The sequence below is a fragment of the Felis catus genome, chromosome F2, assembly GCF_018350175.1.
Source record: "Felis catus isolate Fca126 chromosome F2, F.catus_Fca126_mat1.0, whole genome shotgun sequence".
NCBI lineage: Eukaryota > Metazoa > Chordata > Mammalia > Carnivora > Felidae > Felis > Felis catus.
The window spans coordinates 70,864,002-70,936,090 of NC_058385.1; the positions used below are offsets into that span (position 1 = coordinate 70,864,002).

General features: G+C 40.4%; 1 long non-coding RNA gene across 1 annotated transcript; it reads left to right on the forward strand.

The window, feature by feature from the left end:
- The first annotated feature begins 16,475 nt into the window (after nucleotides 1–16,475).
- On the forward strand, nucleotides 16,476–40,127 carry LOC109495930. The gene is made up of 3 exons (XR_002151653.3): nucleotides 16,476–16,634; nucleotides 19,575–19,710; nucleotides 39,287–40,127. It is a non-coding gene; the product is annotated as an uncharacterized LOC109495930 (long non-coding RNA).
- Nucleotides 40,128–72,089: the final 31,962 nt, after the last annotated feature.

Below are 72,089 nucleotides of genomic sequence, written 5' to 3' on the forward strand. Positions count from 1 at the left end.
ATACAGTTTTTGTGGAAAACAACACCATCCGTACATATAAAGCTCTTGGAACAGCACCCAACAAAACTTGAGGCTCGCGTGTGCTTGCCAAATAATTGGTAGAAACAATGTAAATAAAGCCCTCAGTCCAGTTTCTGCCACACTGTCAAAGCTTCTCTAGGTGTTAGCCTTGATGGTAATTCATCTCTCAGGATGGGGTTCTGCGTGATATTAATGAAGAGAGACCCACCCTATTTTATTAGAACAGCCAAGCCCTAACCAAGGCCATGATTCTTTAATCTTGAGGTGACTTCATAGCTCTCTCCTGACCTCACGCCCTCGGGAAAGGCATGTAACTGTAACATCCCAGTATGGTGAGATTCTAAAAATCACCATATTGTTCTAATGTTATAATAATTCCTATCACCCAAGGATCAAGATTCCAGTTATTCTTCCACTCTATGTCTTATATTTTAGCTTTATAAAATGAAAAGAATACCTACCCCCCTTACATGTTTAGTAAGGCTAGAAAAATTGATCATCTAAATTGAAAGTTGAAGATAAGACGAATACTTATTGAGGGCTATGTTGTTTTCAGTTAATCCATAAGGACAGTTAAGAGTGTTGGGTGAATTTTGCAATAAAAGTGCTTGGGCTAACATCCTTATTCTATTAGTTCCTACATGTGTGGTGGTGGGAAATGTACTTTATCTTCCTGGTACCCAGTTTCCTCATCTGTAAAATGGAAAAAAATAACAGTACTTAGCTCCAAGAATGTGTGAAATTAAATGAGATAATACAAGGAAAGGCTTAGAACAGGGCCTTACATACAAGAAACACTCAAGAAATGTTAACTGTAATTCTTAGTCTAGCCTTGTATATTAAAATTAATATTGTTTGATGTGTTAGAAGATGTGGGCTCAAATGGGGGCATGGCCACTAGGCAAAGACATCTACATATTTTCATCTACAAAATGAAAAAGAAAATATAAAAATCCCTTTGAGCTCTAAGCACTTATAATTTTTGCTTTTATTGTACTTAGGTACCTCCAACCCTTTCCAGAAATAGGTATTGCAAAACTGAAAAAAAAAAAGTAAAAATACTAATCTAGTAGCTGAAAAGATAATTAGTAGAGACAGGGTCACTGTATTGTAAGATGTTTTTTATCTGTATAAACTCATTAATGTTTTTTTCAGGATTAAAAAAATAAAAACTTGAAATCAGCCCAGGCTTTGCATTTCTCATTATGAGAAAAAAATTTCCTGCAGTTGAACTATATGACATTTAATGACACATGGTGAAAATTTTAGGGTAGGCCCATACTCCTCTGAGTGACTCATAATGTGTTTTCTAGAAGAAAAAAACTGTCCTGTAAACCAAGATAGGCCTTCTGAGAAAATGAGAGAACTGAGATCTCACACTGTTTCTGGAGATTTGGAAAGCCTGTTCAAGAGGACTCCTTTTTAAGTTGTGGCTGTCCCCTTGAGCCTCTGAACATTTAGTCTTGTGTTTTCATTGGGAAATAATAGACTCACACTATATAAAGAGAAATACAGGGAGTTATATGGTAACCACCCAAGCATATATATGTACCAGCCAAACTATTTAGCATGTTATATTTTGCTTCTCATCTTTTTTTTAAAGTCTATTTGTTTATTTTGAGAGAGAGTCAGAGACAGAGCACATGAGCTGGGGAGGGGCAGAAAGAGGAGGAAAGAAAAAGAATCCCAAGCAGGCTCCACACTGTCAGCATAGAGCCCCACACGGGGCTCGAACTCACGAACCATGAGATCATGTCCTGAGCCAAAATCAAGAGTCGGGCGCTCAACCAGCCACCCAGGTGTCCCTGCTTCTCTCCTTATTGGTTTTAGAACCAGAATTCTGTAGATACAGTTGAACTCTCCCTGCTAGTCACCCTATTTTCCTCATTGTTCAGCCAAGTCGGGCGAAATCAGGGTCTCTCCTCGCACAGTTCGGTAGAAAATTTTTACTCCATCAGCGAGAATAGAAGGAGCGTGGTTCCATTTTAAACTTTGCATACACTGTTTTTAGGGGACAAATCGAAGTTCAAAATTAAATTTTATGTTTTTGAGATCTATTTATATGGATCCAAATATGAAGTCGAACTGCATAAGATTGCCAACAACTTTGACCTATAAAAATAACAATCTTATGTGAGGAGGCATCATCCATCACGTTCACTGGGTAATTCACTGTTTCACAACTTTAAAACACATCTCCCCATTGTGACACACTCAACTTGATTCCAACCTTTTTATGACTAGAAACTGCTATGAGGTCTGTTAAAAGTCTGGAATTTTACCCTATTTGTAAGCCAACAGTTTGGTCTGTCACGGTTTCGTGAATTCTGGTAAAAAAACGCGAGGTGCTTGTAGCAGAGGCAAAGGGCTTTGTTGCTCATGGCACGGTGAGCAGTGTAAGAATTAGCATATTTGCACCAATTTCCCTTGTCTCTCACTTCTGCTGTCTCTCGGCCACTGCGGGGGCTCAGGTGCAGACTATGCACACATTGGATTTGCATCATAGCTGAGGAACCCTGAGCTTAGGGAACCTGAAGTTTCTAGAACGCACTGTGAGCAAACGTGCCTGATCTTTGCTCCAGGGAGACATTACTTCTGTTGTGCTGGACAGTAAGCAAGCCTGCCCTCTGCAGACACGATCTCTTTCTTCCAAGCCTGTTCACCTTACAAACATCCTCGAAAAGTTCATTTGAAATGGAAGGACACTTAGTGCCTTTGCTTGCAAGATGTGCAGAAACCCAGGAAACCCACGAATAATTGTCTCCTGAGAATCTTCTGATACAGAGGGAAGAATTTCATTGGGACAGATATCTAAACATAAGATGATTAGCCAGGTCAGATTTGTGCATCAACACTGGTTTTCAAATATTGATTACTCTCCAAGGTAGTTAACCCCAATTTTCACTGCCATCATCAGTATAAGATCTTTGCCTCTGTTTTTCTCAGTAATTTTCAGTAATTTATTCTTTCCTGATTGATGGCCAGTATCTCATTTTTTTAATAATGTTCATTTATCCACTTGCTAGTGACAGTTTGTATATTTTCGTCTTTAATTGGGCATGTGGGTTTCCTCATCTGTGAATTTCCTTTTTTTTTTTTTTTAATTTTTTTTTTTAACGTTTATTTATTTTTGAGACAGAGAGACAGAGCATGAACGGGGGAGGGGCAGAGAGAGAGGGAGACACAGAACCGGAAGCAGGCTCCAGGCCCCGAGCCATCAGCCCAGAGCCCGACGCGGGGCTCAAACTCACGGACCGCGAGATCGTGACCTGAGCTGAAGTCGGACGCTTAACGGACTGAGCCACCCAGGCGCCCCTCCTCATCTGTGAATTTCCTTTTTAAATGCTTTACTGTTTTTTTTTTTTTCTTGTCTGTTTGTAGTTTATTGAGATATTATTGACCTGGAGATGTTTTACACATTCTATATACCGATCCCTTTTCCTGGTTTTTATAAATATCTTTTCTCTGTTAATCACTTGATTTTAGTGATTAGTGACAAATATATTCGTCATGTATTTTGTGGCTTATTTTTATTTTTACGTAAACGAACCTATTGGTCTGTTGTTTACTTACGGTTTGTGATTTTTCCTAACATAATCTAACAGTCTTGCCCAATGTAATAAATATATTCTTTATATTTTCGTCTACAGGTTTAAAATACACACCCATAGATCTTTCATAAGCGGGAAATTTGTTTGGAGGTAATATGTAAGAAAGATATCTAATTTCACTGCTTAAAATATAGATAGGAGCATGCCTCAAACCATCTGTTGACAATTCCATTTTTTTCCACTGAGGTTTAAGGAAGTATAGCCTTCTCATATGGTGACTGTTGGTATCAGCAAGCTAATCCAACCCAATCTTTTCAACCTTATTTTTCTTCAAAACTGTTTGGGTGACTTTTAAACCTTTATAATTTCCCATGCATTTAAGGTTAAGCATTCTGGATACTAGATGATATGGTTTAATTAGGCTAATTTTTCTATACTTCTTATCAAATTTTGGACTGCCTTAGATATTCAATTCTGAGATAAGTGAGTCAAAAATCGACTATGATCAATTATTGGCTGTATTAGTCAGTTGCTACTTGCCTTCTGAAAACTTTCGCCACGTGTGTCTTGAGACTGTGTTGCCACATGTGAATTCATGGTTATTATACCTTCTTGGTGGTTTATTTCCTTTTATCACTAAGCCATATCCCTCCTTATCCCTGTTATTAGGGCGCCTGGGTAGCTCAGAAGGTTGAGCGTCCAACTCTTGATTTCAGCTCAGGTCATGATCTTACTGTTCGTGAGATCAAGCCCATGTTGGGTTCTGTCTTAACAGCACAGAGCCTGCCTGGGATTCTCTCTCTCTCTTTCTCTCTGCCCCTCCCTGCCTCTTTCTCTCTCTCTCTCTCTGTCTCTCTCAAAATAAACTTTAAAAAAATAAAATAAAAATAAATTAATACCTAATTTGTTTTATTCTGTTACTATATTCAGTCACTATCTATTACATATTACTAGGAAGTTAATCTTTTTCATTGCTGGTTGAGTTAAATTTTTCTATGCTTTTTAGTTTTCAAATTCTCTCTTAATGTTTAAGTGTATCTTCTGTCAATAACTCTGCACTAATTTTCTATTAAAAATCTATTTAAAAAATAAAAATCAAAATCTATTTTTACTCTTTTTTTAAAGTTCATTTATTTATTTTGAGAGAGAGCTCGTGCTCTCAGCACCCATGCGAGTGGGTGAAGGGCAGAGAGGGAGAGAGAGAATCCCAAGCAGACATCAGGGAGCCTGATGTGGGGCTCGGTCTTACAAACAGTTAGATCATGACCTGAACTGAGGTCAAAAGTCAGACGCTTGGGCCACTCAGGTGCCCCTAACTCTGCTTTTTAATAGGTGTTTGTTATAGACCGAACTATGTTTCCTTCAAATTCGTATGTTGAAGTCCTAGCCTCCAAAATGCTACATTTGGAGACAAAACCTTTAAAGAAATAATTAGGGTTAAATTCGGTCATGAGGCCGGGGCCCTAATCCAATATAACTAGTATCCTAATAAGAAGAGGAAGAGTCACAAAGAAAAAGCCACATGAGGTCAGAGAGAGAAGACAGCTAATTCTTTGTCACGCCAAAAAGAGACGGCCCAGGAGAAGTGAAGGCTGCCAACATCTTCGTCTTAGAATTCCAGCCTCCAGAACTCTAAGAAATTAATTTCTGTTGCTTGTGTGACCCAATCAGGAGTATTTTGTTATAGCATCTCTGGAAAACTGATACAGCATCTTAAGCTTATTTTACATATTGGGAGCCTAAATAACCCCAAACAAACAGCACCTCTCTTAATTATCTGTGTTCTGAAAAATTGAGAAATATATTGAATGGCAGATGGGTTTTTGAAACCTCTGTCACTCACCAAAGCCAATATGAAGAATCTTGCTTTGAGACAACAGGCAAGTGGGCTTACAGCATACCTACTTATAGTATAACATGGAATGCTATAAGTAGGCAAGCTCACTTACCACATCCTACCAGTAGATACGGGAACAATCTTCCCTGAATGCCGACTGCTGGGGAATGGGAGGCACTGGAATGTGCTTTCTGTGGACGGCAAAAATAAGTGCTCTCATTCCAATGCCCTGAACGTCTGGTTAGTCTTTCTAAATTTTCCAACCAGGTAAGTTACCCCATATCAGGAGAGAAGTAAAGAGACAGATAGAAATGTCAGAGTGTGGTAAAGAAATCACTCCTCATGAAATTATTTTGGCTACAGTTGATATAAACAATTGGGTATAGGTTGTTCAGGAAACAGAAATATTCATTTCTCTGGAGCAAATGCCCAGGAATACAACTTCTGGGGCATACAGGATTTGAATGTTTAGTGTCCTTAAGAAAGCGCCAAACTGGCTTCTAGTTGGCTGTACCATTTTGTGTTCCCACTAGTAATGTGTGAATACCCCAGTTTCTCTGCATCTTTCCCAGCATTTGTTGTTGTTGCTAATCCTTTTTTTCTGCCATTTTAATCAGTGTATAAAGATATCTCATAGTGACTTTTTTTTTTTATTTTAGAGAGAAAGAGAGCGTGGGTAGAGGAGAGGGGCAGAGGAAGAGAGAAGGAGAGAGAGGCAATATTAAGCAGGCTCCATGTTCAGCACAGAGGCTGACACGGGGCTCGATCCCATGACCCTGGGATCATGACCTGAGCCAAAATCAAGGCTGGACACTCAATACTGGGTTGAGTATATACTGGGACACTCAATACTGGGACACTCAATACAAGGTGCCTGCCCCCATCTCATAGTGATTTTAATCTACATTTTTCCAATGGCAAATTATATTGAACACCTTTTCATATGCTTATTTGCCATCCGTATATCCACGTCAGTGAAATGTCCTCTCAAGTATTTTGTTCATTTTCTAATTGCATTGTTTGGAGTTTTATTGTTGGATATATATATATATATATATATATATATATATAGTTGGGTATATATATATATATATATATATAGTTGGGTATATATATATATATATATATATATATATCTTCTAGACAAGTATATGTAAAATATATATCTATATCTATATATCTATATATATGTGTGTGTATATATATATATATACACTTGAGATTATATGTATTTAAAATATACATGTAATATTATATATAGTCTAAATACTAGCCGTATAATATATGGTTTGAAAACAATTTACCCCACTCTGTAGCTTTTCTTTCCATACTCTTAACACTGTCCTTTGGCAAAAGAGAAGTCTTAAATATTGGTGAAGTCCAACTTATCCATTTTAAAATAAACATTGCTTTGGGTTTCAAATCTAAGAACTCTTTGCCTAGCACTATATCCTGATGACTCTATTCTATTTTCTTCTAGAAGTATTAGAGTCAAATGCTTTATATTTAAGTTGGTGATCCATTTTGAGTTAAACGTCCACAAGATGTAAGACTTAGGTAGAGGTTTATGTTTTGCCTGTGAATGGCCAGTGGCCCATGCACAGTTTGTTGAGATGCCTATATTTTCCTTGGCATTTTTTGTCAAAATTCTGTTGGCCATATTTGTCTTGGTATTTTTCTTTATTTTTTATTTTTTGAGAGAGAGAGAACATGCATGAGCAGGAAAGGGGTTGAGGGAGAGGGAGAGAGAAGAGAGAGAGAAAAGAGAGAGAGAGAGGGAATCTTAAGCAAGCTCCACACAGGGCTCGATTTCATGAACCTTGAGATCATGACTGAGCTGAAACCAAGACTTGGATGCTTAACCACTGAGCCACCTACATACCCCCATGTTGGTCACTTTCTGAGTTTTCCATTCTTTTCCATTGGGCTGTCTTTTAGCCAGAAACATACATTCTTGATTATTGCAGCTATATAAGAAATCTTAAGATCAGGTTTATCTCTTCTACTTTATGCTTCTTCAAGATTGTTTTAACTATTTTGGTTCCTTTGCCTTTGCCTATAAATTGTAGGGCAATCTTTTCTATATGTATAAAAAAAAGTCTTACTGGGATTTTGGTAGGAATTACGTGAAATGTGCATACCAACTTGGGAGGATTGGCATCTTTTCTATGTTGGGTCTCAGATCTTCTGGTACTACTCTGGCAGGGGAAGAGGTGCTGCTCCTTCATTACTCCAGGTGGAAGCAGAAGTCCAGGTTCTCCACTTGGCATCTGTTGACCCCCAAAGGGAGGTTTCTTGTTGCTGCTGGACCATGGTGGGAAACTTGGCACCTAGGGGGTCTCCAGTGACACGGTGGTGGGGATGACCTCATTACTATTCTGTGATAGTAGAAGTCCTGACTTCATTAGGTATCCTCCAACCACCCCAGTGAGGAAGGGAATGGTACCTTATTGTGTCAAGGTAGAAGTGTAGGTGACTAGGGCCTTGTTATTGGCCAACATGGAAGAGAGCTCCTCACTTGGCCTCTGACACTACATCAGCAGGAGTGTTGGAGCATTTTGTTACAGCCTCATGAGGGTGGAAATCTAGGCTCACCACTCAAATTTGCTAGCTTGAGCGTGGGGGGAAATATTTTATGTTTTGCCTGGATGGAGTGGAGTGGCCATCGTCTAAAAGCGTTCTGTCTTGTTAAGCTGACCATTTCTTCATCCTTTAACTAGACAGAGCAGCCTTCTATTGGGGCTGATTTTTCATCTGTACCCATTGATGTTTCTAATTTGCTGGGTTATCTGGCCCCAAGGCTGGGATATGTGATTGAAAACAAACAAATCCCAAGGCACTTACTGCCTTTTCATTCCGGGACCCTGTGTTCCTAGCTGGTTTGCCTTTTTCTCTCCCACATTCAGAGTCTATGTTTATTTTATACACACTGTTCAGGGTTTAACCACACTTATCAGAAATGATAGGAAAAGCATATCTATTCCATCTTCCAGGAAATGAAAGTCCCCTCCTTGATTTTCAAAGAGCCTAAAGAGTTAAAAGCATACACAAGATTATCACCCAGAAAAATATTGTGCAGCCCTTCGTGTCAGTACATACAGATGTTCCCTGGCCCACACACAGAAAATTTGGAAAACAAGCTAATCTCTAGCCCCCTAAAGCAATTATCACTGGCAAAACTATGTTCCCGGAACATACTATTTACCATCGCCAAAAAACATAGCAGAGGCTCAATGATATGTGAATGAAAGAGAAAACCTTGGTAGGGTCCCCATCAGAATGCTAGTCGGTTGACGCCAGGTTGCTGGAATTTATGACTTGTAAATTTAAACTCAGTTGAGAGAAATCTTTTACCTACAGTTTGGCACTCTGCATCCGCCTATTTCAGAAGGAAATCCACCTGTACATACATCATGTCTTTCTGGAGGATACTCTGGTTTCCCTCCTGGGTTCCTTCTGTAGTGCCGCGTACCCATGTCTTCAGCTGTCCTTTGGCTAAAACTATTTCTTGGCAACAGAGTTTTCTTCACTCAAGGCCATGCCCCCCAGGGATTCCCTGGCCTGGACAATGACTGACTCCTGTGGGCATACAAAGTTCCAGTCTCCTGCTGCAGTTGAGGGCTCTGTGCAGTTTGACATGAACATGCAACCACATCCTGGGTCAATTTCTTTCTCTGGTCAATTCTGCCTTGCACAGGTCCCCATCAATGTATGTGTGGACAAACTTTCTCCATGCAGTGTCTGTATTAAACTATTTTGGGGGGATGGGGGAAAGCAGTTTAGACACTCTTAATTTCCATTTCTCCCTTGAGCCTTGCATTTCTCTCGTTGTTGCTCTGAATTGAGTGCAAAGCAGTGTCCACATACGTTTGTGAGCAGAGAATTTTGTTCTTGCGCCTTAGTAACTCTTGCACAACTATTCAGTGCGGAATTATCTTGGCTTAAGATACCGTCTCCAGGAGTTTTCTCTCTCATACGTTCTGTTTTTTTTTTTTTTTTTTAAATTGTAATCTGGCTCAGCCAAGCTGGAATATACCTCACTCATTTTATCCAACAAACATGTTTCAAGCAGCCACTGGGTACAGACACCAGGAACAACCCCTGCGACCTACCACATAGGGTGTTTGGGGAATTAAATGTGTCAGCCCAAGCAATATGTCCGGTACAGTGTCTGATTGACCAAGCAATTTTTCAAGGAATGTAAAGCCATTGACTGTGCTTTTTCTGCATCTTGTCTGTGACTACGGGAAAAACAAACAAACCTTGTCATTATCTGGTGACTGTGACTCTTGGTTACCTTTGGCAAAGGAAGGCTAGGAAGTGGCTGCTAAAGGAAGCACCCTCGATGGCTTGTCCTCTGGGTCAGACTGTCCTGATCATCTTTTCCTGCCCAGGCTGTCCATCGCCACAAATGAACAGTTCTATTGTGAAGAGACCGGAGTGACCATTCTCTGTGATTTCTCTGGAATACCGTTTGTAAATGCTTCTTCTGAAGGAAATGAGAAAATGCTGTTGTGACATAGTCATCAAATGACTGGGCGCTGCAGTTCGTGTTGGATGTCCTGGTTTCTGGTCTCTTTTTAGCTGTCCCAAGCTGCCCCAGAACCTCAGAACTAACTGAGGAACTTAGGCATGAACTCAGCCCTTCACTCCAGGACTTGCCTGTGGAAGACCTTTCCACCAGAGTAGACATTCAACCAAACTTCTCGAGTTCCTGCTCTGTGCCAGGCAACCCACTGGTCCCTGGAAATGGACAGTCACTAAGGGCTGGCCCTAACAGGATATGTCGCAGTGCATACTCTGGTTGGGCACATGTATAAATACGCAGTGACAGCGCAGTGTGCAAGGTGTGTAAAAGCAAGAGCCCAAGGGATTACGGCACCATTGAGTAACCAGAAGAAGCAGATGAGTCTCAACACTCTGGCCTGGAAGGGACCACAAAAAGCCATTTGATATCAAGGTAAGCTTGCTCTTTCTAGGTGAATCTCAAAGGGATAATGGGACACCGATTTAGTGGAATGGACACAAGTTTTGATTTACACACACTTGAACCTCAATCCCAAATCTACTTTTTAGCTGTTGGTTTGCAACATTGGGAGCTCCTTAAATGAAACTGGAACTGCCCCCATACAGAAGGAAAGGAGAGACTGATGCGAGAGGCCCAACACTCCACGCAGGTGGGTGGCAGGTTTAATAAGCAAGAGGACTTACAAACGAGCTTGACTTGGCCACAAGTCAAGTAGCTCCCTGTGTCCACCCACCAGATTGTTAAAAGTTCAACGGCATTCAGATGGTCTCAATAACATCTTACTCTCTCAAGGCCGTGTCCTTGAAACAGCTCTTAGTGTGGAAACGGTGGACAAATGCACATTCCAGGGTCAGGGGAATAGATGAGGAGCCTCTGACTGCCCTGGGACCACTTCCTCTTGATGATCTCTAATATTAGGTGTGTAAATTTTATTATTACCTTTTTCTCTTTTTTCCTTGTCTGTACCATGAGCATGATATTGCCCATTAGAGTTGTCTTTTGTTACAATTAAATGTGTAATATATGTTGGGGATAATTAAGTATGCAGTAAATGATAATAGTTACCAATATCCCAGCATGGTATAGTCTCCGGGAAGAGTTGTTTTTTACATGGATGCAAGTCAGAATCTCAGACTTTCCAATCAGCAGCATTTGACATATGAGAATTATATAACTTCTATGTGGCTGAATTTTTCCATCTGAAAGTGGAGATAGTATATTTTAAAGCATCTGAAATGTAAGATCTGTTTGACAAATATCACTTTCCTCCTGTGAATCTTTCATGAAATTATTTATTCTGATAAATTTTGAAACTATGTGTCTTTAACCCATGTTAAGTCCTCTACTTTTATGTCCCTTGGGGGTCTCTCTCTTGCTTCCATCTGAGTAGAGAAAGTCAGAGAATCACATTTTATCCCAGTGGGACTATTGTCTAGAGGTCTATAACCCTTGTTCAGGGAATCCACAATGAGCAAACCAATAATAGTGTTAGTGGAGGGGACTACATGTTTTGCTTTGGAGTCCACTCTTCCTCTGTTCTGTCTCATGAATATATCCATGAACTTGCAGAGGGCTCACATATTCTTTTCTAAAGAACTTAGTTGCTTTAAAGCTGTAGATTATATGCATGATTCTGTGTGTGTGTGTGTGTGTGTGTGTATGTGTGTGTGTTATGCATGTGTGAGGATCTTGCATGTGATGATGGTGATTAGGAGAAATAAGGGACAGAACATAGTTCCCCTGGTCTAATCTTGATTTTGTTTCAGCATAGTATGTGGGCTTCTGTTGATCCCAAGATGGCCCCTACAATGTATGAGCTGCCCAAGGAGAAACTCTCCCTTTCTCTAACCTGCCATCTCCTACACCTCTTACTGCGTTTTGCACTTAATTCCTCTCCCCACCTAATGGGATATCAAGACCCTTCACCTCCAAATTCTTTAAAGATCAATATAAATGCCACCTTTATCTTAATCCCTTAATACTTCAGTTTTGAAGATGAATATTCAGTCTCTAATCTGAATTATGATTATATACTTACTTCGTTTACTCTACTAGATTGCAAGTTTTTGAAGATAGGAACCTTGCCTGATTCAGTTCTTTATTGATCTCACAGCTCAAAAAATACTCAATTAAAATATAAATTAAAATTCATTGAGTAAAGCAATGTTTCTGGGAAAGCGAGAAAAAGAAACAGTTACCTTTCGATAAAATGAGAAATAGGGCTAAAAATAAATCTCACGATCAACTCTGATCAAAAAATGGTACCAACCTGTAGGGTAACTGTTGGTTTATAATATCTCCACCTATCACTGGAGTGGGAGTTTATGTTCTTGGGACGAGGTGGTGCTGGAGGGGAAATGGTGTCGCCTGTCCTTCATCCCCAAGGACTATATATGGAAGGTTGTCAGTCACTATGTGTTTAAGGAGTGAATGAATGTCAGAGTGTTGTTCCTCTCAGCCAAGAACCAGCTAGAGAAGAGAGTAGGAATGCTCTCAATCCCAGGTAAACAGCAGCATCCTATCTCCCAAGGTTTTACTGAGACATGAGCTGCTTCGCTCTAGTCCAGAGGCGGTGAACTTTGGTCTCCTTCCCATATCCTTAATCTTCTTTTGCTCAAAAGCAGTAAGGCCCAGACAGCTAGGCAGAATTAAGATTCCAGTCTTAGTCTTCAAGACTAAAATCTGATTAAGTCAGGGATGCCTGGGTGGGTTAGTGGTTAAGTGTCTGACTCTTGATTTTGGCTCAGGTCATGATCTTGGGGTTTGTGAGGTCAAGCCCCACGTCGGGCTCCATGCTGACAGCACAGATTCTGCTTGGAATTCTCTCTCTATCCCTCTCTCTCTGCCCCTCCCCCACTCGCACAAGCACACATTCTCTCTCTTTTGAAATAAATCAATAAACATTAAAAAAAAACTGATTAAGTCAGTGTGATATCATAAAAAGCTTTTGGGGATTAAAATATCTAACCCCAACTCTGTTTCGGACTTGCTGAGTGACCCTGAACAAGTCATTTTCCTTCCCTGATTCTCTGCGTCTTGTTTGTAAAATAAAGTTTTTTGGCAGAGATATTAAGTTTCTTTCTGGACAGTAAAATAAGACAGTTTGCAAGGTAATTAGAGAATAATTAAGCTCTCTGGAATAAAATTACCAATAGAAAAAAATGATAATTCTTGGAAACAATTACCTTCAGTGAAGCAGTGTGTTCGGCACAACCCTCACGAGTTCAGGAAAATGGCTTTTACATTTAGATACACTCTGACACTAATTTACGACACTATAGAAAAATAGCATCTGTTGAAGTTTGGGGGAAACTCAAAATTGGTACTTGTTTTCAATGGCAGGAAAATATGATCGTGGTAATTATGGCATAATTATGCTGCCCTAAATCTAATTTTAGCATCTGCGTATAAGAAAGAATGGAAAACCGATATAAAGGAAGAGGAAAACACACCAACTTTCCTAAGGACAGTAGAGCCATAAGAAGTAACAGGATTGGTTTATAAAAACACAAATCATTATCCACAAACCTGATTGTAACCACACACACCCCCAAAATTTTCTTTTGTGAGAAATATCCAATTTTCAGACCAAAAAAAAAAATGATGATGAATAATTCTTTAAAAATTCAATTGGAGAGGCCCACTGCTGTTGGTTAGAGCCAAGTTGGACCCAGGAGACATTTTTCTCCATACTTTTACTGAGTGTGGTCCTGAGCTGAAGTCAAAAGTCAGACGCTCAATCAACTGAGTCACCCTGCTGTCCCAAGAGTAATTTCCTGATGCTCAGAATTGATTGACACGTGAGCCAAAGGAGGAAGTTTTGGGGAAGGAAAAGAAATAGCCAACAGAACATGGACCTCAACCCTTAATCCTCTGTTTCTTTTTTAGGTCACTTATTCTTGGGCCATATTCTTGGGTTCTCCTTATTATCTGCAAATTGGAATAATGATACTTATTCATTCATAAGGTTATTATAAGGAATGATGATAATGTGTGTAAAGCACCCATCAGTGTTAGGCAAGTACTAGATGTTCATTAATGAAATATTTGGTCTCTTCCCAATTAAGAGGGTTTTTCACAGTATAGTCTTCTAAACAGCTGCCTGCATCAGAATCACTTGGTCTGCATCTTAAAAGTGGGGCTGGCTTTTAAAATAGGAGAGCACCTTACCTGGTTTCTCTTGGAACTCTGGACTTTCACAGGTAGATGCCTTCTAGATGACCTTTTTCTTATATTTTCCAGGATTAAAATCAATGTACTTATCACCAGTATTGGAATGTTTCTATCAATTTCCAGTCATCCTTTTGATGACATTCAGTATTCATACAAATGTGGATGATCAGAGACACTGATAACCCACTCCCCCCCATAGCTGGCCTGGGAAGACATTTTCATACTTACTCATTACCCAGAGTAAAGGGCTCAGACGAGTTTTGAGAATTCAGAGTTCTTCAGGCAAAAATGATAAAACTAAGTTTAAAGGTCAAATGAAGAGACTGCGGAGAATTGTTAATTTTTTTCTACTCTATTGCCAGCCCGGTGGCCTCAGTGTTTGGGATCCTTCATATCTTTATTATAAATGATTGCACATTCTTGTGATGAGAAAACATTTTTTTTAAACAAAACCGATAAAAACCTATACATGATTTCAAATACTCATAGGGGCATACATAAAAGCAATTGCATTGATGAAAATTAGTTCATGAAAAAAATCCAAGCTCTTAACAATTGTAATTTAGGGTTTTTTTGGTTTTTTGTTTTTTGTTTTTTTATTTTTATTTTTTGTCTTGAGCAAGTGATTCCAGTTTGAACAAAAAAAATGTTTTTAAAAACGTCTTTCTTCTTTTCTTCTCCTCCACCCACCCAATAGGTTGGCTTTGTGGGTTTTCCTTCCTTTCACTCATCATGAGATGACCCTGTTCAACAGAGCCAGAGATGTAAAACAGGGTGTAGTTTTAAATCTTACAAATTTTTTCCACATCTGCTTCAGGCTGTTTTCCCCGCTTCAGGCTGATGTCTTTACCCTCAAGCATAAGTGATTGTAACATCAAAAATTATGAGGAGAGGGTTAAGAAATGATGTTATTTCGGGGCAAAAGTGATTCTTGATTTTTAGGAAGATTTTAATGTACGCAAGTTTCCCAAAAGGGCCAGGAAGTGTCATGAGGTTTCAACCCTCCTGAAATTGGATGATCTTCTTTTCTTTGTCAAGTAACATTCTCAACCTCAGTGGTAAAAATTCACTTCCGGAAATGCTGTCTGATTTGGATACAGATGCCAGGAGTCTGAAAGAGGGTAACTGGCTGTGGGGTCCATCCACAACAGACCTAATTAAAGAAGGGATTGGATTCCCTCCTTTCTTCTGCTCTGAAGGTCATTTGCTGGCTCCCACTCACTGAAAATTTGGCTTTTCTCTCAGTGCCAAAGTATTTAAAGGTTCCTTTTAAAGGAAAAAGATTTTTCCCAGTCCTAAACAAGGCCGCTGGCCTTTACTTGGGTTCCATTCAAGCCAAATTTACATTTTACTGTCAGAAACTACACACAAGGCAGAACTACAAAATTGAGTCTTGTTAACCCATCTTCTGCCTTGAGTTGCTTATGTACGATGAGATTCCGAAGCCCTGAATCATTTATGTTCTTTATTTGCTTCTAGTCTGTCTTGTCTTAGTCATTTTTCATGCTTTTATTTCATTGTCCCTTCATTCAGCAAAAATTCACTGGCCCACCTTGCAAGACATAGTGTTTGGGCTACTGATAGTCACGGTAGTGAGGCGATGGTAATTTGGTGACAATGATGGTGGTGTCAATGACGAATATTTGGATAGCACTTCAGTTGATTGTGTCCCATTTATGGCATCATTTTATCCTCACCGTGGCCTGTGCTTTTGGTTGTTCACGCTCATCGTCTCCACTTCACGGATAAGAAAAATTTTCCAAGTCACGCAAGAATTGAGTGGAGCGAAGATTTCAACTCACATCTCTTACTCCAATTACTATGTTATTTCACTACATGAAAAGGGTCATTTTAGTGAAAAAGCACTCGTTCCTGTCCTCAAGAAGGTTATAGCCAAAAAAGATAGCAAAACCTGCACAGGAATAATTGTGACTCTTAGAGAAAAGACAGTGATGGAAATCAGATATATCTTAAATGTCAACAAACATTCGTTATATTCTGTTATGCTTCTATGTTATTCTTAATGTTTACTTTTTCATCTCACAAAGATAACCGTTGTCTGTATTTCAGGAAATATTTTAGTCTTACTCCACAATTTTCATGTTTTCTCTCCTCCTCACATTTTAATTCATGACTAAAGCCACTGTGCTGTGTGAATCCATTTCTCGCCTCAATATGCCAGCTGTCAACATCTTCCTTTGGTATAGCAGTTGTACTCTATACTATGCCGTTCAGTCCCTATGTCATATCGTCCCGTGTGTTAGTTATCACAGTGCAATGGGCTGGAAATAATAACAGCATATTACTTTCAGACGATAGATTGTGTTTACATACATTACATCACAAAAGCTTTGAGTGAGCCCAATGGAGTAGCACTGGTGACCCATGCCATATAGGTGAAGAGATGAGGTTCTGTAAATTTAGATGATTTCCCAAGATTATGAAATGAGTAACAACTTACTGATAAAGCTGTGAAGAGTAAATAAGTTGAATATATGTAAAACTCTAGAGTGTAGGAAATATGGTAAGTACTCATTAAATGTTGGGTATACAAGTAGAAATTCAGAAGCTTGAACTCAGATTTTCTGAAAGTTCTATTTTGCTGATAGCACTACTATGTATAAGTTCCAAGCTTCCTGCAAACTCAATGTTCACCTTCAATTTCATTTTTGAAACAATCGTATTATCTTTATGCAATGTAAACAGATTTTTATCTCAGAATACAAATATATAGATAAATTATGCCACTCTCATGACCCATATACATGGCAGGAAACATTCCAGGCAGTCAACTACTGGGTTCTTTCTTCTAGCACCATATGTAGCCAAGGAACAGTCCTCTACACATAGTAGACTGAGAACACACTACAATACTACTGTTACCATCTTGTGAGTCAAAATGTACTTCTACCTAAGCTCTATGATTTCAATTGTTTAATGGTTTCAGTACACCTAGGTGACTCTAACAATGTCTTCAATCACAAAAGTGTCTGATTTAAAGATATAAAGTATCTTAGGACAAACCTGTATCTTTCATTTCTTTGTACCTCTGTTATAGTCTAAATGTTTGTGTGTCCCCCAAGTTCACATGTTCCTAACTCCCAATGCAATGCTGTTAGGAGGTGGCCCTGTGGGAATTGGTCAGGTCATGTGGGTGGAGCCTTCATGAATGGGTCTAGTGTCCTCATAAAGGAGATCCCAGGGAGCTACCTAGTCTCTTCTGTCAAGTGAGGACACAATGAAGAGTCTATGACCTAGAAGAGGGCCCTCACTGGACCATAATGGCACCCTGATATGGAAATTCCAGTCTCTAGAACTGTGGGAAAGAAATTTCTGTGTTTATTCTCTACCTAATCTGTGGTATTTTGTTATTAGCAGTCTGAAAGGACTAAGACAAACTCCAAAGTGGCTATGTTACTACCAGGTATATAATAGCTATGCAAAGCACTCTTGATGAATAATGAAAGAAAAACAGACAAAAATAACGATCTACAAATATTTATTGAATGTCAGTATATGGCAAGCACTGGCTAGATTTTAGAAATATAAGAAGACTCACACAGAGCTTCCCTGGAAGCAAACATTAACTAAATAAAACTATACAGAATATGTCCCCAAATCACAATGGGATTAAGGTAGAAATTATTAACAAGAAGATAAGTATAAAATGCCCAGGGGATTCTCAGAAGTTGGTAATTACCACAGTATGAATTTTGAATATCTCAGAATCTCAAAATAAAAGAGAGGGAACAACGAGATAATAAAACCAAAACCCATGGGTAATATTTCTAACAAAACCAGATGAAAAAATATTCTTATGAACTTCAAAATACCAGCAAGTGAGGAAAAACTATATAGCCTAAAGACCTGCATGGTATTGGCATTTGCCTAGAAGCGGCAAAGGGAAATAAAGGCATGTCTGACCTCATAGAGAACAGGAGAAGGTAAGCACCCGTAGGCATCCACTGGGAAGCAGCATCTAAGACTTAGGGTGATCTCTCCCATTCAGGTAGTAGGTGAGTGCAAATTTCTGTTTAAGGGGCTGTATCATTCTAGGTCTTATAAACTCTCAAAACTCACTAGCCAGGACTCTTTTCCAGGACAGGACTCCACACTGAAAAGAAACTTCTAGTGGGTGAACCAAGATGGAACTGGAGAAGAATCGGAGAAAGGAGAAAAGGTCCAATAAAAGCAGGGCAGGGCAGAAGAGCCATGAAATCTGGGAAGACAAGCTGCCATATTTAACACTACCTGAAAATGTCAAAGAGGGGGTGAAGTTGAACATGCTACCCTGAACTACCTTCTAAAAGTTCATGAAAGTTAATTCTGTATAAAACTGAGCAACAGTAAAGTATTGAGGGCATATCCAATTCCAAACTATCATGAGACAAAAGTGGAAGAACAATCACAAAATCCCTATAGACAGTAAAATTAGACCAGAAAATTCCATCTTCAAAACAGATAAAAACTGTAGGTTTCTATTTCAAAACTAGCTAAAAGACCAGAAGAAAATTATATGAGACATAAAAAGAACAACATCAATCAAATTTAGAAAAAGCCAGATATGGGGTAAAAAATCTCAGGAAAACACTGAATATTTTAAAATATTAATATCAGCGGTGTAAGAAGGTACACAAAAACGAATAAACAAAATAGACAATAAACACATCCAAGTGCTTTGTTATGACTTTCTATTCCACCATCTCTTGGTACCAACATAAAATGATGAATTGGCCCTGTACAGGAAGGTAAAGAACAGACCAGGCCCATGTGTTCATTTTTTACAGAAGACTCATAACACGGCGGAAAGCAAATTTTTTAGAAGCCATATGGACACCACTTTTACAGATGGTTGTCCAACACTTGCACACTATTGCTTGTTTTAGGGCAGAGCAAAACGAATGAAATTTTAAGCAATATCAACAATTTGCCTCCCTGTAAATTCTTGCGTAGTTGCTCTGAGGGCTACAACAGTAGGACGAGTGATTGGGAACTTAGATTGTGAGACCCAGACCAAGTGTGATTCTTAGGAGCTGAGTGAATATAGGCATATGGCTGGCTCTTGGTAATTTCATACACTATGAGGGAATATCATCCTTGGCCTCACGGCATCGTTCTAAAGATGAAAGGAGGCAGTCGTCAAATATTTAACAAAGCACGTGGCCTCTGCTAAGTGGTCAATAAATATTAACTATGATTATTATTACCTTCCGATACGTAGAGAGCTCTCAACCTGGTACCAGGCAAGTAGAGCAATTTGCTGTGTTCAGAGCGTTGTGTTAGAGGAACACAGAGCGATGGTTACTATAATGAGTGTATAAATACATTTTTTATTATTAGGTTTCTGTAGTTTTGTCAAGGATCCTACTTAAAAGTGTGGAGACTTTGGTTTGGTGTAGATTTGCTTCTATCCTGAGCATCTTTTCTCCCCATCTTGGCCTTGTGCTTTCTTTCTATAAAATAGGTATAGCGATAGTTACTTCGCTGGGATGCTGTGCGACCTTACCTCTGAGAACTGCATCAACAAGGAATGGAAAACATGGTGAGAGGAAGCTTTAAGAGAGAAAGGAAGCCTGAATATGAAAGACAAGAGTTCTACGGTACAGGCTAGCTTTTGAATTCTGTTGGCATAGAACCTTAGGCTTGAAAAGGAAAATTGGAAAACTGAATTTTGAATATGTTCTTTATAAAAGCACAAATATGTTGTGTTTTTATATATATAAATTATGTATATATATAATATATAGTCATACTTATAGTATATACCTTAATATATAAACTATACTATATAAATATACAATATACAATATATATTATTACATATAAATATATTTACATATAAAATAAAATTACATATCACATATAAAATATAAGTATACAATCTCTATAAATATTATACATAACTTTGCCACTCTTGCTACTAGATTCTCAAGTCTTGGGATGCAGGGCTATTTTGTTACCTTTGTATTCTTTGGGCCGCTCAGTAAACGTGTACTGACGAATAAACGAAGGAATATATAGAAGCTGGAATTACACACTTATGTTGCCATTGCATTCCTCGAAGAATGTGAGAATTGGAGTTCATGACAGTGCTCGCGCCCTGGAGTAGGATTTATTCGCTGCTTAACCAACTTTACAGAAGCAATTAACCTACCTGCTTCTCCATTTTCTCCTCTCTAAAATTGGGTTATTACTAAAAATTCTTCTTAACATAGTTTGGGCTTCAACTAGAATGCGTTAAATATTAGAAATCTGAAGCGTTATGCAAATGTGAGGCATCATTATCATAATTATTGTAACAATGTTGTTTTTATTCTTCATTGCTACATCTCGTGTCCTCTATTGCTCTGCAGACATCTCTTTTCTCATCTTCCCCAGGGTGCTGGGATACCAGGATGCCTCTTTAGAAAAGGACATGTCTGTTCTAACGAAACAGAACTTTCTATCTTGGCATTTTCACAAAGGCGACACATGCACGGCCACTTAATGACTTCATCAGCAGCTTTCGCACTTGGGGGAGAGTTTGCTATGTGCCACCTAATATCCTTTTGTTCCTTATTAAGGCACCTTCCAAATTTTAGCTGGGCACATGTCTACTCAGAATCAAGACTGCCTTTTTTTATCCTCTTTGCAGCTACCTATGATTTCATGCCTACACTTCGGTGCCTTTTCCGTAGATGGAAATGAGTATATAACTTTCAGGCAATGTCCTTAAAGGGATATCATCTTTCTCCTTCCTGCTGCCTGGAATGCAAACATAATGCTTCTGCTTGGGCAGCCGTCTTGAGCCACGAGGTGGAGACCATGTGTTGAAGATGTTGAAGCTACAAAACAGACAGATCCTGGGTCCCTGACACTGAAGAGCCCCATACCAACCTGACCTTCTGTAAGCCTAGCAAAGAAAGTAAACAGCGCAGGTATCCTGTCTAGGCACTATTCCCACTCCTTACCTGCTCCCCATCATGAACGTTTTTGCTATAATCTGGAACCTCGTCCTTATCTACTACTCGTACCAGAAATCTGCTCGAAGCCTGTTCTGGGTTTGATACCTTGGAGCCTAGGTCACTTCTGCAGTGAGCCTTATAAACAAATTCCAAAAGTAGCCTTTTTAGTTAGAGAACACAAAAACTCTTGCACAGCTCCCTCAGCTGTAGAATGTTGCCTCCTTAAAATCACTTGTCCGGTGATCTGTGCTGTGGTGAGGGGGAATGGCCCCAGGGGAAAAGCTAAAGATGGAAGGAATCTTTTGGATTCCAGGGAGCGGTCAAGCCAGCTGACCTGAGAGTCCTTCATGGCAACCAGGGAGCCCTGGAGCAAACCCTTGTAGGAACAGGAGATACCAGCACTGGTCCAGGCAGCGTGGTTCACTCTACTTGGTCCCACAAAGTAGGAAGGAGTCTGTGGGCCATGGGAGCAGAAGTCCAACTTGAGAGAATGCTGGAAGGGGAGCATCCCAAGTTGCTTCCCTCTTCTGGCTGCCAATACAAGACCCTCAGAATGACTGCTCAGTAAAGATTGCTTGCTTTTAGAGGAAAAAAATTGGTCTTAGTTCCTGTTCTGCTGCTAATTGGGCAAGCCATTTGACATTTCTGGGTCTCAGTCCTCTAATCCTTAACATTTACTTCCAGGGTAGTATTGGTATGAAATTAGATATTGCATTAATTTTTTTTACAAACTTTAAAATCCTATATAAATTTACATGTTTTATTTTCAAAAGAAAATTGTCTCCACACTATTGCCTTTAAAATATGCAAAGGTATTAAGAATTTGCGTCTATAAAGCAGTATTCATTTCCTCACTGTGTAATAGTTATGATTCATCGTCAAGGGACAAGAAACATACTAATTTAAGTTAAAGAGACTATGTATTAAAAAAATACAGAGGGATTGTGGAATTCAATCTCAGAGATGCAACTGGAATGAGGAATGTGAATGTTGTAGAAGCCCCTTTTCTCTCCTCTTGCTTTTCTTTGTGTGTTTGCCTCATTCCTTTTTCCCTTCAAACTTCTTTCCTCAGGTTCTCTGGTCTATATAGTGGGAAAAATAGTTGACCCAGTGGTTTCCAACCTTCGCTTTTATATTTTACAATCCAAGATATAGAAATTTTAGCCTAATTTGACTGAATGAGGATTAAGTACTTCATCTTGGAACAAGTGCCCACTCCTCAACAAGTCAACTGTGGACAGAGGCCAGGTAAAACCCCTGTTGCCATCACAATCATGGCAACATTGTTACATGTATGGCCATTCCCAGAAGAAGAAGAGCCATTCTGCTATGTTGGTAAAATAATAGGAACTAACTATATATCAATTTTTTTCTGTATAATAAAATATTCAGTCATAGTGGCATAATTTTACCTATCCCCTGGGACTCAATATACTTATGGTTTTTGAAAACAATTTTTTTTAATGTTTATTTATTTTTGAGAGAGACAGAGACAGAATGTGAGTGGGTTAGGGGCAGAGAGAGAGAGGGAGACACAGAATCCAAAGCAGGCTCCAGGCTTCGAGCTGTCAGCACAGGGCCCGACGCGGGGCTCAAACCCATGAACTGTGAGATCATGACCCAAGCCGAAGTCGGATGCTCAACCGACTGAGCCACCCAGGTGCCCCATCAACATACTTATGTTTTTAATTGCTGGCTACATTCAACTATAACATGAGTCTTTAAAATTATGTTCAAATCCATTTAAAAAAGTGTTTTTGTTGATGTTTAATTCATATAACATAAGTTACTCACTTTAAAGTAAAATAATTCAGCGACATTTAGTACACTCACAACTTATGCGACCACCACATCTCTTTGGTTCTGAAACATTTTTATTACTCCAGAATAAATCCCCATACCCATTAAGCAGTTAGTCACCATTACCCACTCCTTCTCATTCCTGGTAACCACCAATCCACCTACTATTTCTATAGATTTACTTATATCATAGATGATGATGGATGATAGATAGATAGATAGATAGATGATAGATACATAATGTCACAAGGAAATAGAGATAGTTTACTTTATATATAACTACCATTACTTTGGCTCATTGATCCGGTTCTCTTCCTGAGTGTCATATTATAAAACTTACCTTCCTACCTAGATGAAGTTCTAGGCCTCCATGTGAGAATTTTAGCGAATCTTCTCATCTTGGCAGCCATTGTTGCTCTCACACACAAACAGACGCACAGATGCACATACACACACACGTACATAAGCTTGCACATACACACCCCTCAATGTAGTTTCTGAGACACTGTTATTTTAGGGATTATTAAGCATTTCAGGGATCATGAGTGGTGACCATACTTCTAAAAACTATGGCTACAAATTTTGCTAAGGACTGCAAAATTAAAAGTAAGCTGCTATGAAACTACATTAATGAGGAGTCTTTAGGTTTGCAAAATAGGAAAGGGGCTTTTTGGCCTGTCTCCTCCCCTTGTAAATTCCTGTGTCGCTTACCTCCTCTGTTCTTATTTCCTCTTTCATCAGAGGAAAGTGGTCAGAGGACGTGGTCCAAACTACCATGGAAGGGTCGATAAGGTATATTATATCATTTTTTTATCACCTCAACGTTAATCTGTCTCCTATACTCTTGGTTCCCTCGTAAAACAAATAGTTGAGGATGCGCCTGACTGAATTTGTCAATCGTGTCAGTTCAGGAAACTCTCAAAATAGGGAGTAGACTACCGCAAATGAAGTCTAGGAGAGAAAGGGGAATATGTGATACTAGAGATCCTTGGACACGGAAACAAGAGGCCTCTTGGATGTCAGCAGGATTTCTCTGGAGTTGGAATCGTTCCTCCTCTGTGTATAACATTGCAAAATGCATTGAGTTTCACAATCGCTCCGTGGTTTGCTGTGAAGTCACTGGTGGCCTCTCCACTTCCCAAATCATTTCCCAGTGAACACTTTGATCCTCTATGATATCAGTCTCTTGAGCCACTAATTGTTTCCAAGTGATTGCGCCTTGCCAAGAGTCTGGGTGGTGTCTTACATCGGATACAATTCCTTGCACTTATATACTTGTTTGCCTTCAAATTCCTCTGAACACTTTACAGTAGGGATTCTCCTATACAAGAGAGTTACAAGATGTAAAATTGTCTTTAAAACTGGTTATCTAGGATCTTCCTTGGCACACTCAATAGCTGACTCCCAGGGAGACACATTAAAGTCACAACGCTATACAATTCTGTCTTACGTGTTGAGGGAAATTTTTTTCTACCTATATGGATTTTAAGATAAAGGTATGAGAGGAAATGTGAAAGACTTTAGAACCATTTGAACACAGTAGTTATATGAGATCCAGGTTTTCAACTCTGCAGAGAGTTTGCATTCACCATTAACTAGTCCTCTTCCTCATGCCTACACCCAACTAATGACCATCCTATTAATTGTGTTTTCCAAATACTTGTCCAATAGGTTGTTTTCTCTTTCCCCCTCCCTCCCCACCTGTGCTGCCCAACACCATTGTTTCGCACTGACCCACTTTGGGTCTCACCTAGAATTTTTTTTTTAACGTTTTTTTTTATTTATTTATTTATTTTTGGGACAGAGAGAGACAGAGCATGAACGGGGGAGGGGCAGAGAAAGAGGGAGACACAGAATCGGAAGCAGGCTCCAGGCTCCGAGCCATCAGCCCAGAGCCTGACGCGGGGCTCGAACTCACGGACCGCGAGATCGTGACCTGGCTGAAGTCGGACGCTTAACCGACTGCGCCACCCAGGCGCCCCAAGGGTCTCACCTAGAATTTTAAGTAGTTTCTCAATTTCTAATCAATTCCCATTCCCATTTTCAGGCATCAGATTTTTAATCTGCTAAAGGAGCATACTAATGCTTATCTCTTGTTTTGTTAGGATTAAATGAAGCAAACTTCAATAATATCTGTGAAAACCTCTAATGAATTTCTTGGCACATAGTCATCACTCAATACATGTTGCCTTCCTTCTTTGATCCTCAGGATCGTTTTTCCTGTGCTTGTCAGAATTGTCTTTCTAAGACAAAAAAAAATTGGCTATCTTGGTACTACCCTTAAAGAAAACTAGAGGCTTATTATTATTATTCAAGAGATGAAATTCAAACTATGTGGCATGACAGGCTTTCATGATCTGACCCTGGTGTATGTCGCTCTTCTCCTATGTGATGATTTTCCATAACACATCGTTACCCTGGCCACCTCAGGGTTGGACATTCTCATTTCTCTGAACCTTTGCATGTGTTGTTCCTTCTGTGCACAGTGAGCTCTATCTCACCACTACCATGAACTCTTATCCTTCGGTTGAAGGAACTCTCTTCCTAACTTCTGTGCTTGGCAAACTCATTCATTCTTTAGGTTCAGCTTCCAGTTCACCTCTCTCCCTATGTTTTTTCAGAACTCTCGATCCCTGCCAACTGCTCATAGACCTCCCAATGTTTATCATCACTGTGATACTTAGCACCCTGGATTATCACTACTGATTTGTATTCTGAGTTCCCAACCAGATTAAGAGGTCCTGGAGAACCAAGAACCAGTTTTACTCATCGTTATGTCTCCATCGCTTAGATTTGCCATTCCACACAGCAAGGTCCCCAAATCCATATTGAGCAAATACATATTTTTATTTTATATTACACTTATCCACTCAGTCAATATAATTGAGAACCTATCATATGTTAAGTGCTAGGCTAGTCTCTGTGGGAGATGCTTAGATAAATAAAAATAGACCTACTCTCCGGAAATTTAAAGTCTAGCTGGGAACATAACATATATATCACATGCCTAAAACAGAGGATGGATAGTGTCAAATTACTTCCAGAGAGGGAGCGGTAAAACTCTCCAAATGATGAAATAGATATACTGCATGATGTTTACAGATCAACCAGCAAGTATTCCCGAGTCCCAACAAACTTTCCATTCAATCTTAGTGTATTGAAAACTAATGATATTCTACTGGTCTATTCTGGGACTATACTTAGGATATACTTGGCAATAATCCATAAAATGGTGATGGGAAAATTCTGTTTTTATTCTAGAGAAAGGAAAATATCTCATTCATCTTGCTTTCCTTTTGGACTCACTATATGGTCTGGCCCATTGTAGTAACTTAGAGTTTGTTTGTTGAAATAGCCTAGACTGCTGACTTAATGATATAATTACAGAGTTCCAGTGCAAAAAATTTAAAGGTGACTTAAATTGCTTTGGATTAGTAACTCTGTCTAGGTTTTAAAGCACAAGAGTTAAAGCTCAAGCCTTCATTTATTCATTCATTTAATCATTTTTCTCAATCATCATCTCAGCTTGGATTAATATAACAAATACCACAAACTGGGTGACCTGAACAACACAAATTTATTTTTCACACTTTTGGAGGCTGGAATTGCAAGATCAGGATGTCAGCATAGTTGGGTTTGGTGTGTGGACCTTTTTTCCTGGTTTGCTGTCTTTCTGCTGTGCCCTCTCATTATGGGGAGTGGGGAGAGAGAGGGAGAGAGAGAAAGAGAGAGAGGGATGAAGGTTCCTCTCTTAGGACTGAAGACCCCATCGCCAAATACTATCCCATTTGGGATAAGGCTTCAACATACGAATACTGGGAGGAACACATTCAGTCCATAGAAATCTGTATTGATTTATTCACGCAGTAAGTCGATAAGTGTTAATTAAACTAGCTCTTCCTATTCCTAGCTTTAATAAACCTCTCCTTCTTGTGTATTACTTTTCATTCCCCAACTAAATTTTAAGCCCCCTTAGGGCAAGGACCTCTTCTCTATTATACTGAAGTGGGTAGATATTCCATGCTAGAAATTTACTGGATAACTTCCTACTTTCCTTTTAACTATGACAGCAGCTCAGGCTACAAACCTAGACTTAAAATGGATTCCTATTTATAAAAATCAGAATTGATCAGACAGACTCGTTTCTGTTTCATCTCCATGGAAACTTTTCTTTTTCCCGGCTGTCGATGAGGAAGCACCATGGTGGGGGGTGACATAACCTTGGAACAGCTCTCCTTTCAGGTTGGAGCACTTACTCAGAAAGCTCTGGCATGTGTGCTGCAGTCCCCAGCACTGGGAACATGAGGAAACTCATAAATACAGATTTTGAGAAGCCAGAAGATTAAACGAATGTCAGCTTCGCAAGGCCACGCTCTTTCAGCAGAAGAGAGACACAACGTAAACAAAGAGCTTGAAGGTGAAAATGAAATTTTAGAACAGAAAGAGAGCACAAAAGATGGATTTATAGCAAATCAGGGCAGGAAGGAAGAGAAAAGCAAGAATGCAAAGCACCAAACAACCGAAAGTCTGCAGAGAGAAAAGTCAATAGATTGTTTAAAACCTGTGAGTCATTTGCTTCCTGATTCAAGCAGGTCAATGACAGAGGATTCATTCCAATTTCATAAACATTTATTAATAGTAGGGGTGTAAGTAGGAAGAGGAGGTGAGAGGGGAGGTTGGAATGGGGAGTGAGCTCTGGGTTGTGAAAACGGGAAATTTGGAGAAGAAACAGTGCTGTATACCTTACGTTGCACCGATCTTTCTATAGAGTTAATACTACTGTGTTCTTACCTCAAATGTTGGAGGCAGGCAATGCTATTCTCATCTGACAGATGAGGAAACCAAGACTTGAGGGCTAAACAACTTTTCCAATCACACAGTAACTTCCAGAACCTATTTCCAAATTTAGGTGTGTCTGATTCCCAAATTTATCTCCTATCCTCAACCTCATTTTATCACCGTACCTCGCTCAGGACATTGTGATAGAATTTGAGGGTGGGAATGAAATTAAGAATACAAAGTTAACTATTTAAAAAGTGTTCTGAGGGCGCCCGGGTGGCTCAGTTGGTTAAATGTGTGACTTCAGCTCGGGTCATGATCTCACGGCTTGTGGGTTTAAGCCCCGGGTCGGGCTCTGTGCTGACAGCTCAGAGCCTGGAGCCTGCTTGGGATTCTGTGTCTCCATCTCTCTCTGCCCCTCCCTTGCTCATGTTCTGTCTGTCTGTCTCTGTCTCTCTCTCTCAAAAATAAATAAACATTAGGGGCGCCTGGGTGGTGCAGTCGGTTAGGCGTCCGACTTCAGCCAGGTCACGATCTCGCGGTCCGGGAGTTCGAGCCCCGCGTCGGGCTCTGGGCTGATGGCTCGGAGCCTGGAGCCTGTTTCCGATTCTGTGTCTCCCTCTCTCTCTGCCCCTCCCCCGTTCATGCTCTGTCTCTCTCTGTCCCAAAAATAAATAAACGTTGAAAAAAAATTAAAAAAAAAATAAACATTAAAAAATTAAAAAAAAATAAAAGTGTTCTGGGCTAATAAGAAAAGAAAGGCATGTAAGTAATGAGTCAAATCACCTGATAGAATGAAAGATGTGCTTCAGTGGATATAAACAGTGCACTGAGGATCATAGATAAAAGAGAATTTCACTGGGCTTCTAGTAAGGAACAGGAAGTGCTATCTAGGAATATGGTGTTTATGGACCTGAATGAAAAGATGTTCTATCAAGTTTAAAAAGTGAATAATTAAGGGAAGACTATTGTACACGAGGAGGGGGAAAGGCTCGTCATGCACAGAACATGGAAGTAAGATTGGAAAAACTGCTTGCCATAAGGCCAGGGAAACCCTTGAATACAAGCCTAGGCATTGGATTCCATATTCTGTGAAATGGGGGTCAATGGAAGAAACTTGTGTAAGAGGGAGAGATAGTCTGCTGTATGGATGTCTGGGTAAACTGCTGCCTCGAGAATAGCCACAGGTTACTTCATGATTAAGGAGCTACAGAAAGGCCTCTGCTTCCAAATTGCTATTCTTCCCACACCCTTAGCTTGGAACTTTCTTCATTTGTGCCTAATGTTTGTAACAAGTGACCTAACAATATAAACAATATAAATTACTGCCATTTCCCACCCTTACAAACCCAGAAGGAGTGTCAGAAGGCTCCATATCCTCTACTTATCTGGGATGAATTACATTTAAATAATAACTATAGGCTAAAAGAAGAAGAGGGTCAGCAGGAGGTAGAAAAGAGGACCTAGCTACAAGGTACTGGGTTCAGAATCATCACTCCACACCCTCGGAAGTCCTGAAGGGATCAAGGTAGTGATCCTAATCCCAGAGAAACTGGGATGCCAGGCAGGTACTTAGGTATGAGAATCAGTTATAAATGCAGATCTTGAAGCCAGAGTTTAGGACCAAGGGCACAACTTGAAATAAGATCCAGAGTTTTAACCTGAAGGATGAGGTAAGGTTAAATCTGCAAGCAAAGAGAATATCTCCAGTTTTGGAGTCAGATGACAAGGACAGCAAAAAATTAGGCTCATCCTTGCCATGCAAAGAGGCACCAAAAATTACAATAAGACAATAAGCCTGGAAAAAAAACCCAGGAATATAAAGAATGAGAAGAAATTCTGAGAAAAATCCCCGAAACTCCACTTCTGGTCTTAGAGCTCTTTCTGAAAAAGTTAAGAGTCTGTGAAGTACCTAGATTTGAGAAATAGAAATGCCTATTAGTCTTTCTAATAGAAATTTCTAGTGAATCAAAAAAGGAAACCATCACAGATTGCAGGATTGGATCTCAACGTTTAGAAACAGAAAAAGAAGGTTGTTCTCAGAGATGCTTACTCCCGATATTTTTTATGCCTCGCTGACTTTCCTTACAGTATAATAGGAAAGATGCAGCATTTGGTAGCAAATAGATGCTGGCTTGAGTGCCAGCTCTGCCTGTTACTTCATATGTTATGTTGTTCTAATTCCTTAATGTGTGAAGTGGGAATAAAAGTGCTTACTTCAGCAACTGTTTGAGAGAATCCTGATGAAATAGTTTACCTGAAATCCAAATGTTAACAGAGATAAACAGACTGTGACAAGCAGACCCTAAGATGACACCCACCTGCTGGTGTCCAGGCCCTTGTATAATTCTCTCCCTTGGTTGTGGACTGGTTTAGCAACTTGTGTGCCATCAACAGAATGTGGCAAAGCCATGGGATAGCATTTCCTTGACGAGGTTACATAAGATTACGATTTCTACTTTGCTAGTAGACTCTCTCCCTTGACCTTGATGAAACAAGCTACCGAATGGAGAGGTCCATGTGGCAAAAAACAAAGACAAATTCCTGCCAATAGCCAGCAAAGAACTTAGGCCACTAATGTAACAGCATGCAAGGAATTGAATTCTACCAATAACTGATGAACTTGGAAGAAGATCTAGTCTTCCCTCATTAAGCTTTAAGACGGGACCCAGCCCTGGCCAACATCTTGACTGCAGCCTGTGATAGCTAATGTTGTATGTCTACTTGGCCTATGATGCCTAGTTGTTTAGTCAAACACCAATCTAGAGGGGTTTGGTGCAGGTAATTTGTAGATGGGATTAATGTCAAAATTGGTAGACTTTGAAAAAAAAATTGGTAGACTTTGAGTAACGGTTAACATTTAGTTTATTTGAAGAATTTGTATAAAGCATATTACTCTCCATAATGTAGGTGGACCTCATTCAGTCGAAGACCTTAACTGAACGAAGACTAAGGTTCCTCAAAGAAAAAGAAATTCTCCGCAAGACTGCAACGTGGAGATCTTTCTTGAGTTTGCAGTCTATTGTACTACTGAATTTGGATTCAAGACTTCAACTCTTGCGTGAATATCCGGCCTGCCAGATTTCAGACTTGCCAGCCCTCACAATTGTGTAAGGCAAGTCCTGAGCATAAATCCCTCTCTCCCTCCCCATCTCTCTCTAAATATGGGAGGCCTTGAGGCAGAGGACCCAGCTAAGTTTGCCTGTGTTCCTGACCTGTAAAAATGATCCAATAATAAGTATTTGTTGTTGTAAGCCTCTGATTTTGTGGCAATTTGTTATGAAGCCACCATGCATTGAGAGATTTTTAAATTTTGGTTCACAATATGTATCCCGTGTCCAGTGGGATATGCTGTGCCCTGCCCAAGCTTTGTGTGACTTCTGGGTGATGGCATATTTACATTCTCCTACTTACTCTTGACTATGAGTTCTGGTTTCCATCAAGTTCCGCTCGTTTTCATCTCATCTCTTTTCTATTATCTTCTTCCTGTTTCAAACTAACTAAATATGAAACACACACCTTTCTTTGGTATACTCTCAAAACCATTCAAACTCTCAAAACTATGTATTAGTGTGCATCCTTACTAAAAATGTTTTAGAATACAACGGCTAATATCGTAACAATTTAAACAATAAAACTTTAGCAATCAGCTATTTTGATTTTTGGCTTAAAATAACATCTTCATGTTGCTCTGCCATCTTGAATTTCTTTTTGGCCACTTTTCTCCATGGGCTCCAAATTTCTGTGAGGCTATTTGGTACCTCCATTTCCCTTTTCCTCAGCACTAATTTCATGCTCATCTATATTGCATGCTCTGTTTTGAGGCCTTACATTGCCCATCAAAAGTGATCCATCAAGGTATTTCTCTAAGCAAAGAGTGTCATCCCTAAGAGAAACTCTAATGTCAGGAGTTAAAATAGTTTCTTTACTTTGCTACGTATGTAAAGCTACCAGAAAAGTCACACAAAGGCAGCAAATATTTGACATATGTTAGTGTTCCTTTCTTTTTTCTCTCTCTCACTAATATTCTACTACTTCCCAGGCCTTTCTAAGCATTAGAGGCCAGATCAATGTGGTTAGGAAGCTGGTGCCTCACAAGTTTTAACAACACAGAGAAGGTTATCTAAAGCAGTGTTTTTCAAACTGTGTATCATAAAGGATCAGTTATTTTTTTTCTTTAAGAAAATTTCCTGTACACTACAGTTGCTGGATACTTTTGCAAAATGCAATAAAAATAAATGTTAGACCGAGAATCTCAAACTTTGTCCTCTGAACTTTGAGGAACCATTGAAAAGTTTTCACTTGAAGAAACACAGAATCAGCCTGTGCTCTAGAGAAGCCATTCAGGCAGCAGAGTGAAAGATGCATGATGTATCTTGAGGCCACTGGGGAGATAGATGGCTGTCTAGTATGGAGAGGAAAAGAAGGTAGAGTGGAGTGATATTTAGAAGGTATACCTGGTAGGATTCATCCTCATTGAAGGAAAGAAGGATGGATGATACAAAGAAGTCTTTGAAAGCAGAGGTCAGGATTCTAGGCCATGATGCCCTGCCTCTGCCCAAGAGGAAATTGCCATAGCTTTCTCTTTGGTTGTTCTTGCTGCTAGAACCTCTTAACCAGTCTCCCTGCCTTTATTCCTAACTATTCTCAAGAACTTTTTCATATTCCAAACATAATTCTGATTACATTACTCTTCTACTTAAAATCCCTCAATGCTCTCCACTGCCTTTGAGAGAAAGAAAAACACTTACGTGGATTACAAGGTCTTACGGAAAAGTCTGCGATTGTTTTTCTAGTCTTACACCATCACAGTTTCCTCATCAAATATGAAAATGTTTAAAAATATTTTTAAAAACTGATGCCAGGACTTTCTGAAAGGTTGAACTCCCTCATTAATTTCTGCTGCTTCTCCAAATTATTTTAAAAGACAGTGAAAAAAAATGTTTTAAGGCATAAATTCACAAAGATAAAGGGAGGAGAAACAACAACAATATTAGCAACAAGATATAGCAACGATATTCTGCAATACTGAAACCCAAGCTATAAATTCAGGGAATCCTGAAAGCAAACTATTTTGTACCATGAAACTCCAGAAAGTTCCAGAAGTTCAAAAGATCAGGTACTTCTGTAAGTGGTCTCAGAATGATTGACTCAAGATTGTATAAGAAGTCAGACCTTCAGATCCCTTCTTCTTTCTCACGCAATAGGCAACATCCCTCTCCTAGGTCACAGAAGAATGGAGGTATGGTCTCTGGAGAAGTTGAACCAGAAGGACAGCAGAAAAAACTGACATTAGAGAATAAAACAGGAAACATATTTATATGCCTTACAATGATATTCTCTTCCTTCATGAAGCAACAAATTAGTGGGAAACAGGCCTTAACCTTTGAGGAAGTGCTAGTAAATTCCTTTATGGGGAATCTGATCAGCCAAAGAGAAAAGAAATACAAATACTGACATATGGGAATCCTTCAACACAGTGAACAATCCACATCTTATAAAGAAGCCCATCTGTTGACAAGGCCGACCAATGAGCAGTGAGTTTAAAGCAGCTTTTAATTTTTGATACATATGTACGAACAAACAGAAATGCAAATGTAATATGACATTTGAAAATCAACCTATGTAATTTACCATATTAGCAGAATAAGGAGAAAAACCACATCTCACGAAATAAAAAAGCATTCATGAACAAATTCTCTGCAAACTACTCTACAAAAAAATCCTACAGCTAACATTATATATTATGGCTTGTGACTGAATGCTTCTCTGGAAGAATGGGAATAAGAGAAGGACATTTAACTCGCATCACTTCTATTCAACAAACAAACAAGATCCTAGTCACTTTATTGCATGTAAAAGAAACAAAATGCACATAGATTGAAAAGAAAAAAAAATAAAACAGTTCTTATTCACAGATAATGTTATCAGATAAAAAATTCTAAGGACTCTACAAAAAGCTTTATGAACAAATAACTGAATTTAGAAAGATTATACAACAAAAAATCAATATACAAAAAGTATTTGCATATTTGTACTAGTAATAAATAATTGGGAGAAAATCTTAAAAGATATTACAATAGCATCAAAAAGCATGAAATACTTAGGAATAAGTTTTGCAAAATATATGCAATACCTATATACTAAAAACTATAAAACAGTGCCAGGGCAACAAAAAAGAAGATAAATAAAGGGAGCATAGATATACCATGCTCATGGATTGGAACACTGAATATTGTCAAACTGTCAATTCTTTTCAGGTTAACGTGTAGATTCAATGCATCTCCAGTAAAAATCCCAGCAGACTACTATTTATTTATTTATTTATTTATTTATGTTTATTTATTTTGAGAGAGAGTGAGAGAGAGCATGCATGTGCGCGAGTAGGGTAGGGGCAGAGATAGAGGGAGAGAGATAATCCGAAGCATGCTCTGTGCTGTCAGCCCAGAGCCCTACACAGATTTTGACCTTAGGAACCATGAGATCATGACCAGGGTAACCAACTGAGCCACCAGGTGCCCCCAAGCAGGCTATTTTAAAATAAGACTTGACAAGCTGATTTAAAAATTAATATTGAAAGTCAGAGAATCTAAAATAGATAAAACGATTTTTAAAAGGAGTGACATAGTGTTTTACTCACTCTAAAGATGCAGTAATCAATCAGTCTGGTATTGCCATAAGGAGAGATATATACATCAATAGAACAGAATAGAGAATACAGACTCTCACTCATATGGTCAATTGGTTTTTAGAAAATTCACCTAGGTAAGTCAATATAGGAAATATAATCCTTTCAACAAATTGTAGTAGAAAAACTAGATAGCTATAGAAAAAAATAATATTTGGCTTGTACCTCATACTCTACAGAAAAATTAACTCAAAATGGGTCATAGACTTACAGGTAAACTAAAATTATAAAACTCATAAAATAAAACATAGGAGAAAACATTCACAAACTTAGAATAAATCAAGGTTTCTTGGACCTTACCCCAAATAACTCACCACAAAGAAAAAATAAGTAATATACTGGATTTCATTAGAACTACAAATGTCTGCCCTTTGAAAGAAACCATTAAGGAACGGAAAAAATAAACCACTGTCTGGGGGAAAGTTTTCCCAGTGCCCATACCTAATGAAAAGTTTGTATCAAGAATATAAATAACTCTTACAGCTCAATTATAAAAAGTCTAACAACCCAAAGTACTTCAACAAACGGTATATGGATATAGGAGTGACCAATAAGCACATCTACAAATTCTCAGCATCGCTAGTCGTCGGGGAAATGGAAGTTAAAATTACAATGAGATACGACTAGGCATCCACTGGAGAGGCTGGGATGAAAAGACTGACAATACTAAGTATTGGTGAAGATACAGAGCAGGTAAAACTCTGGGAGTATGAAATGATACTATTCTCAATTCAGTTTGGCAGTTTCTCATAAAGTAGGACATATACTTAAATATGACCTAGCTATTCCATTTTTAGGTACTTACCTAAGAGAAATAAAAGCGTGTATTCACACAAAGTCTCGTCCATGAGCATTTATAGCAGCTTTATCATAATAGCTCAAGCTGGAAACAACTCAAATGTCATCAATATATGAAGAGATAAACCAACTATGGTATAGCCTTACAACGAAAATTGTTCAACGGTAGGGAGGGATAATGAGTAATACATGTAAACAATCTGGATAAATCTTAAAAACAACATGCTGAGGGTGAGAAACCAGACCCAAGAAAACACGGTGTATGAGTCCGTTTATATGAAATTCTAGAGTAGGCAAAACTCATCTATAATAATACATCAGTGCTTGCCTGGGGCCAGATATAGAAGGGAGTTGATTGCCAAGGGGAATGAGGGAATTTCTAGAGATGATGTAAATGTTCTATATTTTCATTGGAGTGGTTCCGTGGATTCACCTATTGGTCAAAGGTCATTGGATTGTGTACTTAAAATGTTCATTATATCTTGATAAAATGTATTTTTATCTTTTCTTAGGAGAAAGGTATTATGAAAGAAAAAAATCAGGAAAATTTACCAGACATGTAGGATATATGTTTCCAGATTCTCAGTACGTGTCGGTTAAGATTTTTAACTTGCTTGATTACATCATATGTGTAATACCTTTATCACAGTGCTTGGTACATAGAAGATGCTCAATAATCGTTTACAGGACAAATACCTGGGTGGGTCCATTAATTCCTAATGTCCATTAACTCCCACTTATCATGAGTTTATAGATGCTTACATTGAGAAAAGGGAGTTAATAAAGAGCTTATAAAAGTACAATCTTCCTTTCTTCTAAGGAAGCCTGTCTCTTGGCCTGGAGCAAAAGCTGAATACAGGAACCCACTGGAAATTCTAGTGCAGCTGCCCGGGCAGCAAATTCAGCTACTATACAAAGAGGGGCCCCAAGCCTCAAAGAGGAGAAAATGCAGGTAGTTAACAAGGTGAAATCTGGCTAATAGTGTGGGACTAAAGATCCAGAAAGAGCCTATTTAATGCAAAGCAACTTCCTGAAAGGAAGCCCAGAATTTGGCAAAATGCCCTAGGAGGCTAATGTCAGTGATCTGAACCACAGATAGAGAGAGGTCTGGGCCTGAGCCGTTCCACGGCTCCATCCTCTTTTGAAGACCCAAAGAGCCTTCTAAAGCTTCCTGCTCAACTGCCTTTTCACAACTGAGGATATGAAGGCCCACGGAAAGGAAATGACCTACCCATTGGTGCATAGGCACAGAATCACAATTGTCCCCAGACCACCTACATTTTCATTACATTCCATGCCCAGAGAGCACAGAGAGAAAATCTTTCACACCGGCCAATTTGTGTGTGTGTTGCCTACCATTCTGTACGGTTGTATTTGCTTGTCCGGTGCAAATGAAAATCAAACCATTTCAGAACTCCATGTATCGTGTCTGAAAATAGGCAGTTTCTGATTGCCTCCATTTGTGACGGGAATCCTGTTCCTTGGACTTTTCTCTGCTGTGAACTGAATCCTGGCTCCTTTGGAGGAAGGAGGGCATGAATTCCTGGGGCTAAATATAAAAAGGAAACCATTCAGCGCCTCAGGCGATGTCAACCAGCCTTTGCCCCCCCCCCCCCCCAGGTTGTTGCAGTGACATTTTGCTCATCAAAGGGTGGTATCACCTGGCACTCATGGGCTGCGACTGAATTGGTTTAAGCTGGCTTCTAGCTGACACCAGTTGCAGCTGTGGTTATTAGGGTCTCAAGCTACTCCAGTTATTGAACAGCATTCTTGTTTTGTGGCTATAGGTGTCACCTGACTGTTTACGGTGTGTTGCTACAATTAAAACCTATTTCTTGTATTTTACTACAAGCATTACATGCTTCTTTATAACCTTCAGTGAACATGCTCACTTCCTCATACACCTTATCTTACCACATCGAGTAGGTGCTATATGTGGTTGAGGGCCTACCCAGACAATAATTGGATGCTTTCCCTACATTGCACGAAGGACTAGCCAAGTGATCCTCTGAGGACAAATAATTTTAGCTCTTTGATTTAAATTTAAAAACTGAGTACCCCCAAAATTAAAAGTAGACCTACCCTATGACCCAGCAGTAGCACTGCTAGGAATTGACCCAAGGGGTACAGGAGTGCTGACGCGTAGGGGCACTTGGACCCCAATGTTCATAGCAGCACTCTCAACAATAGCCAAATTATGGAAAGAGCCTACATGTCCACCAACTGACGAATGGATGAAGACATTGTGGTTTATATACACGATGGAGTACGACGTGGCAATGAGAAAGAATGAAATATGGCCTTTTGTAGCAACGTGGATAGAACTGGAGAGTGTTATGTTAAGTGAAATAAGTCATACAGAGAAGGACAGATTCCATATGTTTTCATTCCTATGTGGATCCTGAGAAACTTAACAGAAGATCATGGGGGAGGGGAAGGAAAAAAAAATGGCTAGAGAGGGAGGGAGCCAAACCATAAGAGACTCCTAAAAACTGAGAACAAACTGAGGGTTGATGGGGGGTGGGTGATGGGTATTGAGGAGCGCACCTGTTGGGATGAGCACTGGGTGTTGTATGGAAACCAGTTTGACAATAAATTTCATAAAATAAATAAATAAATAAATAAATAAAAACTGAGTACCGCTACAGTAGATGATGGCGTAAGGCACCATGGCCAAGTAAAAATAGCTCTGTATTAAGAATCAGGAGATGTCTGAAGGAAGTTGGGATAGGTGGCTGATGATCCTTGTGTCAAAAGGAAAAGAACCAAGCCCCTGTCTTAGTCTGTCCAGGCTGCTATACAAAATGCCACAGATTGAGTAGTTTATAAAGAATAGATATTTATTTCTTATACTTCTGAGATCAGAGTATCAGCATCGTCAAGTGACCGCCCTCTTCTGGGTTACAGATTCTAGGTTGTATCTTCTCATTGCAGAAGGGGCCAAGGAGCTGCCTTTGGCTCTTTCATGAGAACACTAACCCCCTTACGAGGGCTCCACACTCCCCACCTCCGAAGGCCACACCTCCTAGGGCCATCCTACTGGGCATTAGGATTTCAACGTATGAGTGGGTGGGGGGCACAATCATTAACACCATTACAGCAACCATTGTTTATTGAGTACTGGTTGTATGTTTGACACTTATTATGCTCTATTATAAACCTTAAGCAACATAAGGGCAGCTTTATATCTGTTTTGTTTTTTTTTACTTTTTATACTGATGCTCATCAGAGTATCTGATACTTTTTAGTTATGCAACAAACATTTTTAAAATGAATGAATGAATGAATGTAATATTTTAAATTCTACTTTTCAGATTGGGAAATGTTAGGTAACTTGCTCAAAATCGCACAGCGTTGTGCCGAAATGCTTAGGATCAAATTATGAATGGCCTCTTTGATTCCAAAGTGTATACTCTTCACTACACTCGTGGGCTTTTAGTCAACCAATAGATAATTACCTAGACAGGTCCTCGTTCAGGGGAAGGTTGATAGAATTGAATTACAATGTTAGGAGCGTCATTAATTTTCCTTATGTATTAAAAAGTTGACAGTTTTACAAGGTAGAGAATCACGAGTTTTGTTCTGCATAGGTAATCTTTGATAAGCATGTCAGATAAGTAGGTAGAGAGGTGGAAGGGGCTGCTAGATATACGAGACTAGAATTCTGGAAAGCGGTGAGGGTGGGAGACATACATCGAGGGGTCTTTGACGTGTGTACAGAGTGTTTAAGCTCTGGGAGCCTAACTGTAAAGGCCTCTTCAAAAAACCGGTACGTGGTAGTTAGACAACCACAACATACTTGACGAGAACACTCAAAGTGTTCTCAAAGGATGCCCTCAAAGTGACTCGGTCTGATGACTGCTTCCCAGGTTTGGCAGAAGGGTTGAAAGCAAAAACAGTCTTTGCTGAGAATTCCTCCTGGCACAATATCAGATTTAAAAAATAGCAGAGTCGACTCAGCTACAGACTTAGACCGAGAGTAGACTCAACCACTATAAGGCTCAGAGAAATTACAACGAGCTCTTGGGTTAGTCAAAACATAATAACCATATCAAAAGTTCAGATAAGTGCAGACTGGATATGATGACTTATTTCTTTTCTTCGCTTTCTTTCTTTCTCTCTTTCCTTCTCGGTTGGTTTTTTGTTTTTTGTTTTTTCCTATCCCAGAAGACAAAGCAAACTTCAACACGCCACACCCTGGAGATTTGATGTACTGAAGGTTCTGAACTCTGGCATTCAGTTACCACTGGACCACGGACTGTGTCGCACTGCAGTGATTCATCCACTGTCTGCCTTCTCCTCATTCTGGGCTGCTTCAGGGCAGGAACAAACCCACCCGTTAGCGTATCTCCAACCTCATAAAGTCTCTGGACAGTCATATGGAATCAGTCAGTGTGAGTTGAGGAAGTCAATGAGTACTCGAGAAGGTTAAATTCAAAATACCTAACAGGGAAATATGGCCCAAAAATAAAAATAATTATTCCATGAAATTCTATTTCTAGAAACGGCAATGAGTCTTCACCCTGTGACTTTATAAGGTATTGATTACGAGTTTTCTTGCCATCAATGTTTGCCTCAGTTCCCTTTCTATAAGAACAAAGGATTTTATATGCACCACATAAGCTCATGGTGTTTCATTTCTTCAAATCCAAACCCATGGAACCCTGCCCTCAGGCTAGCCACTTGGACAAGTCAGCCATTAGCTGTGAGCATATCTGGCCATTCCTCTTGACCTCTTTCTTTAGAGCCCAAGAACAGAAGAGGACTTTCTCTCTCCCTGATCAGGCTTTCCCTTATTTTACCCCAGGTGACTGACATATCTTTCAGGAGAACCCCCAATGGATTAAGGTAATTTTCTAGACATATAAATAAGTGAGGTCAACAAATAACTTGAAAACTATAAGAAAAATTTTCCAAAGGGCCTTCTATCTTAATCTTTACTTCATATTTTTTACTTAGGCCATTTGTAAATATCTATTTGCTCTGTGCTTATTTATTTCTTGGCCCATCCCCCAATCAAATGTGAACTACTGAGGCCGGAGAGACCTTGTGGAGACCAATGCAATCTACATAATAGACCTGTCATCTATTGCACACTCAGAGCTTAACACAACACCTGACACTGAAAATGTGTTCAAAAGATATTTGTTGAATGCATGAATTATCTCCAGTCTTTCTAACGATTTACAAGTTGGACAGTATTATCTTTATCTTTCAGGGCACAATTGAGTTTTGGAGAAGTGACATCTCTAACGTAGTGAAACGGATATAATACTTAATTCTGTATTTTTTTTTTATGCCAGTGTATCTGTTTCATCATATTGTACCACTCTGTCAAAGCTTGGTGAACAGTCAGTGTTTGCAATTTTCTTTACCTCTGGCTGGTTTCCTAAGGTGTTTACACCTTACAATATTTAAAAAAGAAAAGGCATGCTTACTGTTTTAAGGTTCAAGACTTCAGAGAGTGAAAGAGGAAATTCAGGTAACTGGTAGACGGTGGGAGATATAAAAAAGAGATATTGAAACAAGAAATTTGGGGAGAAAAATAGTAGGATAAATGACTGCAGATAACTAACTAGCAAAAAAGAATATACAGTTTCCTGATATTTACAGTCAGTTTTTCTTGATTCATACAGCAGTCTCTTCTTACAACATTTTAGTCGTAGACAAGAATAATTCTTAAAAGGAGAATGTTAAGTATTAAGACACATTTCTTTTTTTTTTTTAATTTTTTTTCAATGTTTATTTATTTTTGGGACAGAGAGAGACAGAGCATGAACGGGGGAGGGGCAGAGAGAGAGGGAGACACAGAATCAGAAACAGGCTCCAGGCTCTGAGCCATCATCCCAGAGCCTGACGCGGGGCTCGAACTCACGGACTGCGAGATCGTGACCTGGCTGAAGTCGGACGCTTAACTGACTGCACCACCCAGGCACCCCTTAAGACACATTTCTAATGGAGGTATGTTCCGAAAACAAAATTAAGAAACACGTCTTCCATTCAAGTTTGTCAACACTCTTGGTGTAGTGACACCACAATCAGTGGAAGTCTAAACTGAAAGCAGGAGCTTGCTCAAATGTGCACTCTAGAATATATACCATTTGCTCTGTGATTTTAAAGACACCTTTTTGAGTGCCTCTGTTGTTGGATCAGGGAAAACAAACCAAGATACAAAAATAAAATAAAATAAAATAAAATAAAATAAAATAAAATAAAATAAAATAGATTTGCTGACTATAAAAAATACTATAGAAATTAAGTCTATGCCTATTGAGACCCTAAAACTTCAACAGATTCAAAGAAGCAGATTGTATATGAACCAAGTAATGTGAGGGTGCTAAAGAAGGACATTTTTTCTGAAAACAATAGACCAATGTTTTCTCATTACTATATAATTTAAAGCCAAGGTGCAGATGGTGCATTTAGTTTTTATTTACTGTCAGCAGATAGGTTGGTGTATGTCTTCAAAATTATTAAGAACTGTTGGAATATCTGGCTAAAAAGCGATTACTTCACAATTCTTCTGAAACACATTTAAGTTGTATTGGCTTTGAGGTTTAAAATTCTTTAATATTGTGATTTGTGTTCTTGTACTTGGTGGAAAAGCTTCTGCTGGGCTCAAAAAGGAAATCAAATCTGATGGGCATTAAAAAAATATGAAGTGATGACTAACAACACTTCCATTCCCCTTTTTTCCACACTAACCAAGAACATCAAGGTGCTGGTTTCATCATGGAAGGTGTGGGCAGGAAGTAATTGTGGAAGGAAGATTGAGAAATAGGGCTATTCCTCATTACATGGAAGACATAAACACATGAAGGGAACACAGATCATTTCCCTAACAAGATGGGTCCCCTAGAGCTATATTGGATCAGGAGACAATTTGGACATGAATGGTGAAAGAAATAATTCCAAGGGCCTGAACACCTAAAATGAAATTCTTTTTCTTGATGTGAATGTTTAGATACTTTTCTCTGAATTCAAGTGTGAATGGGTTCTTAATTGGTCCGAATTCACTGCCAGGGCTGCAAGACAGACTTTTACTCTTCATTAAAGAGGTACTACAAAGAATTTTGCATTATTTATTATGCTAACAAATAATTACAAGTCTTAAATTAAGAAGGGTTAAGAAGGACACAACAAGTCAGGAGACTAGTTGGTTACTTTTGTAATAAACCAGGGTGTAAATGATGGCGACCTTCATTAAGGGAGGTGCATTATTGATGGAAATGAATAGCTGGATTTAAGATCTAAAGAGGAGCTAGTGTAAATGGAACCCATCTATGGAGGATGAAGAAAAAGGAGGAATCAAGGATGGAAAAGAGGCATTTGGCTTAGACACTGAGATGGAATAAGGTAGATGAAATGAATGGAATGCCATTTGCTGAGACAGGAAAGAAGAGGAGGAGGGTAGGATGTTTTCGAATTGCAAAAGATAGACCATTGAATTAACCAGATCTTACGGACATGGCTTTATTCAGTGGCACCTCCTTTAAAAATAGAGAGGGGATGCTGGGTGGCACAATAGATTGATCATCTGACTCTTGATTTTGGCTCAGGTCATGATCCTATGGTTCATGGGCCAGAACCCCATGTTGGGCTCTGTGCTGACAGTGCAGAGCCTGCTTGGGATTCTCTTTCTTCCTCTATCTGTCCCTCCCCTGCTCTCTCTCTCTCTCTCTCTCTCTCTCTCTCAAAATAAACATTTAAAAAATAAAAGAGTAATAGGGGTGCTTGGGTGGCTCTCAGTTAAGCATCCGGCTTTGGCTCAGGTCATGATCTCGTGGTTTGTGGGTTTGAGCCCCACCTTGGGCTCTGTGCTGACAGCTCAGAGCCTGGAGTCTGCTTTGGATTCTGTCTGCACCTCCTTCTGCCCCTCTTCCACTCACGCACTGTCTGTCTGTCTGTCTCTCTCCCTCTCTCTCAAGTATAAATAAGCATTAAAACATTAAAAAATAATAAAAAGAAATAATAATAAAGAAAGAAACAGCCTGCATGTGGCATATACTTCAATTATTCTTAGAAACCTGCCTTTCTCAGGCCTAAATGTCCATCAACTGATGAATGGATAAAGAAATTGTGGTTTATATACACAGTGGAGTACTACGTGGCAATGAGAAAGAATGAAATATGGCCCTTTGTAGCATCGTGGATGGAACTGGAGAGTGTGATGCTAAGTGAAATAAGCCATACAGAGAAAGACAGATACCATATGTTTTCACTCTTATGTGGATCCTGAGAAACTTAACAGAAACCCATGGGGGAGGGGAAGGAAAAAAAAAGAGGTTAGAGTGGGAGAGAGCCAAAGCATAAGAGACTCTTGAAAACTGAGAACAAACTGAGGGTTGATGGGGGGTGGGAGAGGGGGGAGGGTGGGTGATAGGTATTGAGGAGGGCACCTTTTGGGATGAGCACTGGGTGTTGTATGGAAACCAATCTGACAATAAATTTCATATATTGAAAAAAAAAAAAAAAGAAACCTGCTTTCTCTATCTAATCGCTGACATTAAACTGGATTTGAAAAGGAGAGAATATCAGAAACATTTTTAAGCCTTTAAAGAACTATGTTATATCCTGCAACCTCTATTATCTCATGATGCTATCATACTAAAACTATAAGGTAAGTAGTCATATCCTCATATTAAAGATGATGTACAGAAAACTTTACTCTCTTTTCAGAGTAAAGATTTCTTGCTGACATTTGAGGTAGTGACATGTAAAAGAGTAATGAAACTTGTGATATTTTCTTCCAGATGAAACCTCCAAAATAAATGAGCTCAAATTTTGGGTAGGCAGCTTAGGCATAATATGAAGGAGCAATATCTAATAATTAGAGCTACCTAATAATGGTTTTGGTTTTCAGGGAATCAGAAGACAAGGTGAATAGCCTTTCCCAGGGTTGCTATAGATAAAGAAACTTTCTTCCTGGGGAGGAAGATGGAATTAGAGTATCTCAGAATCCGGATAGAATATTTTAGTAGTCATACATAAATCTTTCACATATTTACCAAGCATGAGACAACATGGGGGAAAACGTTCTCAAGTTATTTTATTAGTTCTCTGAAAATCACGTTTGTATTATTGTCTTCATCTTGCACTTAAGGAAACCCAGACACAGATAGGCAAGGAAAATTGTTCAAACTGTCACATAGCTCTTAAGTCCTGGAGCCAGAATTTCAAGTGAGTTTGCCTTGTCAGAAGAGTTTCTCAGCCTCAACACTATTAAAATTTTGATTTGCAGATTTCCTTGTTGTGAGAGTTGCCAGCTATTGACCTCTACCCACCAAATGTCAGTAGCACCTCCTTCCCCAAGTTGTGACAACCAAAGATTCCCTAGATACTGCCAACTGTTCCTTGGTGGGTGAAGTTGCCCTAAGTTGATTGAGAACCACTAACTTACCAAAATATTGTTGTGCTTCAGTTCAATACTATCACTTCTGCTTCTTGTACTCAACCATAGACCTCTATAAAGTCCATATTGTTCATGTAGAATTTCCTTCTCCTTTTTACTAAACATTTCTTTTCATGATATAAAAAGTCTGCACTGGTTCTATAATTTGGAATTTTTTAAACTCATTCTTCAAGAAAGCAGGAAGCTCTCCATATTATAGAAAAACAAGTTGAAAGGAAGATACTCCACAAATTACTGCTGTTATTATTGTTGCTGATATCATTACTCATCAACTTTTTCTGTTGTCACTTTTGTCCTAATGTGGACATGACCAGGCACAACTTAATTTTACAGAATCGGCACCATTGTCAGCATGATTTGGGTTCACTGGGGACCATTACAGTTCTGGGATTAGCTGTTCACTTAAAGGCTACGACACATCACACCAGGAATAAACTATTTTCCTTGTCTGTCCACATTTGGCTACAAAATTTTTGTTCAGTTATCAGTTGATGTCTGACTTTCTCCACATAGCTATCTAGTACAATATTGAGATACTTTTAATCTCATAAAGTTAACAAAAATGCCAAAATATAAGCCAAGAGTGATGGGGTCATACTACGGAATGAAACATGTAATTTGTTAAACAGTCAATTTAAGACAATTCTATTTGCATGACTATCTAACAACATGAAGTACTGGGATGCTGGCGTTAACTTCTGTTTTGTTTTTTCAAGACAGTTTATAAAACATTTAGCCAAGGAAGTTTAAAAGGAATGTTTCTGGTCATTTTTAAATTTACATTTTGGGGGACATGGCGGGACTGAATTCTAAGACAACTACTCAAAGTCTTTTGAAACATAATTTACAGACATCTTTTTATGAATGAAGATCTTGAGTGGAATAAGATTCAAGGGACATTAAATTGGGGAAATAAGACCACATAGTGTCAAGGGAATATTGCTGACAATTTTCCATGCTGGACTATCTCTTTCTCAATAGGAAGTCTCATTTACTCTATGCTCAGAGTGGTCCCACTAGGCTCTGAGAGGAGACTCCCCAACATGCATGCTCTGGTGACCACAACTTATTCCAGAGTGTCTGTGGCAGTCATCCTGAGCTCTGCCCCAAAGCTGTAGCAGCACTAGTCAGTTCTTACTTCAAATGTCCTCATGATTTTCATTCACTAATCCAACATTCGCTGAGGGCCCATTACGTACTGAGCATTCCTCTAAGAGCTGAGAAGTCATAGATCAATATACTATAGTCCCTGACTTGAAAGGGCATTCACTCTGATGGGAGAAACATAAAGCAAACAAAGAACTAAAGTTGTTTGCCCAATGGGATGGTGGAGGTAAGGATAGAATACTGAGGGGCCCAGAGGAGGAAGATCTTTCACAAACCGTGAGAAGATGCTCTGGGAAGTTTGGGGGAATCTGGAAGGACAAATGGGATTTGGCTAAAGAAGGGAAGGCAGATAATCCCAAAGGGAGTAACAAGTAAAGGTCCAGAGTGTGATGAGAGCATGGTGCAGTGAAAGAACCATAAGCAACACTGGATTCAAGAATGGTGGTCGTTGGGGAGGTGACTGCCTGGGAGGAAGCCAAATCATGAATGTGCTCTGTATAACTTCACCCTTAGTTCTCAGCATTTAGAAGAATAGTTCTCAACTTTGGCTGAATATTCAAATCATCTGGAGACCTTTAAAATATAACTGATATCTGTACCCACCCCCAGAATTTTTTATTTAATTAGCCTGGAGAGAAGCATGGATATCCCAGAAGATAAATTCACATGTTTCAAAATGGCAGAGTACTAGCTGCCTAAGCTATGCGAAGCAGAGTGTCTCTCTCACTTTTTCTCTCTCTTTCCATCTCTCTCTCTCACTATCAAAAGGAACTTTGGTTCTAAGAACTTTATGGCTGGAAACTACTGTGGGTTTCAAAACATTGTTGAAATTTGTAAAGGGAAAGAAATGCAGAGCTATACACAGAGAGAAAAGTCCCATAGCATTTAATCACTTAGTCAATTCAGTTAACAAATAACCAAAGAGAACTTCTGTGTTTCTAGTCACTACTCCAGGCTCCGAAGATACAGCAGTAAACAACAACAACAACAACAACAAAACCCAAATCCTTCCTCTCAGGTAGAGTACATTTTAAAGGGAGATTTAGAAAAAAAACAAATGATAAATATGTAACATGTCGAAGAGTGAGAAGGATCTTGAAGAAAAATAAAGCAGGAATAAAGGAAAATATAGTGACTAGGGTTATATTTCAGACACGAATATCAGAAATGACCTCTAAGGAGATGAATTTAGGAAAGGATTTAATGAGATGAAGGAGACATTTATGAGAACATATGGGAAAAGACGACTCCTGGCACAGGAAATCTGAGTGCAAAGGCCCTGAGGTTAGCAGATTCAAGGAAGAATGAGGAAGCTAAGGTGATTGAACAGAGAGAACAAGGGACGGTGGGAGGCGATAAGGTTGGGCACATGATGAGTGATCTTGTAGGTCACAACAAAGTATGGATTTTATTCTAAGCATGGTGGGAACATGAAAAACAAATTAAAATTTTAATTAGACTATGTAATTTATTATCTAAAAAGCAGAATAGACTTTATCGGGTAGGAGTAGAAAAAGAAAGGTCAGTTAGAAAACTATTGTTTTGGACCAGGCAAAAGATGATGGGTTGTGAAAAGTACACTGGGAGGTAACATAGGAGCTGGCAGGGGAAGGTCACTCTTGGGTTATATTTCACCGTAGAGCCAACAGGTTTAGCTATTCCGTAGTGAATTTGAAAATAGTATAGGAGGGAACAGAAAATAATAGAAGAGGGCATTTATCAGAGCGGGAATACGGATGAAGAGTTTGGTTTGGGAAAAATAAATATTTAATCCTCAGTAGACATCTAAGTGAAGACACCAAGTTGAAAATTGGATCTTTGAGTGTGAATGCAAGGAAAGATCAGGGCTCGGAGAACAATTTTGAGAGTCATCAATTGACAGACAGTGTTTAAAAAATCATGACCTTGAAGCTCTAATCCCCAGTGTGATGGTAGCTGGAGGTGGAGCATTTGGGGAGGTAATTAGGTTTAGATGAGGTCATGAGGGTGGGGTCCCTATGAAGACATCAGTGTTCTTTTTTTTTCCTAATGTTTTTTTTTTTTAGTGTTTCTTTATTTTGGAGACAGAGCATGAGCAGGGGAGGGGCAGAGAGAGAGGGGGACACAGAATCTGAAGCAGGCCCCGGGCTCTGAGCTGTCGGCACAGAGCCCAACGCGGGACTCAAACCCACGAATCATGAGATCATGACCTGAGCGAAGTCTGATGCTTAACCGACTGAGCCACCCAGGTGCCCTGACATCAGTGTTCTTTATAAGAAGAGGAAGAAATCAGAACATTCTCTCTCCTCTCCACGATGTGAGGATACAGGGAAAAGGCAGCCATTGTAAACGAGAAAGAAGGCCCTCACCAAGAAGTAAATCTTATGGCTCCTTGATCTTGGACCTCTTAGCCTCCAGAACTTGGAGAAAGAAAAAAATGTTTGTGGTTTATCACCCACTATATGTTATTTCATTGTTACAGCCCCAGCAGACTAAGACACATAAAGTCTCTTGTCATGGGGTGAATGTCATCATGTTCTGTTTCCAGACTGTGGTCCAGAGTATGGGCAGAGAATTTTAATTTAACCACCGTTTTATTGATTTTGGATGGTTTTATTGGTTTTATTGGTTTTGGATGGTTTTATTGGTTTTATTGGTTTTGGATGGTCTTATTGGTTTTGGATTGCTTTTGCCATCTAAGTCTATAATAGGCAGAATAATGGCCCCACAAAGATGTCTTGTTCTAGCCCCGGGAAACTGCCATGATGTTAGGTTACGTGGCAAAGGATGTGGATGGAATTAAAATGACCAATCCACAGGACTGGAGATGGAGATTACTGTGGATTATTCGAGTAGACAATGTCATCACAAGGGTCTTCGTAATTGGGAGGGTCAGAGCCATGTGATGCGAGGGCCCTGCTCAGCCACTGCTGACTGAAGATGGAAGGATCACGTGGGAGCACAGGAGTGCTGGCGGACTCCCAATATGGACCCTTCAGAAGGAAATACAGCCCCACTGACATCTAGATTTCAACCTGTGAGATCCATTTTTTTTTTTTTTTTTACTCCTGATATGCAGGACTGTAAGATACTGAATTTGTGTAGTTTTAAGGCACTAAATTTGTGGTAATTTGTTTCAGCCGCACTGGGGAACTAATATAAGCTGCCTTGAAAGAGAGGCAAGCATGTGATTAAAATCATGGAACGTGGAATAAATACTACATGGAGGGACATGGGACCACAAGGAGACTGAGGACAGAAAGGAGTAACAGAGAGGAGCCCACGTACCACGCACTGGAGTCCTCAGTGAAGGGAAAGTGCTTCCGGAAAATGGGAACCAGAAGGACAAGGAGGTGAAAAGATGGGAGGTGCTGCTCTGAGCAGGAGAGGCTTGAAACTGAGATTCTTTTTTTGGGGGGAGGGGCATTATTAGGAATGACCAGGTCTAAGTTACATCCGTGAAGTTGGGCAAGTGGAGGTGAGTGGGAAAGTGAGGAGAATGAGATGAAAAGAAGACAGGTAGTTGAATAGATCCACCTACAGGAATATGAAAATTACCAACAAGGATGACAATAGTAGTCATGGAGAGAAAAGTGGGGCAGAGGCTAAGAGAGTCCATAAGTGAAGAACGCAGAGCCCAGGAGTTCTGTATTCAAGGTATAAAGTAACAGCTGACGTAGTCTGCTAGTGTCTTTTTCAAATGGTGCGGGGTATTTTAGAGAGAAAGAGGATCAATAGTTGGGGAGTGGCAATAATAGGACATATACCCCTCTTTTAGATCCACTAAGTGTGTGGGAGGTAAGATTGAATCCAACTGATAGAGCCTCCGAGGAAGCAATATCCTTGGGTTTAGTTTATAAGAAATATGCTAATGACAGATTGAGTTCTTGAGTGCATTGTGGGAAGGTTTGGGGAATCAAGGATAGTGTGAGATTGGGTCAGATTACAGAAAGTATACTCTTATGGGGTTGAGGGCCAGAAAATGGGGTGCAGGTTCTTTTCAAATTAGTCTATATATTCAATGACATTCCAGTCAATTTTCCAGTAGTATTTTTTCATGGATCTAGACAAAATGCTACTTAAGAACCATACGGGAGAATAGTTGTCCAAGAATAGCTAAGATTCTGCCAAAGAACAAGGATGTTATCCTTGCCCTAGCAGATATAAAGACTTATTTTTAAGCTGTGTTCTTTAAAAGAGTGAAAGATTGATCAGTGAAACCAAATACACTGCCCAGAGACAGACACTTGCATATAAGGGAATCGTTAAGGTGACATTACAAATTAATGGGGAAAATGAACTTTTTAAAAATAAAATGGGGAAGTGGCTGTTCCACATTTAAAACAAAAGTAATCTCAAATTCATTCTGTATTAAAAATTATTCCAGGTGATTTGAAAATTGAAGACCCAAATAGTAGAGAAAAGACTTCAAAACGATTTGGAATACGTGTATGAAATGTGTGTGTATGTATTTTATTGTTAGGAGGTAATTTTTAAAAAATTTTTTTAATGTTTATTCATCTGTGAGAGACAGAGTGTGAGCGGGGGAGGGGCAGGGAGAGAGGGAGACACAGCATCTGAAGCAGGCTCCAGGCTCTGAGCTGTCAGCACAGAGCCCGACGCAGGGTTCGAACCCACAGACCGTGAGACCTGAGCCAAAGTTGGACATTTAACCGACTGAGCCACCCAGGCGCCCCTGGGAGGTAATTTTTAAATTAGACACAATATCTGGCCTTTTCAATAAGATGGTCCTGTTCAGCAGAGAAATAATGGTGCACTTTTCTGGTTGACCAAAACCCTAGGTCCTTGACAAAGAAATAGCTTTTACATGACAGAATGTAGTAAGGCCTTTCCCTCTCATTGTAACCAGTGGATCCATTCCATTTTACATAGAAATGAACACAACAGCCACAAGCTGTGATTCTTAGTTGAATTACCGAAGTACTATAGTGAGTGAAATTTCCTTTCAGATTCTTGCAAGAGTTTAGGGGTCCTGATTTTCCGCATTACAAGCTGCTGGGTTTTTGTATCATAGATCATCAGGATGGTGTAAGGAGAAGGTAGAGGAAAATACGTCAGTGTGATGTTATTGTAGAGCAGAAGTCCCCTGAACTGGACATCAGAATGATCTGGGGATACCCAGATGAAGAAGGGGACCTTAAGTAGAATAAGCATACTTGAGACTTGTCCGTCTGGAGAGGAGGGAACAGTGGTGGGGGGCTGGCCCTGACACAAGGTTGGTCACCTCTCTTGGCCTCAGCTAATTAAGCGACAACAACTCTTGCCTTACCTGTCACACAGCATTGGTTGGGGGAGTTAAAATCACTTTGGAAAACATTTCTTGAACCATAACTATTGTTTGCAAAACAAGCACCAGGCACCAGGGGAAAAACCGAGATGAATAAAACCTACCCCTGCCCCCCCACAACTGAAATTCAGCTGGGAAGCCAGGCCTGGAAAATATTGCCAGGTAGCATCATGTGAAATAAGAAACAAAAAAAAAAAAACCCAGCAAAGTCATGAGGATAACAAATCCGGAAGCTCTTAAAAATCACAACTGTTTTCCAAACGAAGGGACAGTTGTGGTAATTGTGACAATCTGACTTATGTCAAGTAGCCAGGAATGGAGAATCTGTCGCATCTCTCTGTATTCTAACATGTCAAAAGTCAGTTTCCTTGACAGTTATAAGATATATGTCCATTACCTTAGGGCAAATCAGACGTCTTGCCCAATAAAGGAACTTGCTAAGGCTCCGTGAAGAAAACCATGCCGCGCTATCCACATCTTGGTCTGCTATACCGACTTTTCCCTTTGAAATATTGCACTGCAATAGACAATGATCCCACTTGATTGAAAACAGATTTGCAAATTTACAAGGCCAAAACAATAATTTATAAAAAGCCTCAGTCATTCTATTGAAACCACTGCAGTTGGAATGAAAATATCATGTCTGTGTGCTTCAGACGTGTTTCTTACTCAGCAGTCGGAGTCTCACCCCTTTTCGCTTGGGCCAAAAGGACAATCTGTTCCCAACAGCCTGAGAAGTCTTTTTGTCATTTTGCAAACTTGCACAAAGGGGGGGGGGGGGGAAGACACCAAGTCCTTGGCTTTGTGAGAAAAGATTGTGGTGAAAATTTTCACACGTTTTCCTCTCCTTGCAACAATTTTCAGTGTTGCGCACTTCCAGGGGTGTGGGAATTTGAGCTGAAATACTCTGATTCTATATGGGCTTGGTAATTCAAACCAGATTACTTACCTTCATTTGGCTTTAGTTTGTTATATGCACAATGTGTCTACACAATACTGTTTCAAGGACCGCTGCGGAAATAGTTTCTAGACTGCAAATCATGCCTTCCCAATATGACTGTTAACCTTTTTTTTTTTTGAGAGAGAGAGAGAGAAAGAGAGAGAGAGAGAGAGAGCAAGAGTGTGGATAGGAGAGGGCAGGGAGAGAGAGAGGGAGGGAGAGAATCTTAAGCAGCTTCCATGCCCAGCACAGAATCCAACGCAGGGCTCAATCTCTTGACCATGGGACAATGGCCTGAGCTTGAAACCAAGATTTGTACATTTAAGTGACTGAGCCATCCAGGCACCCCATGACTGTTTAAGGGAAAATCTTATAGTTTAGTGCTGATCTTGGCTTCTTTCACTCTACTCTCCAAAGTGTCTATGTACCCATTGCTGGTATTTAATACATGCAGTCGGGTGATAGGCAGAGACTTTGATTCGCACAGTGTTGTTCAGGGCAGAAGGGGGTGTCACCTAGTTAGATACCCAGGCCGGTCCCCTCTAAGATAGAGTGACTTGATAAGCCCATGTGGCACCTGAGAAAATGGAGGCTTTCAGATGTCTACAGTCTTGCCAACAACTAATGGTCTAGTTTGAGGCAGAGAATCTAGTTTACTTCCAGGTGCCCTTTTTTTTTCTTTACTTATCCTTTTTATTCTTTACTTTTTTTCTTTACTTTCTTTACTTTTCTTTACTTATCTTGTACATCATCAAGGACAAACACACTGCTTTAACTCATAGACCGACGTGATTCACCTCCCTTGCTTTTTCTTTCAATTTCTTTGATCCCTCTTCAGTACCTATTTTCTGTACAGATCACGTGGTAGCTAATCATGTTCTGCCTTTGACACCCTTTCTATTATTATCTTGATGCTATATAATAACTAAGTGTTTAATTCTTATCTACCCCTTGAGGATTGGAATTATGTCTTTTTGTTTATTCTACAGCATCTTACATAGGGTCTGGCGCACCATAAATATTTAAAAGTATTTATTGCTTGATAAGCTAGTCCTTTTCTTACAAATCCATGCTGAAACATAAATATTCAGAGCTCAGAATGGACCTTCAAGATGGCGCTACAGTGGATGAACATGAGTCATGGCTTTTCCATGACTCCCTCCGCCATGGGTGACAAATAAGGACTGGAATTGCTACCTTCCCACTGTCAACTCAGTACTTTCTCTATTTCTATTGCCTGTACTGTGACTTAACCCGTTAAGGCTGAAGGATACCCATGATTCTCCAGACTCATCCTCTGTACCTTCTGTCTTGTTGAATAAATATAAGGGAGTTTTGATCAAGGGACTGGTCATCAGAAGCTAGTTCTGACAGCACTCATCACATCACTAAGCTAAAGGAAGCTGCCTATGTCCCTAAGATGGCTCCTAGTGTCGGGGTGCTGATACCTTAGGCTGCCTGGATGCCGAAAGGTCATTAATGGGCTCAGCTAGGGGCCCATCTGGGACTTATGAAGCTGTCTTACAAAGCCTTCATCCTCTTCTTCAGCAACTCTGGCCCCCATCACCCCCAGAACCAAGAGAGGCAAAAAGAGATGGGACAGTCAAAGCTGGGGAATCAGCCGCCAGTGGGCCATATGGAAACGTTTGGGGATTAGGAGCAGTGCCACATGTGTTCAGCTCGTTCTGGATGAGGCATTTATCCCCCTGCAGTGAAGAGGAAATCACTTGCAGTGACTCACTTGTGGGGAAGCAAGCATGGCCTGAATCAAACCAGCTCCACCTCCGTCACTTTCTGGAAGTGGGCAGCCATGATCACTCATCACTAATCAACCATGGAATACGTATCCCGTACCGTTTATTCTAATAAGGCTGCTTTGGATGGGCGGGGGAGAAGAGATGCTACCTTGAGTCAATAAGGAACAAAGTACTTTCTCCCCCATAGCAACTGACCACCTATTGTGAGCTGGGTGCAGTGCGTATTTATTGTATTTAATCCTCACAAGGATCCTATGAGGTAGGCACTGTTCCCATGCTGCAGGTGAGAAACTTGAGGCTCATCAAGATAAGCAGGTACGTGGAAGGTTAACAACAAAGGGTGGCAAAAGTGGGAATTGAGCTCATATCTGTCTCTCAGGTTCAAAGCTCATGCTTGCTCCATTCTGTTGAAGATGTGTGTCAATAACTGTTCAATCAGAAAAGCAAAACCACTAGATAGTGCACGTATATCCATAATAAGGGATCTGACCTTGCACAATTGTGCAGCTGGTCAAATAATCTCAGCAAGGCTATTGTCTGTGTATCCAATGCTAGACCTTGCCACCCACGAGGCAGATACTGGAGAGAGAAAACAGGGGTGAAGGGGGGGAGAGCAAGGCAAGCTTGAAGCCAAAACCACAAGTTGGAACCCAAGAAAGGGACTGAAATCTATGTTGGTTCTCATTGCCTCTGACCTTGATGATATAGGTGTCCTACAGAACATGCTAGCACCTTTCATCACAGAGCTAAACACCCACACCTCGTCCAGGAGATGGATAAGCTTGGGAAGGAACCAAGAGAGGCTGAAATGGTTGTCAGTCCTACTGCTGCCTCATGCTGACAAAGTGAGCCATAAGGTAAGGAAGATCCTCTGTAATCTACAATATGGTGCTGGCACCCTTCTAATCTTGTACAAGAATCTTTGTTGGCCCCACACCGACCAGAAACATTCTGGAAAAGAAATTTTGGGAAACCTACGTTAGCCTAGGCAAGTTAATACGTTGTAAGCCACCACAATGTTTTTGTGGTAACAGAACTCTGGTCTGGTTCTAAATATCTTAGCCAGACCACACTGGAATCCAAAAACGTGACCTCCTGGTAGCTCTTCTTGGATCCTTAAGTAGGTCCTGAGTCCTTTTGCTTTGTGTTACAACCTGTTGCTTTGCTTTCCAACCCTGTTTCCAATGTCCCTTGCTCCCATCTACTACCTAGAACACCACACTTAAAACGTCCTATCACTCCTCTGGTACCAATCTAGTTTCTTCTACTGAGCGTCTATATGCTCTTGTCTCTTGGATGACAGCTGCTTTGGGCTGTTACGGTTACTGTTGTCCATTGTTATTTTTGTTGTTAGAGGGCTCCGGTTCCCACGAGACATTTGTGACCGACTTTGTATTATGCTGTTTGCTTTCTCTTCCCATTCCACCAAAGAGAGAAGCCCTACAAGGCGCAGAAGGCAGTGTCTCTCCAGGGGACCAATTTATATAGAAGAGTATAAATCCCACTTGTACCTCACACAGGAACAAGTTTAAGATACGGCTTTTATAAACAGACACTTGGATCTCGGTGAGGGGATTTGAAAAGTCAAACATGCTGGGGCCATGACTATAAAAGTAAAATTACAAGGCTCAGGAACCTTTCCAGAGACAGGCTTATTTCAAACACTGCTATCTCGTAGGTGTTATTCTTAGCAGAACACGGGTTCATGTTGGCTTTCACTTTGACATCCAGCTGGGGAGACAGTCACGCAGTAGCTTCATCAGACTGCAGAGGAATTCATTACAACACACTCCCAAATTCTCCTTGAGCCTTATCACGGCCTGTGAACCCTTTCCCTCCTCCCCTAGAGAGCCCTCATTCATTTCTTTGTGGATTTGTTTATTCTATCAGTAAAAATAGATCAGGTGCTTACACTGTGCCAGGTACTCTGCTGGGTTCCCCCAATACAAAGAGAGATAAAACAGAGCCCCCACCCTCGAGGACTTAGAAATAAGATAGAGAGAAGATAATTCAGCACATTTAATAATGTGCTATGGATGCTATTCCAGAAGTCTGGACAAGGGAGCAAGGGCACACACAGCAGGGAGAGAGCAATTCATGGGGGACAAAGAAGGGACAGTTAAACCTTCACTGAGGAGATGGATAGTAGACAAATGTTGAGCGATTACACAACTTTATTGAATCAGGGGCATCGCATACTCTGAGTCCTTTTGATTAGGAATTTAGGGTCCTGTCCTCAAATCTCAGATCTGAGACACACCCGTGCATTCACCTCAGCCCCTCCTCGTCCTCCGCTATCCTTCCTTCTGAACTTAAAGAGGTTATTTGAGAGCCATGATGCGAAATGCCCGTGTTCGAATCCCAAGTCTGTCATTTACTACTACGTCACCATAAGAAAGTTATTTAACCTATTTGGGCCTTTATTTCCTCAGATGAGAAATGAGGCTATTAATAATACCTACCTTATAGGGCTTTTGAGAGGATTAACGGATGTGAATACAAGCATTTAGAATATCGTTGACACCTGTAAGCCCTATAGAAACGTTTATCGTTAATAAGACATTTTCTTCTTTAATTTGATGTAGAGACAAGGGCAGTGTTTTAGAACTGCACTTTCTACCATTCTTCACCTTCAACACTGGACGATTTCCAAGAAGCAGTATGACTTGGGCAAGTCACCGAGTCTCTTGAGCCTCATTTACGCATCTCCATAGAATTTAAACGTAAAGACTACCTACTACGTGTCAGGCATTCTTTCAACTCTTCATAAATATGGTTTCATTTTATCCTCACAATAGCTCACCGAGGTGGATTGTGTTGCTTTTACTTGCAAATGAAGAACACAAGATACAGGTGCCTGTCTCCAGAGACCATGAGCTCAACCCCCCTCATCCAAACTCTCTCCCAGAGTGCTATCATTCTTATACCACTGGGGTGGGGCTCTGTGCACAATGATTTATAGTTATCAGCTCATTCAATTCTCAGAACAATGCTCCCCCCCCGTGTTGGGGTTATTTGTGTCCCACTTTATAGATATGCAAACTAGGAGAGGTTAAGCAGCATGGTCTATGGAATAGAATTAAAAACCGTCTCTGCACCCCGGTCTATCTGAGCCCAATGCAGCGTCTTCACCCGCTGAGTTATGCTATTTCTCTCTGGGTGGAGACGGGGTGGGGGACCAATCATAGACACACACATCTACCAACAATTCTGCAAATAATCCCAGGAAACTTACCGTGTCTCTGAAGGCCATTCATACAACCATGGACGCCCCTACGATGTGCTCCCATTCCAGCTTTTATACAACCCTAACCAAATATGCATTAGGCTTTATTCTGTAGATTTGGCCAGGAAAGCAAATTTTTTCAAAGTTCACCTATTTCTCCAAGAGTTGTTAACAAAAGCCCACTGGCCCCCATCACCCTCAGTCTTTCCTGAAAACTGGCTTTCAGCCCGTCTGTCCAGGGGTAGAGCCCTTGGACTTGGTGAATTCTAAATTTCCTTCTAGATTTGAATTTCGTTCTCTTAGATATAGGAGCCCTCCGAATCCAAAGCAGTGACTCACCACTTTAGCTGTTCCATTTTTGTACCCGAAGGTGACCTCCTTCTTATATATATTTTTTATCTGAGATCAGGGGTTAGCAGATGATAGCCCACAAGCCAAATCTGGCCTGCTTCCTGGTTTATTGTAAGTAGAGTTTTATTGGAGCACAGCTACACTCGTTTATTGATGTACTACCTATGGCCGCATTCACATTGCCATGGCAGAGTATCTGTGACACAGACACTGTGGCCCACAGAGCTTAAAACATGTACTGTGTGACTCTTTACACAACACATTTGATAACCAGCCCCTGTGTGTGGCCCAGAAATGTGCTTCACCTCGCTTTGAATACAATTTGGGAGGCAGTGTGGCCAAATGGTCAAGACCCCAAGATCTGGAATCAGACTGCTTCGAGTTAAAACCACAAAACAATACTTGCCCACCGTAATACCCCAGAGTCAAGTTTTCCATCCTAAAGCGAGACCTGAAGGAGACGGCATGGGGGATGACGATAATGACAGTGACTGAGGGGACGTGCATGCCGGGGAAGGACATACACGGAGGTGTGACCATAAAAGGCCTCCCATTTGCATTAAACGTTGTTGTGGTAATACTAAACCATCGCTGAAAACAGCTCTTGAACCTCTTCTTCATTATTACCATCAGCGCCCCTTTTCAGACCCTTTTCACCTCTTACCCCCTTGGTGTCCTGCCCCACCCCGGCTCATTCTGCAAGACAGACAGTTTCACTCCTGAGGCATAACGGGCCATATTGTTCCTGGCTTCAGAACCTTGAATAGACTTTTCACCGCCTGGAGAGCAGCAGGCAAATCCCTCTGTGCTTCTTCCTCGAGTACGTAGAAAATCCCAGACTGTTCCCGGTGCTCGCCTTTCCCATGCACGCTCCGCACTTCAGTCCTGCCTCTGTCAAGCCATCATCTCTGCCCGGGGTGAGTCCCCGCTTACATCCCCTCGCCTGGGCTTTCAACTCTTAGTCACTCTGGATGGTCCCAGTGTCATTTGCATATGGAAGATAGCAGGAGACTGGTGGTTGAAATGCAGTAAACACTAAGTCTGCATGCAGTTGGTGTTTCATAAATGCTTTCGGCATAAATTTGAGATGGAGGAAAAAAGCCATCCTAAAACTCAGGGACCCAGAAGGGGTCAGTTATCCGTGGCCTGACCCCATTTCCTCCCCCAAAGCCCCACACTGCGGCACGGAAGGCCCTCCTCTGGCTGCAGGATGCTGGGGGCGGGTAGCACGTTTCCTGCAGCAAAGACAAAGACTAAATTGTTTATTGCTTCTCCTCGGAAAAAGATGATGCAAGACGGGTCTGTGTGCTTAGCGGATGGGCATCTGGACAAATGAAGGAGGATAATCGGGTTTTGTTGGAAAATCAAAATAGGGGGGAATGGGTCAAAAGGTGCGGAGACCCCGCCCTCCTTGTCAGTGTCTCGAACCTCCCTTTCCTTTGACTTATCACAGAAAGGTCTGCACTTTGGAGCCAGTAAATCTGCTTGGCAGGTAATCGCTACCCATCCACCAGCTGCTGCCTTGGCAAAAGGCGCATAGCCATCGCCATGGCAACGCACAGGCAGGCAAACGGCGAGCAGGCCTGGCTCGGGGCCAAGGTAATCCGATGGCACTGGGCTTTGTTAATAGAAAGAGAAAAGCAGGCCAGGGCCTCTTGCCTCTGCCTCTGCCTCTGCCTCTGCCCCTGCTTCTGCCAGTAAAGGCTGGACAGGAGCGGAGTGCAAGGCTAATTAACCCGCCCGACCAGCTGTTGGCTGCCTCTTGCCAAATCCGACAAGTGGCCCGAGTTTGTCATCTTCCAGGGAGGCTGGGCCCTGGGGGAACAAGGCCCTTTTCTCGATGATGTCATCTGAGTATTTGTAGAACTTCCTCTTTGTGGGAAAGTTCTCTGGCGAAGTATAAAGGGATTTGACTTCCCTCGGAAGACCCCTTGGCCTTTTGAATTTCGAAGAGATTTTTCTAGATGAGAAAGGAGGCCGGGTGGTGAGGGGGATGGGTCACCCATATTTTAGGTCATGCATTAGGTGCCTAATCGGAAGCACCTCTCAGGGAGGAACGTTAACATTGCAAAATCCCTCTTCAGCTGGAATAAAACACGGGCCATCTTCAGTTGGGAAAAATGGATCCTCTTGGAAAGACCATTCATGAAGGGAAGGGAGTTAACATACTGAGTATCTGGCATGTGACAGATTGCTCAGGTATACAAAAGGCCTGCAAGGTAGGTTCTCTTATCCTCCAGATGAGGAAACCCAATGAGGAAGGAGAGTGCCAAGGTCATACAGGTTAAAGTGGCTGAGCTGAGCCTGGAGCCTAGACTGGTCCAAAGTGCACAGTCCTTCTTTCTGCCCACTTTCCGGTGATCACCACTATACTCCCAGCATTACCGACATCCTGAAGAGTATCTGGTTTTGTGGGAATAAATAATCTGACAAAGGATTTGTTAAAAATGCATTGATATAGGAGTGGCTGAGTCGGTTAAGCGTCTGGCTTCGGCTCAGGTCACGATCTAAGGGTTCGGGAGTTCGAGCCCCGCGTCGGGCTCTGTGCTGACAGCTCAGAGCCTGGAGCCTGCTTCCGATTCTGTGGCTCCTCCTCTCTCTCTGCCCCTCCCCCGCTCATGCTCTGTCTCTCTCTCTCAAGAATAGTAAATAAACTTAAAAAAAATGCATCGATATATGCATAGTGAAACTATACAAAGATAAACAATTTAGCTTCGCATGACCTTTATTTAAGATAATAACCCTGCGACACTGAGTACCTGTGTCTGAGGCATTTTGTGTACATTGTTATTATGCTCCAAAATAAGGATTCTAACCTCGTTTATGAATGAAGCAAGTAAGGTTCAGAGAACCAGGGGCAGCAACTTTAAAAAAAAATGGCATGATAACAGGTTTGATCAGACTGGAAAATCTGGGACACTCAGTGGCTATATATGGCTATAGCCTTGAAGTCTTAACAAGCAGTTACCTGGGGTAAAGCTAGGAAGGAAGGGCAGGTTTCCTGTGACTGATAGAGAGAAGGAGGACATGAGGGAGGGCAGTGGAAAGTCTAAAACATGCTGGAATTTTGCCCCAGAACCATCTATATCCAAAAAAACGTGTCGGACTTGATCTCTCTGAAGTTGGCTATTATTTTCCCAATACAAGTAGCACTTACAGTGGGTAAAGAAGTCAGGGAAGACTGGGGGAAAAGGTCATCACCAAGAAGGAGTGATATTCTAATCCTTGTCATGGCTCCTGCTTGAAGCAGCACCTTTATAGACAGCACCTTTATAGGCAGCACCAAGGAACACGAGCCAAGGAATGGAAGGGAAGATTCATTCCGCATACATCACACCAATCCCTCTGTCTCTCTCATTTCGGTGCATGCTGTGCTCTGAGAGGCAGATGTCATCATCCCCAAGCCCCATGGTAAACTGAGATGTAGGAAACGGTAAGTTAACTCTCTTGAGGAAGAAGCAGAACAGAAGGACATGTCTCCTCACCCTTAGTCATTGTTCTTTCCGGTTTTCCAGGATACCACCTATAGTCCCATGCTCGGGAATGTGGCCCAGTGAGACTGAGCATCAGTTAACCTGAGCCTGGGAATCCAGAGGTCACGAGTAAACAGGGGCCCCAGAAAGGGTGCTGAGCAGTAAAGGGAAGAAGTCAAAACCCTGTTTGGTTCCAGGTAAGAATGGGTTGAGGACCTGAGGATAACACTGAATCTGGAACAAGGTAAATGTAGGGATTGAGCAAGAGACAGCAAACAAGACCACAAATGAGTTGGGAATTAGATATTCAAGGTAAGATTCTTATGGACTGGCATGGTGCGAGAGAGCCTGTTGTGGGGGGAAGGGGACTTGAGAAGCATCTGGACTCAGGTTTGATTGTCGTCTTTGCTACTTGAAATGCTTAGGTGGCATTTCTCAAATGTTAGGCTTTACATACATAACCTTACAGGATTCTCCCAGTAGTCCTATGGAATAGTAGTGTTATTTATCTCTATTTAAAGATAAGAAACTACAGCAAAGGGAGATTAAGCAACTTATCCAAGATCCCTGCATTATCTATTATTGTGTGACAGATTACCCCAGAATGTAGAGGATTAAAAGAATACAAAGCAAGAAAGGTGTCCTCTATGAAAGGGATCTCATCTGAAGGCTTGACAGGGGAAGAATGTGTTTCTAGGTTAACTTATATGGCTGTTGACAGAACTTGGCTCCCCATGGGCTGGTGGACTGGAGGCCTCACTTCTTCACTGCCTGACGGCCAGAGGTCATCCTTAGCTCCATGCCATGAGGGCCTCTTACCACATTGGAACTTGCTTCACCAAAGCCAATAATAGAGTCTGCTAGCAAGATGGGAATAACCGAATCACCAAAATGACAACTACACAAGGTTGCCATATTCTACCGGTTAGAAACAAGATATTCAAGGGGAGGGGACTATGCAAGTCTATGAACACCAAGAGATGGGGATCAATTGGAACCACCTTAGAGGCTGCTGATTCCAACATTCCAGCTACCAAGCATCAAAGCTAAAACTGGAACCTAGGTATTAAGGGTAGCTTAATCCTATCCTTATCCTTAACCATCATGCTGCATAGCTACCCAGTCTTGTGACCTTGGGCTAAATGCTTTACTTCTTTGGATCTCCATTGTCTTTTTTTGCATAAACCATCCATTGATAATATCTGCATTTAAATATTGTTGTTGGGATCAAATATAAAACATATAAAATGTCCAACAGTCACACTGCATCATGTCTCGAAAGCACTTGAATAAACTCAAGTAGTATTTAATGCAGACATTGTTGTTTAACCAGAGTAATCCAGCATAACTTGTGAGGGGGATTAGAGAGCTACCGTTGTACAACACAAGGGCTGTATTGGCCTGTTATGGGTCACCCCTGGCACTTTGGACCTTCTGTCTGCTTGGAAGATCCACTTAATTCTTGGCCTTTCAATGTCTCCCATTGTAATGGGGCTGGAGCTCCTTCATCATAGAATTGTCCCAGAGACTGGGATAGCTCAAAGCCTTGGGTGTGGTCTAATGAAGGACCATTATTAGGAAATCAAGGCAGACCCTAGAATATTTCAGGACACACTCTCACCTTTCCTTCCTTCCCTCCTGCTGCCTGACAACGTTGAGGAGGTTAATGTGCCCTGCTGCCTGCCTTCTGCCCTACGTTAAAGCTGTTTCCCTACAGCATGACTGAGACACATACCCTGTTCTGGGTAGAGTCCTACGTAAAACTTGGTTCATGAAGAAGCTTCTTCCACTCTGCCACTCTGTTACAAGGACTGTGTTCTGTTGTCTTCCTGATGTGAAAACAATGTAAGACACAAGTTGGTGTTTAACATATTTCTATTGCCCCACGTTCATCATTCTTCTGTTAGAGAGAAGAAAAAATCCCTAGGCCATGGAGACTAACATTCTGTGAGAGTCTTATAACCCTAGCCTAGTTGACCTTACCTTTACTACTGTTGCCTTTATGGAACCCATAGAACTCCCTCAGACAGGCTCCATCTAGCCCTCATTCTTAACATTATTCCCTGAACCCACCTCTAACACCTACACCGTGATCCAGGTGATGAAACCTATGGAATACTGCTCTGAGTCACTGCATTGGGAACTGGAACAATGGAGTTAAAAATGAAAGCATGCAACTTCATGGCTCCAGAGGGTATGTTTTAGCTTAACCTCTATCTCATGCCTACTGGTAGCAAGAGACCTGGGTTCCAGTTCTGCTTCCTACACCATCTGTAGCTCACTGTGTGGTTTTGAGTGCAACCTCTTCCCTCAGCAGGAATCAATTCCCTCATCTATTAAGTGGAAAGCTTTAATCATACTCTCTCAGTGTCCTGGGATTGGGTTGTGTGATCACTTCTTTCTTTGCATCTGTCATTGAGTTTTCTGTGTACCATGTAACTTGAGGAAAACTCTCTGTGAATCTGCACTCCAAGCTATCCTAAATATGGCAAAGCCAAGCCATTTCCTGTTAAATTTCCTTGGAAGCATAAAAAAGCAGAGATTGTGACTTCTCAGCTAAGTACATTTTTTCCCCAGACCTACTTGAGGGAGGATGGGATGGGAACACTGTGTCAGACAAAATCAAAACGTACCACACAAGTGGAGCCCTCGGCTAATCCAAACAAAATGACGGGGGTGGATGGTCAGAGCCTGAACAATTTTAATGCAGGCATGAAGATAGGCCACACAGTTAGATCAGAATTTAAATAACCTCGCTTCACATGTTCCATTTTAAATCCCCCCTCACCAGCACTCAAAAAAACTTCCAAATGTTTCATTTTGCGAAGCAGATGCCCCTGGAAATGAAGACCATTCCTCTATTGTCTTCTCCTTTCTCCCTTTCCCAGAGTTAACTGCTTGCTGCCCAGGACCGGGAGTTCTGGCAGCCGGTGCTTCCTCTGTAAAGAGGGGAAGAGTGGCTCACTGTTTTGGCCTGGCTCTCACATGACATGAGCTTAGTAAGTAACATGTTTATGGGATGTGCTAAGCCAAACTGTCAGTCCCAAACACAGACCAGAAAATACAGATGTTTGTCGGCAGCTACATGAGGCATCATCCAATCAGCCAAGACTCACTGAGCATCTTCTTGCTCATGCCAGGCACCAGCAACAAAGTGGTGAGTAAAACAGTGTAGTCCCTGCCCTCATGGAACTTAACTGCCTTTTAAATGTAGTCAGAGGATGGGGCACCTGGGTGGCTCAGCCGGTGAAGCATCTGACTCTTGATTTCAGCCCAGGTCATGAGCTCGTGGTCGTGAAATCAAGCCCTGCATCAGGCTCCATACTGAGTGTGGAGCCTGCTTGGGATTCTTTCTCTCCCTCTCTCTCTCTGCCCCTCCCCTACTCATTCTCTCTCTCTCTCTCTCTCTCTCTCTCTCTCTCCCCCCCCCCTTAAAATAAATAAATACACATTTTAAAAAAATGTAGCCAGAGGAAAGATTTAAAGCACAGGTGAGGAGAGCATAGCTTTCCTGGAAAAACAGTGCCAATTGATTGGTCCAAAAAGGTGAGGTGGGATCATAAGTGGGCAATGAGTTTGAAGCTTAGAAGTGAGTAGCTTGATGTGAGGCAGAATGCAACATAAGTAGAGCAAACTGTCCAGCACCAAGATAGGGAAGAAGGTAAGAATACTGGAGACCTACTTCTTGTGGGGCAAACTGAGTGGTGAAAACTAGACTGAAAAGTTTTGAGGGTTCTATTGGATAAAAGAATGGAGAGTCTACACACACTTCCTCCTTGCTTTGTCTTTTATTCTGCCAATCCAGCTTCTAATATTTTTAATATTTTTATAGACCCATATTTATCCTCCTTCTTTCCTTTCAATAATTACTCTTTGATATTCTTCTCCATATACATAGTTCAAACAATGCCAAAATATTGTTTTAACTCTCAAAATGTGTTCACAAGTGGCTTTGTCACTGTATTCTCACAGGTAGTGTAGCTCTAGGTACTATGACATCTGCAATTAAGAAGACGACCAGAGGGAGAGTGACATACAGGATAACTTAGAAATTATTGTCTCTTCAGCAAAACTTTGTGGGAGCCAAGGACGGTGCACCAGGAAAAGAAAAGGTCTGACGACTTGAAGGGGATGGTGAAGCATGGCAGCTGCCTCTAAGTAGTTGATGGAGTGAAATGTGAGTATGGGATTAGTCACGTGAGGATGAATGGTGGGGAATTAGAAGGAGAACGCTATTGACCCAATCTGAGGTAGAAAGTATATATAGAAAGAGATATACAATACTGCTGTGAATTGACTCAAAAAGTATTATGCCAATGCATCATAGGATGAGGAGCATCCTAAAGTGGACAGTGTCCTTCATTGGACACTAGGGTGGGCCACCCACATCTCCCATCAAGGGAGAACTTGTGCCCCAGCTGTAAGTCCTTCCAGTGATTGCCTTAGTGTTAGATACCACCTCAGAGAACCTTCCAAGGACAACCCAAACTCAATACTGATCGATGGGGGGATTTAAAGGCCTGACCCAACTTTAAAAAACTCTGGAGAGCCAGTCTACATCAGCCCTTGCCATGGGGTCAGCTAAGGGTTTTGAGACTGCATTGTGGCTTGACTCCTTTCCTTCCCAATCCTACTCCTTCCTCTTCCCATCAACAGGTATTGATTCCAAAGCTTAACTTAAAATATCCTGCATGCTTACTCTAACTTTGTCTCACAATCTGTTTCCCACGAAACCCAACATATAACAACACTTAACATATCAAAGTACAAGACATTTTCTTTTTTGGTAATTTCAATTATTTGAACATGATTGAGAAATTATGGACTTTCATTTTATATTTCCCTGTCACTCTTTAAGGGCTACGTCCCTTCTTCCTTGCCTCTATCTTCTCTCTCATTTTCATTTTATCCTTTCTTTTTTTCCTCCAGTCATTGCCTTTTCTTGACTTGGTTCAAGGCTACTGGGATAAGACTGAACACGAACCATCATTATCTCAGGATTACTAGAATGAGCCCAAAGCAGAAACGATCTTCAGGACCATGGGCAGCAACATATATGCCACCCCTTCCACCCCCAACATTGTAATTCTCTCAATAGCTATGTCAAGCAGACTCAGAGAACTCTCTGTCTGTGATGTTGATACTGCTGATGTGACTCCTGCATTAGGATGGGTAGATTCGTCTTCTGAGTTGGTATCCAACTTCAAGAGTTCATGATTCCGGGCTTGGCTTTCTCATGTATTCTGCAGCTCTGGCAATATCACTACCTTTCCTTAGCATCCTGCCTAAGTATTAGATTGGCATATGGGTGTCTCAGCCGGACAAATCTTACTGAATCATTGCAAACCACTTATGATCTTCTTTGTACATGGCTGCCTGGCTTGCCTAACCAGTAAAAACAGCTGGAGAGTAAATAATACCCTTACATACATTACATGAAGCAGTTAAATTTCTTACTCTGACGAATGTTGAAATGTATCATTTACTCGAGTCAAAATGTCTTCTGTGGAACATATTTGGAGCATCTTTTTTCCCTACACATCTTTTAAACATACTTGTCCTTTTTACTTAAAAATTGTCTTAATTTTTTTTTAATTAAAAAAACTTTTTTTTTTACTTAAAACTTTTTACTTGTGCCTTTTTACTTAAAATTTTAATATAGGGACTCTTTCTAGAGTCAGCTAGAACAGCTGACTGTTCTTTCTAGAACAGCCCCCATTCCCTTTGCCTATATGTAAATAAAATATATTCTAGGAAAAGAGAGAGAGGGCCCTTAAAAACTACTAGTCTATAAGTTTCTTGAAGGCAGAGATTTTACCTTTGTTGATCGCCACTGTATGACTAGAATAACCAGAAAGGATGAGTGTTAAAACAATAATATAATTTAAAAAGTTAAGTTGAACCAAGTTGAATAAAAGGCTGTAATTGTGGGAAATACAGTAACAATGCTTATTTTAAGGGAAGTTTTTTCCTGCTCTGAGGGGACAAAATCAAAGTTCTATGCTACTGACTTAAAGACAGAGTTTCAATGCATCGCAAATTCAGAGCAAAGAACACAATAACTCTGTCTTCCAAAAGGTGGTTTTGTGCTTTTTTTGATAAGGTACTGCCTCAGACTTCACAGAGGAGATACTACTTTTGCCCAGGGGATTGGAAACTGTCCTTGGAGGGGAATGAAAGTTAACTTGAGGTACTGTTCTCAGTGATTCTCTTTTCAAATGGGTTGAGAAATGGTTGGAATGACCTGCCTTGAGTATAAGGACAGTCCCTGCTGTCCCCATGCCTTAGGCAAAGACCATAAAATGGTAAAGCCATTGCAAACAGTCTCTACTTTAAGACTACTACTACTACTAATAACAGGAAAATAATAACAAGAAGAAAATAAGAATCATAATAATGGCTTCTATGTAAGGGTCCGTATTATGTCCCAAGCACTATTATAAGCATTTACAGCATCTAATTCTCCTACCACCTCCTGTGATGTTATATCCTCCTTTTACAAATGTGAAAACTCAGAGTTGGGCCAACTAAGTTACTCGTTCAAAGCTAAAAAGTGAAAGCAAAACAAAGAAGTTTGTTAAATGAATGTATATATTCCATAACCTCGATGAGCTGTACAGCAAATTGTCTAAAATTAATTCTTCTGGCAAATGCTTGAAACAGCATAGAATCTTTGAAACTAGAACAATGGCTTGGCTTTTCTAGACAGATCATGCTGAACATGGATCAAGATATCTGAAAATTTGGGATCTGGTCCCCTCTGCCTTTAATGGAGGCAAAGGGGTGGGGGAATTTCCTTTTTCTCCATCTCACTGTAAAGTCTGTAAGGTGTTTTCCCAGTTTTTAAAAAATAATAGTGTTTGAACATCACTGTCAGACAAGAAATAGCGAACAAACCTCCTAAGTAAAGTGAAGAGAGGATCTGCATCCTGGTTTGATCAAAACCAGCAAGATAAAAATATGCTTTGTGCACCTTCTTTGACCATGTGGGTTTTCTACCTGGATCAAATGAATTGAAAATTCTTCACACCACCCTGACCTTCCTGTCCTCCAAGCCCCTGTGCAGACAGAGACATAGATGGCACCTTTGTGATTGAGAAGCTCTGGACTCTGTGCCCAGGACCTGGATTGGCTGTGGCAGGATGGGCAAATCCTTTCACTTCTGTGGACTCCGGTTCCTCCTTTTGGATGAGGCAACAACAACCCCTGGCTTCTTTCAGCCATGAGCTCTTTGATTCTTCATCACAATAGATGTTATTATCAATTCTTCAAAAATATACTTCTTTGATCATTCTCTAGGAACTTCTTATATCATTGAGAAGGCAGTCGGATGAAACTAACAGACCAATTAATTCCTTTTTTCAACAAGTCTCTTTTGAATGCCTCCTTTGGGCAACATGTTGTCATAAGTGGGCTCAAGGGCTAACACAGCGAAAATAACAAACACTTCTGTCCTCATCAAGCCTTAATTCTACTAGAAGGAGATGTCCAACGAGCAAGCAAACAAGTAAAATAAAAACTGTGCCACATGATGAAAAATGAAATAAAGTAGGGAAACAAAGCGGGCAGTACGGAAGTAGGGAGGGGTTCTTATTTTAAACAGAGTGGTCGCGAAAGATCTCACTGACCAGGCGCAAGTGAGAGACGGTAGAGCCAATGGAGAGAGTTAACTACGCAGATAAGCAGAAGAAAGAGCTAGCTAATCAGGAGTTCAATGCAAGAGCCCTGAGGCAGAAGCAGCTTGGTGAGGTAAGGGAAAGCAAGACCAGGGTGCCTACAGCAATGTGAGTAAGGGATGGCATGATCTGACATGGCATGACATGAAAAGAGATGGAAATGAGACAAGGGTAAAAGCAAGATGGCCATGCTGACAGCCCTTTTCTAAAGGACTGCAGTGTGGAGGTGACTGCCTCATACACAGTGTGCCTGGGTGCCCTCCATCAAACGTAAGTCTGCAGAGTTCATTCTTAGGTATTGACACAAACACCTGCTGTACCTCTCCAGATAAGGTTTGATCATGGCTTATTGAAACATATGTGGGATTTTCAAAACAATAGCAGATAAAGTATAAGTCATTTATAAATTCTTCCTTACCTTTGGAGCAGGAAAGTGTTATACCACATTAAGCCATATAGCACAAATAAGTTAATATGACTACTGTGTAAAAGACACTAAAGCCTTCAGGGGCAAAAGACCAAAAGCCTGATTTTTTTTTTAAATGGAGAAAACCATAAACAGACAAATCACAGAAAATCTGTAAAAATAGCCTTTAAATATGTGAAAAGATGTTCAATTTCACTCATAATAAACACTAAGATATCATTTTCACCTATCAGATTGGCAAAAATTCAAAAATACAAAAATATATTTCATTGATAATGCTGTGGGTAATAGGCAGTCTCATACATTGTAGGTGGGAATACAAACTGATACAAACATTTTGGAAAGACATTTGGAAAGAAAAAAACTACATTTTTACTTAGCAGTGACCCGTTATACCTGTATTTAGGAATTTATCATAAAACTATATTTTTAATAGGAAAATGCATATGCAAGAACTTTCCTTGGAACATTATTTATAACTGCAAAATATTGGCAACAATCTGAATGCCCAGTACCTTGGATAGCGATTGGATAAATGTCGGTACATCCACACAATGGAGTCCTATACACTTGTAAAAAGAATAAGGAAGATCTTTCTAGACTGATGTGGAGTGATTTCTAGAATATGTTGTCCAGTGACACAAGCAAAGTGCAAAAGATTATCTATAGTGTGCCACCCTTCTTGTACGGAAGAAGGAGATAGAGGAAAATAAACATGCACCTACACAATTATGCAGAAAAAGTACAGGAAGGATAAACCAGAAGCTAATAAGATTGGTACCCACATGGAGTGGGTAGAGAGAGGGTAGAAAGAGAGGTAGAAAAAGTGAGAAAGGGTGGAGATAAAGTCTCTGAATATTTATGTAACATATTTTAAGAGCTTTTGACTCTTACAACAATGATGATGTTCATATATTGAAAAATATGTGTGTAAGTGACTAAAATCAGGATGTGAGGAAAATCCAATGGAATGTAAATAGCAACAAATAAACCTAACTATATTACAACAGAATAGCATTGCCACGCTGATGCGCGTGAGGAAGAGAAAAACTAAGTTACTTTGAACACAGTATTTCGACTGTATATTATATGGCTAAAGACAAGAAGAACCCTGGACAGAGGTACCTGGGTGGCTCAGTCGTTTAAGCGTCAACTCTTAATTTTGGCTCAGGTCATGATCTCACGGTAGATGAATTTAAGCCCCACATCAGGTTCTGCCCTGACAGTGTGGAGCCTACTTGGGACTCTGCCTCTCTCCCTCTCTCTCTGCCCCTCCCTGCCCTCTCAAAATAAAGAAACTTAAAAAAAAAAAAAAAAAGCTTATTTTTTTTCAAAAAGAAGAACCAGGTGCCTGGGTGGTCAGTCGGTTAAGTGTCGGACTTCAGCTCAGGTCATGACCTTGGCGGTTCGTGGGCTCAAGACCACGTCCAGCTCCATGCTGACAGCTTGGAGCCTGGAGCCTGCTTCAGATTCTGTGTCTCCCTCTCTCTCTTTGCCCTTCCCCTTCCCCTGATCGTGCTCTCTCTCTCTCTCTCTCTCTCTCTAATAAATAAACATTAAATATATATATATATATATGTATATATATATATATATATATATATATAAAATAAATGTAAAAAGGAGAACCCTGAACAAAGATTGTTGACATATACTACAGTAGTACAATTGTATGTTAGTGTTTCCTAGGGTATATTGTTAGCAGTAAATTTATTTTCACAAGGACATAGGTTAACAATACTGAAATGTTACATGTATTCTAAGACCAAGCAAATAGGTAAGTATATCGTGGACAATGAGAACCAGGTTTCTCACTCTCAGAGAAAGGATTTACAAATATGGAAAAGAAGATGGCAAGAATAAACCCTGTGGTGTTGAATTAGAATCAAAAATATCAGTATGACCTCATAATTGTTAATATATATACAAATAGTTAAATAGATACAAGTGTGTGTGCAGATAGGGATGTATATCTGAATTCTGCCTCTCATTTCTGAGTGAGCCTAGGTGCAAATGGCACCTCAACAGCAATGAACACACCTAGCACCCACATATTGGTTCCCAAAAAACAGTATCCAACAAAAATAACCAAGGCTTCTTGGAGAAATGGCTGATTCCAGGGCTGAGGCAAGGAGCCAATGTGAAGGTCCTAATGGTCCAATCAGGATCAACATGTGTAAGAAAATTAATAATGACTGTAACGGGTTGTACCTTTCATAGACTGAAATAAACATCCATGAGTTCATACTGATACGAAGTTTTTAAAAGGATGAAGAAATAAATGGGGGAGAAGGGAAAACTCTTCCTTGTAGCAGAATCTAATTAATAAAACTAGAGGAAATAATAGAAATAGAAATTCACCATTGGGAGAACACCGCAGCAGTAATTGTTGTAGAGAAGAACCATGAAGGCAATGAAATGAACTGGGGAAAGTATGATGAGAAACAGGTTATTTGCATAGTCTCAAGATAGCTCCCCACAAAGTAGTTACTAAACACAAAGGGGGAAACTGTTAATTTCACAGGGAAGAAGTCTGGCAGATACAACCTTATGCAAGCGTTCCTATTAAATTGCCATTCATAATAAGACCTCGACATATGTACCTCCTGGTGAGAGGCACAAACATGCATACCCAAATGTAATCATGGGGGGAAAACCATACTGACCTAAATTGAGGGATAGTCTACAAAATAACTAGGCAGGACTCTTCAAAAGTGTCAAGACATAAAAGGACAAAGACCAGATTGAAGAAGTAATAAGAACACATGACATCCAAATGCAATATGGAATCTTGACTGGAGCCTGGACTGAAAAAGAACATTAATGGGACAACTGGTAAAATTTGCATAAAGTGTATAGATCTGATCATGCCATTCATCTCAGCATTAACTTCCTGGCTTCATTATTTTAGCATGATTATATAGGAAACTGACATTTGGGGAAGCTGGGTGAAGGGTATATGGGAACCTGGCGATATCGTTTTGTAAATGTAAAACTATTTTTAAATTAAAAGTTAGAAATTTAAAACTAAAGTGAAATCAGTACAAAAATGAAGTTATTAATATTCTCCCCCTTCCACATACCTTGCCGTAGAACACCCTTGAGATAACTGCTTTTATCAGTTTGGTGTATTGTAAAGTGTACAATTCAGTGGCCGTGAGTAGGTGCATGTATTTTTATATCACTCTTTTGTTGTATCTGACGTTCAGAATCTCAGGCTTCTGTTTATTTTATTCAATGTGAAATCCTGAGCACTTAAAAAAATTACTCTTCGGGGTTGCGCCTGGGTGGCTTAGTTGGTTAAGCACCCAACT